The sequence below is a fragment of the Solanum dulcamara genome, chromosome 1 (genome assembly GCF_947179165.1).
Source record: "Solanum dulcamara chromosome 1, daSolDulc1.2, whole genome shotgun sequence".
NCBI lineage: Eukaryota > Viridiplantae > Streptophyta > Magnoliopsida > Solanales > Solanaceae > Solanum > Solanum dulcamara.
In genome coordinates, this window is record NC_077237.1 from 4,697,616 (window position 1) to 4,769,704 (window position 72,089).

A 72,089-nucleotide genomic window follows, 5' to 3' on the forward strand; every position below is an offset into this window, starting at 1 on the left:
ATACACTAAAGATAGGGAGAAGCACGAGCGAGATACTCATGTATTCTAGATACATGTGAATCACACTAGATACACACTAGATGCATGTATCTGTATGTATCTGATGTGATTCGCATGTATTTGAAATACCGGATACATAGCAGAGAGTGGCAAGCGAGATGAGAGGAAGGCGAACGGGATTTGTTTATGTATTCCAGATATATACGAATCCACTTGGATAACAGTGTATCTAGAACAAATTACATCTAACTTTGGTCAATGTAACCCGAGATACATATATTTGAATATATCTGGACGCACCAAAATCTGATAACATTCATAATATTACAAATTAGAGTGTATCTAAATAATTACCTCCTGAACTAGTGAAATTTCCATAAATTTCCCATTTTATAACTTATAAACATTTTTGGCTTTACTAAACCTTTTATGATTCTACCCCTAATATATTTTAATTTACCATCTTTAAAATACTCTAACATGTAACTTTTAATTGTCGTATTCTTACCCCCCCCCCCCTCCCCCCCCCCCCCCACTTCTTACTAAATACACACAACTTCTTATTATGAGTTTCAGCACACATGCATCAATCCAAACATATCACGCTTAATTATCCATATAATATAATAAAAGGACAATATCAAATATATACAATAAATTAAGTAGTTTATAACAAATATAGTCATGTTTTATTTACATAAAAGATAGTGAAAATCATAGGAAATATACAGTGATTATACAATATAGTTTGCCAAAAGTCATAAAAAATATACACTGACTATACAATATTAATTACTTATACATGAACTATACACTAAATATACATTTTGATACACTCTATACATGAAATATACACAGAATGACCATTCTTTTGATATTTAAAATGACCGAATGATCATCTACTATAATCATCCATTAGTAGTTTTTGAACACTTAGAAGCTTATATCAACTAGTTTTAATCCGCTAATCCAAACGAATTCTAATTTATATGTACGTAAAATAGAATTAAGCTATCAAATTTATACGTACAGTCGATATTGCCAACAATATTAAAAAGTTGAAATTATGACGTTTAAATTCTGAAGTCGCCGTCAGATATAAGCTATCTATCTAGCTAGAGTACATGCTTACCTGGGAATTTTAATGACATTCTTAGTTAGTTAGACATCCTAAAGTTGGAAGTCGACCGATGAGTTTATAGCCGGTGCCGGTGCCGGAGGAGCTTCATGTTCATCAGCATTATTATTAGTAAGGTTGCTCCGGCGACGGCGTAAGCACCACCACCATGCTATACTTACAATAGCAGAAACAAAGGCAAATTTGAGAGCTATCTTAATTGTAATGTGAAGGATCAATTCCATGATTGTAATTTATTATGTTATTAATTGCTCTTTTGTTTTAGTACATATGAGTTAGGTTTTTATACAACCAAAAAACTCTTAGTATATGACAAGTCATACGTACGATAGAGACATTTATATGTATTAATTTGAATAGTTAGTAGCATGAAAAATGTTAGGACAGCCGCCATGTGCAACGTAATGACGATACTTGTGACATAACGTAATGACATCACTTTAGTGCAATCACATTACTCTATGAGCTTGTTACATAATTGTACGGATAATCAAAAAAAATCAACAAAATGATTGTACAAATATATAATGTATATATAATACATCGATATTATATAGATAGTTGTGAAATATACCGATATTATATAATTAATATATAATCGTAGCGTCAAAAGTGGGCCGAACAATCATTTTTGTAAAATGTAATTTATATAAATCTCATAGTGTTAAGAGCTAATTACATTATTTTTTTTATTCTTTTTTAAATTACAAAAAATTCTTAAAATTTAAAAATTTCGGATACATTACTGGACTTCCGGACACATTAGTCATTAGCAGACATCCAGGGGAGGGATGTATCCGAGAGGGAAGGGATGTACCCGAGAGAGGATTTTTGATTTTTTTTAAAATGGTAGAAAATTTTAGAGATTATAATAAAATAAAATATGTATTTAAATAATTTTTCCTTTTTGTAAATAAGACAACTGAGTTATTTTAAATAAAGAATTTTGACTCAATAAATAATTTATCTATTTTTTTCTTACTCTTACCTTAAATAAATTTATGAAAATAGCTCAGTGGTGAAGCACATGTTAACGACGAGGAGCTTACTTTTCCTCTTATTAGATAATAAAATTGTAACAACCTGTTCCCGTCATTATAGATAAGCTAATGAGGAAGGAAATTGGATCAGAAAACTTCTGAATAGTAACTTGGAAAATTTGAGCCTAGGTCAGATTTTGAGGAAATCTGAGTCAGGTGAGGTGGTCTAGGGTAATTCGGTAATGGATGGGGGATGTAATTATCAGTTTGATAGTTTGAGTTGATAGCGAAGACACTAAGGAGCCTGTACGACTTTACAAAATTGAATTCGGACGAGTAGAATTACCGTAATTGATCTTGGCGTGAAGGGTTGAATTTAGAACATCATGGTTTGAGGACATGTTGCAAAATGGGAGCTTGGGACACAAATTCCTAAGTTATGTTCTCGTCCCACCATGGCAGGACAGCCACGACTTGAAACGGAGAAAAGTCCCAAAATCGATTTTATTTCTCCCACTTCGTCCCACCATGACGGGTGTCACGATCCGACACATATAAATATTGAATCGAGTGTCACGTTCCAACACAAACTAACAGTTTGAGTATGGGTCCCATGAGGGGACTATTATTGACTGTTGTATTGATATTGACACTGTGAACTGCGTAATGCTTATGAATTGTTAATTGGTAATGTGTTTTATATATGCATGTTTTTACTATATTGAAGTTGCTTGTATATGTTTCACTTACTGAGTTGGCCGCGTGATCCTACCAGTACACCCTTGTTTATGTGTACTGATACTGCACTCGCTCTTTACTTGTTAAGTATAGCGCATCTTCAGCCGGCTGCCAACAGACCTCAGCTAAGAGACCAGTAATTGTACGGATTTAAGGGTGAGCCGTGATCTATCTTAAGTTCTTAGCTCATATTTTCGGGCTTTGGACTATTTCCAGACTTTTTAAGTTTAATGTTTCGAGGTTGCATCCCCATATCTTAGAACATTTGTTAGAAGTTTGGGTACAATGACTTTCAGATTCTAAGGAATGACTTCCTCATTTTTTTGGTTGACTATTTTATATCTGTGTTGAAATTATTTTCTGAGTTTATGAGAACTCAGTTTAGGACATATAAAATCTATTCCCACATCTATTAAATGCCTATTCTATGTTATAATTTTGATTCTCCCATCAGAAGGTTAGTGTGGTTGCCACTCACGACTTGATTTAGATCATAACAAAAATAAAATATTGGGAATTGGACCAATTAGGTTAAAATTGGAAATGGATATGACTATAGATTTGAATCTGTCATATTAGAATGGAATCTGTCGTCATTAGACGCTGACAATAATACTATAATACTTACTGCTTACCTTTATTTGTGTTGATCATCTAAATAAATATTAATTTTATGTTGTTGCTATCCTAAAATATTATTTATTCATATATAGTCTTGCGGCGGATATATGACATCAGATAGTCTTACGTATACAATAATGGCATCATTCTTATACTAGATGTTTGACTGGGACTATAATTTGGTCTATATAAAAAGTTTAATCAACTATAGTATAGCTGGTGTGATTAACATAATTAGCATTCAACAATTAAAAGTCAATCTACAGTTATTGATTTTATTTATCTCAAATGCAAACAAATTTAATAAATAAATTTTGAGAATAAGCTATATTATGGATTTGTCTACGACGGCAATGATATGAAGTAAATTATCCTTAGCGATAATACGAAAAATTACTTAAATACATATTTTATTTTATCATAATTTCTAAAAAAAAATTACTATTTAAATAATTTTTCAAAAATTTCCTCTCGGATACATCACGCTCCTCTCGCTGATATATCCCTGTCTCCTTCTCTGATATATTCCTTCCCTCTCTGATATATCCCTTTCCTTTAGGATACATCCCTCCCATATGTATCCGAATGTCTATCCTCTCTCTGATACGTCTCTATTCTTTCTCTGATACATCCCTCTCCTCTTGAATACATCTCTTCCGTATATATCTGGATGTCTGCTTATGTATCCGCAAGTCCACGGATGTATCCGAAATTCATAAATTTTAAGAAATTTTTGTAATTTAAAAAAGAGTAGAAAAATAATGTAATTAACTCTTAACGCTATGAGATTTATGTCAATTATACATAATAAAATAGTGATTACATATTGTCAAACCTTTTTATAATAACATTGTTTGTTATAAATTTTTGTTATTGTTATAATAAAATATTATTATATAAAATAATATATCACGAAAATTTGTTACAAATAAAACTTGACCGTTATATCGAAATAAAGAGAACAACTATTGTACTAAAGAGGCTTAACTGTAATAGTTTAGAAGTCTGATAATCATTTTTCTAGACTATTTCTCGATTTATTTGTGACACTCTTCAATAGAACTAATGTTAATATTCTTTCTATCATTTGAATTTTATTAAATATCAAAGAATGAACGTCTTTGTGGAAGATTATCAATTGCTAAACTTAAATAAATCTTCATTTTGTCCATGCTTTTATAGCTTATTTAATTGTGTTTGTAAAAGATTAAGTTCGTTGGATATTCATTTTGGATTTTTAATTTTCTCAAAATAAACATTATATGGTCAACTAATTATTAGATTTCCAAAATAGATTTTTTTTTTTTTTTTTTTGGGGGGGGGGGGGGGGGTTGGTTGGTTGGTTAGGATATACATTACTTCTGGAATTGTGGTTTATTATTATATTACCTTGTAATTCTTTGAAGTAAACAATAAAAAGAATAAGGGTAAGGCACCTAAAGAATAGAAATTTAATTAATTCTCTTTAGCCAAAGAACTAAAATGCAATATACAATTTTAATTAATCCTCATTTTAAATTATTTTTTAAAAAAAATAATATTTTTTACATCACATTTTTATGTCCAAATTAAAGAATACAGACTTTGCACACTTTAATATTTTTTAAAAAAATTCTAAATCTATCAGAATTTGATATTCAAGTGTAAATTGTATTCTTTTCAGTTTTCACTTTGCTGAAGTTTGATGATTAGAGAAAATAAAACGTGAAATAAAGTTATTAGGAAATTGATGGTCAACTAAAATGATTTTAATTTAGAGAAAACATTACCAGACAAGTAAATCAAGTGTACCTATACAGTCTCTTCTTTAATTTAACTGTGTTTCAAAATTTTGAAAAGCATTGATCGATGAGTCGTATTTAGGATGAATCATTTTAATTATATCAAGAATGACCAAAATTCTCTAAAATTTCTCTTTCACCAATTGCACCCTGATTTGCTCTTTAAATCTTGAATCACAATATTGTGTTGTCTATTGTTGTTACGATGACTTATTATCAGGGTTTATGGAAATATTATTTGTGACATATTTTTACTATGGAGTCTCTCCACGAAAATCAATTGTACAATTTTCAGTTCAGAATTTCCAATGAAGAAATTTTCTTGTTTGGGATTGAGTTTTGACTCAACTAGTGGTGATTATAGGAACCTTAAGATTTTTTGGAACGGAAATAATTGCCACAAAGCATATTGTGAATGGCACGAGGATGTTCATCAATTTTTCTTCAAAAAATACCTTTTTAGTGGGAGAATTTCACCAGGTACTTTGTGACCCTCATTTTCATTATGGGAAATCTAAAGGATCCTATAATCACCACTATTTGAGTCGAAACTCAATCCTAAACAAAAAAAATCCCTTAAGTGGAGAATTGGGAGTGAAAAGTACAATCATTTCTCGTATGGAGGGATTCCGAAGCAAAAGTATGTGGGATTCAATAATATTTCATAAACTCTGATTATAATCAAGTCATCGCAATAATAATAGACTACACAATAACCATGGTTCAAAATTTAAAGGAAAATTTAGTTTCATACATCTTTAATCAGTTAAATCGATGATATATAAGCCAATAATATATAAAAAAAATATAGCTTACCCATTGTGCAATTGGTAAAAGAGAAATTTTCATTTATCATTCTTTGACATAATTGATGTTTCATCCTATATTACGGCTCATCCGATCAATATTTCCCAAAAAATTGAAACACAATTGAATCGAAAAAGAGACCGCATAGATAATACTAATTCTTCTTCACCCTTGCCTTTTTATCATTTTTGGAGCTTCGATTGGAATGTTTGAATGCTGGATTAGCTTATTTATAAGCGTGATTTTGTTTATTTTTGGAAAAAATATAAACACACTACCAATTTGATTCTATTTATTTTTGGGAAAAATATAAACACACTACCAATTTGATTCTATTTATTTTTGGGAAAAATATAAACACACTACCAATTTGATTCTTTTTATTTTAGGGAAAAATATAAACACACTACCAATTTGATTCTATTTATTTTTGGGAAAAATATAAACACACTACCAATTTGATTATATTTATTTTTGGGAAAAATATAAACACACTACCAATTTGATTATATTTATTTTTGGGAAAAATATAAACACCCTACCAATTTGATTCTATTTATTTTTGGGAAAAATATAAATACATTACCAATTAGAGAAATTTTAATAATCTACTCGAATTAGTATTATCCAACAAAATAAATAAATCTAGACTCTGATTTTTTTTTCCTGAATATCTTCCTCACCTAATCTTTATTGCCAATTTTTGCATTTGGGCTTTCTCTTTTTTTCTTTTTTGTGCTTTACCCTTTTGTACTTTGGACCATTGTGTTTTCAAAACAATTGCTCTCTGTTATTATAATAGAAAATGATCTAAAATGTCCTGAACTATTGGAAATGATAAAAAAAATTCCCATCCATCTATTGGTTCTAAAATGCCCTTGACATCCACCTTTAGGTCCAAAAATGACATTTTCTTTAACGAAAAATGGCATTTTAGGCCTAATAGATGGATGAGAAACATTTTTGTACAATTTTCAATAGTTCGAGTGTATTTTAGGCCCTTTTTCGTAACTAAAATTTTGTTAAATAAATTTTAATTTATTATTAATTTTAAATAATTAAATTGTAACTAATAGATGGTCGCCACGTGTTTAAAAAAATTGTTCAAATTATTGAAGTAAAATTCTATTAAATAAATTTTAAATAATTAAATTGTAACAAATAGATGGCCGCCACGTGTTTAAAAATTATTTAATTAAAATTTTGTTAAATAAACTATGATTTATAATTAATTTTGAATAATTAAATTATAACCAATAGATGACCGTCACGTGTTTGAAAAATTATTCAAATTATTTAATTAAAATTATGTCTAAAGAGCCTAAAATGTCCTCAAACTATTGGAAATGATACAAAAATGCCCTATCATCCATCTATTGGGTCTAAAATACTCTTTTCCGTTAAAGAAAAAGTATTTTTTGGACCTAAAGGTGGATGTGAAGGGCATTTTAGGCCTAATAAATGGATGAGGGGTATTTTTGTACCATTTTCAATAGTTCGATGACATTTTAAGTCTTTTTCCGTTATTATAAATAAAAGGGGTAGTTTATACAATATAACTTGTCAAAAATCAAAGAAAGTATATACTGACTATATAATATAGCCAAAAAGATTATAGAAAATATACGGTGACTATATAATATAGTTTGCCAAAAGTCATAGAAAGTATATACTGACTACACAATATAGCTTACTTATACATAAGTTATATGCTAACTATACATTATGATGCACTCAAAAAGCTGAATATACCTTGACTATATATGAAATATACATTGAGTATACATGAAGTATATACCGACTTTTCAATCCCGATCAACTCAAAATCACCTCTAAGCAGTCTCAAATTTTAGGTATGAAATCCTCTCAATGTTTAGAATTTTTTGATATATTATTCACTCGAAACTATCAGTAGAAGACGACGACAACAAAAGGTGGATGATGTAATTATCCCAATAAAAATGACCTTTATGGCCTCTTTGATTTTTTTTTAAACACTATTATATCATTTTCCTTAAAATTTGTCATTGATATTTAAAATTATAGTATTTAGTTTGAAAATATAATATTCACTTTGAAACTATAGTATTCTAAATTATACATAAAATTAGTTGTTGGATTTCATTCACCCCACTGTTGGGAATTAGTGATTGACTCTATCTATAAAGATTTTGGATTTGTTCATAATGATCACTCTTACGGTCATTCTTGATACTATTTCTTTTAATTTTTCAATATTTAAATTGTTTGTCTCCACCATTTACAGTTTTATCATTCAATGAATGATTGATAAAATGTATTGATATTAACCTAATCCAATTACAAAGATTGGTACTTTGTAGTTATATATTAGCAAAATATTATTCTAGACTATAAGATTGATTTATGTGTAAACATTCAAGTTCACAATTCGACATTTTTTAGACAGCCAATAGTCAACAAATCAATATCCAATTTGCTGGCCATGTTCAGTGTGTTCAAATTCAGCTCAGTATGGTTTAGACTTTCTAACTTATGACTTGTGTTATAGGCTCGAATTATCGTCATTTCTCAAGGACATATAACATTTCTTCAGAAATATGGTGTTGTAAAAAGTGATACATGGTGTAATAACCATGAAGAAGTAGTTCTTGATGATAATGCAGATCTTGTAAGCATTGAAAATCATAAATCAGTGCTTGTTGATTGGTTACTTCCCGATGATCTCTTCACGAAACGAGGATGTTCATCAATTCTTCTCCAGGATCTACCTTTCAACGCGAGAATTCCATTAGGATATTTAGAATCACCTAGGTACTGGTGCATATGAAGGATCTTATACTCACCACTGCTTGAATCATAACCCAAACCAAAATGAGAAAATGCATCCCGTGGATATCCTAGAGCACCTCCTCTGCACATGTCCAAACCATCTCAGTCTCGATTCACTCATCTTGTCCACCATAGACAAATAATAGAATTGAATATTAGAATACTGAAATTACTTAGCAATTGACAGTGGCACCAAGTAATCAGCAATGTACTCAAAGAATTTCTGCCATGTTTACTGTAGTTGTGGTGTCCAGTTTGACAAGATTATAATAATAAAGATTACGCAGATAGCATAAGGTAATTTTTTTATTGACATATATAGATATTTTGAATCCCTAACACAAGATTAGAGGTTAACTTAGTAGTTAGGGGTTTAAAAAGTTCACTTGAATTTCCTAGTTTAAATTTTAAGACTATTTTTATTTTTCGAGCCCCTTTGTGTAAATTCTAAATCCGCTATTGCTTAATCAGTAGCAAGTAAGAACAAATAGTAAGAAAGTAAGATGAATTTTACCTGATCATCAACGTCCTGCTGTACAAGTTTCTTCTTCACTAATTTAATTAAAGTAATAAATATATACAATAAAATAATTAGTTTAAAATAAATATAGTTATATTTTATTTACATAAAAAAATAATCAAAATTCATAAGAAGTATATACTGATTATACAATATAGCTTGTCAAAAGTCACATACTGACTATATAATATTGCTTACCTATACATGAGCTATACACTGACTATACATTATGATGCACTCAAAAAACTGAATATAGCTTAATTATACATGAAATATATACTAACTATTCAATCTCGATTAACTCAAAATCATATCTAAACAGTTCCAAAAATTTAAATATGACAGTCTCTCGATGTTTTGAATATTTTGATATATAATTTGCTTGAAATGATTCATATTTTTTATATGTCGATTTTTATTTCGAAGAAGATGATGATGATGATGGTGAAGAAGAACTAGATGATGGACAACAAAGAAGAAGACACAACGAAGAAGACCAGAAGTCGGTAGCCATTTTTTTGAAATTAATATAGCCGAATGGCCATATTATGTGATTTACCCTTTTTAGTATTGGTTTATTTGTAATTCGATAACCCATTAAAATTATAGTAATGTATTATTTTACCTCAATATAATATTAAATATTAACATCAGGACTTTATAACTGATTACGTGTCTTTTAATTTTCAATTCACACTTGCTGTGACTTTGAGTTCACAAGAAACAAACCTCTTTATTTGTATTGAACTTATAGTTTTTTTCATAATAGTTATTACTATTTCTATTTTATGAGCATTCTATAAAGATATTTTATTATCCTATTTCGCCAAATTATTGAAAAAGTCATATATATTTGTATTATAAGCAATTTTTTATTGGTTAAATCAAAAAAACGAACCATTAAAGATAAAAAAATCCATTAAAAAAAATCTCATTGATTTGATTATTAATTTAGTGTATTTAAAAATCAAAAATCGATAAACCAAACCAATACTACGTAAAATTAAACCAAATCGATTGATGCACACACCTACTTGCAACACTCAATTTTACTCCTTTTTTGTTTTTTTGATTTCAAAATGCAAATTATTGAATTCAATTGAACTCTACTTTTGCCTACCTTTGCCTACCGATATCTAAAAGTTACATTACTTGGGTAATATTACAAAATATTTTACTGTTGCTAGACAAAATTGCTCGATAAATTTATATACATAATATCATATTTGAAGATCATTAACAAGAATAACTCTTGGAGATAAACTTGACCTTGTTGCTTACCATGTATTTGTTTCAAAAAGCAATAGAAATCTCAATTTCGAATCCTTGGTATGAGCATAATTAAAGCTATTGACTTCAGTTAAACCCGCGAATCTGGTAGCTACACCCACCCTTGTTGAGAAAACAGGCAAATTAACCAAAATTTCTTGTCAAAAACATAAGGGTTCAAAATAAAGTCAAAGGAGACACTTGAGAAAGCAACACAAATATCTAAAACGAACAAAACTTAAGATATTCCACAGGTTGAGAAAATGGTAAAGGAGCACAAGTTGTTCGAATTCTTGAGTATCTTCTAATCAATCTAAGGGGGGAAAACACATCAACTCTTACATCTTCAAAGGTCTTGCACGCTCAAACCTACATATCAAAATATACTCAAAACAATGAGATTCATGATCAACGAGATTAGCAACTATATAGCAAATAAACTAGCAAACTGGAACAACATAACAAAAGTGTAAATTAAGAGTGTTCACGATTTGGATGAAAACCGATCCAAACTAATCAAATAAATCAATTTTATCTTTGGTTTGGTTTTGCATTTTTAAAAATCAACAATGTTTGGTTTTGGTTTTGTTCAAACAAACCATAGAAATAACCGAACCAACAAATTATAAACATATTTTTATACACTATTTACACAATATATACACTGTTTATTTTTTATGAATACTTTTTTATGCAAAAATACAAAACACTAATTTAAAATAATAAGTTATGATCTTTTATTTGTACATCCATATCATTAGCTTAAGCACTATTTAGTAAGTTTATGTTGCTTAGTTCATTGGATTAGCTAACAATATAAGCAGAAAGCTAAACATAATTAAATTTCTAATATAAGAATTATAAGATCCAAATGGCACGAAGACAATTTTTTTTAATGAATTATTGTCTTTTCTTCTCTCTTTTGAATGAATCTTTTTTTTAATTTTTGTGTATGGTTAATAACCGAATAACCTAACCAAACCAAACCAAAACCAATAACAACCAAACCACCAAACCAAACCAAAACCAATAATAACCAAACCAATGGATGTATATTTTAACTGGTTTGATTTGGTTTTAATAATTTTAAAACCAATTAAAATGGTTTGATTTTGATTTTGATCAATAACTGACCCAAAACGACCCGTGAACACCCCTAGTGTAAATAAGTATACCTGGAGGAAGTGACTGCTTTAACTTGTCAGCCTTCTCAAAGTCGGACACACAGAGTGTGTACAGGTACTTGGAGCAGCGAACCTTGAACTTGACCATATCCTTGTTCTTCTTGATCTTGACAGATCGTGCATCCTTCCTCCTTGCTGTTAGGAGGAAATCCTTGATCTCGTGGATTTGCTTCGGCTGAAACCAAAAGAAAAAAAGGTTCAGTTAAACATTCACTCCTTCACACAAGGATGAAAAATTGCAGAAAGTAGTTCCAAGCAAGTTCCCATGCAATCTCAACAAATCAAATGGTAATGAACATGAAATATTTGACTGCTTAACCAGTAAGAACCAATGTATGAAGGACAAAACAAGGAATCACATTCATCAAGATATAAGCTATAATTAAACTTGCAGTTCTTCTACCAATAGGGGATATATCAGCAACTATAAGATAAGTCACTTCATCTACATTCCCTTAAGTTGCTCAACTTATATCAAGATTTTCAAATAAATGCACACATAAGAAGAGAAGTAAGAGAGTCAAAGACTCAAAAATAACCCCGAAGAAATCTAGCTTTATTATGAAGTAATTAACTCTATTGCTGGCATCAAGTAGATGCATAATAGTTACAAAATCACAAAAGTAAATTAGCAAAAGGGTCAGCTCATACATTGCTAGTTAATAATCCGGGAGCTGACAAAGTTCAGGAAGGAATCAGGGGAATCTAGACGGGATAAAATCCAATTACTTCAATAGAAACTAAAAGAGGGCTAAAATCTTGGATTAAATAACACTTCAAGCGCCACTAAAAGAATCTAATATCTCCACATCAGGAAGTCAATATATCAAGACCTTTTTTTATACCAGAAAATTCCTAGAGGTTCGCTAACTCAGTGGACAATGACCCGTCCTAACCCTCTGCCACTTAGATATAATGTTTTTGCCTGCAAAAGCAACCCTTTGATACTTAGATACCATGTTTTTGCGTGACGAGAACCTAACCCATCCATCACCACCTAAGCTCTAACCACTAGGCCAGAGATCTGGAGGCTCGAGAATAAAGAGTCCCATAAAATAACACTTCAAGTACCACTAAAAGAATCTAATAGCACCACAACAGGAAGTCAAAACATCAACACTTTTTTACATAACAGAAAATTCCTAGAGGTTCAGTAACTCGGTGGATAATGAGCCCATTCTCAACTTTCACTTAAATACCATGTTTTTGCCTGCAAAAGCAACCCTTTGCCACTTAGATACCATGCTTTTGCGTAAACAAGAACCTAACCCATCCATCACCACCTAAGCTCTAACCACTACGCCAGAGCTCTGGAGGCCCGAGAATAAAAAGTCCCAGAAAATAACACTTCAATTACCACAAAAAGAATCTTACTATCTCCACATCATGAAGTCAACACATCAAGACTCCTTTTTTTCTCAAAACAGAAAACTCCTAGAGTTTCAATAGCTCACACATCAAAACTCGGTGAATAAACGAGCCCACCCTCCGCCCACTTAGACACTATACTTTTGGCCACAAACCAATATCAACCGCTAAACCCATCCATCCCCACCTAAGCTTTTACCACAAAACCAAACCGTTCAAGACTCAGGATTAGCTTTTCTTTATTCACAGAAAAAATCCCCAAAAAATACTATTTTCAAAAGTAAAGCTTGAACAAACCCCAAAAAACAGAGAAAAACAATAAATTTAATCAGATAAAACCTAATAATTTACAAATTCCATCACATACTAAAGAAAGCAAAAACTACAACAAAGTATTTAATCATCAAAAACTCATCTAAAAAAAAATCACAATAAAAAGAGTAACTATATCTTAAATTCAACAATGTAAAACACAAAAAGGAGAAAAACCCACCATGATTAGGTCTTCAAATTAGGGTTTTGTTGCTCTTCTTGTTGCTGCTACTGCTGCTGCTGAAAGAGAAGACAAATGGAAGAACAAAGAAGCGGTACTATATAAATGGGATCGCTAAAAAAAAACCTAATTTGTTCAATTTCCAATTTTACCCCTAACTCTGAACCGAAACCGGATCGGCCCATTAATAGCCCGTTAAGGCCCGGCACAATTATCCACCTTCCTTTCAAGGCCTTACTGGCCGTTGGGCAACGGCCCAATAGCGGATATATTTACGGAAACTTACATAAATATATAATATTAAGAAAATATTTATCATCTATAGCAATAAAAAAAAATCACTGAACACTTATAATACATTTATAATACAGTTTTAATACATATTGCAGAGAACTATTTATAAAACATATATAATACAAGTTTTATAGATAGATAATATATTTATCACATACTTTAATAGACTTATAATACATTATGTCGGTTTCTTACTACACAAACATAATATATATTTTAAAACACTTATAATACATTTATATTGTATGCATAATTCACTTTTAATACAAGTATAGATTTATCATAATATTGCGATGTATTGCTATAAACGGTAATAAATAAAAAATATCTCTAAAATCAATAATTAATTTTTAAAAATCACTCAATCAAGTAATTTTTCCTATATTTACTTACCATATAACTTTGGAAAACTACACTTTAGTCCCAAATCCCCAAGTTTTGACTTGATACGACATTTTGGTAAACTCGTTCTATCTTTTAATTTACATACTGAATTTGTTAGTTTTGCTGTTTTATTTGCATTATGTCTTCGAGTAAAGGTATGTTTAAGGGAGGACGTAAGAATAAAGATAAGACATCTAGTTCTATTAATCAATAAATTCCTCGTAAGTTTAAAGATGATTCTTTAGAGGATAGTGAAGATATACAACATTGTACGCATAATATTAATTGCGAAAGTGTACTGAGTGAAGAGGAAGAATCTAAGGAGGTTTCTGCAATAGAAAAAAAATATTGATGATGATTTAATTAATGAAAAATTATTTAGTAATAGAAAGAAATATAAAAATGAAATCATAAAATCAAAAGCTAGTGCAATACCTTTGGACTTTACTTCTGCTAAAGAATTTAATGCATATATCCATAGATTATATACTAATCGTTTGATTAATGATATTCCTAGAATTACTTGTATAAATGACGTTATGATATTTTATACGCAATATCAATGATATTTACGTTATTTATTATCGAAACTTGATTCTAGAGTTTCTCTTGCACTTGATATTCGTTGTGATGTTGGTAACTTAGATTATTTAATAGTTTCATGTCATTGGATAAATTCTGATTGGGTAATGAAAAAACATATTATAGCTTGTCGTTATATTAAAGATAAAAATAATGGTCTTTTTATTGTTGCACCTATTAATGATATTTTGACGTTTTATAGTCTATATAACAAAATTATGTGTATTTCTTTTAATAATGCACCTAACGGGTTTAATGCTATTTCAACTTTAGAAATATCGTCTCTACCACCTTTAAATGAAATTTTTTACGTTAGATGTATACGTGATACTTTTAATTCAATTGTACATGATATCGTTAATTTTTTTAGTTCTTATATTACCAAAGTTAGAGGAGAAATTACATTTATTTTTCAAAATAATTTAACAACAAGAATTAAGGAATTTAGGAAAAATTGCAAAGATTTTAACCTTAATCCAAAAAGAATACCAATAAATATTGCTACAAAGTGGGATTCTTTATACATTATGTTAAATGTTGCATATAAATATATGGAGCCAATATCTGCTACATATAATAATCATATTGAAAATTCTGCTAATTTTTTAATTGATTCAGACTGGAATATTGTTGAAGGTATTGTCAAAATTTTATTAAAATGTCATGATATTCTAGAATTTTTTAGTAATTGTGATCCTAATGTTTGTAGTATTTAAAGTCATATAACTGAATTAACTTTTTTTCTTTCTGAATATAAGGATAATGAAATTTATAAAGACGTTATTATCGTGATAAATGAAAAAATCAAAAAATATTTTATTCCTATGCCTCCTATTTTTCAAATTTGTGATTTATTAAATCCTGATTTAAAATTAATTTATGCAAAAGAATTCACAAGAGTATATATGAATGTTTAGAAATTGGGGAGGAAGAAAAACCAGATTTGATCAAAAAATTTCAATTTGTATAAAATTTGAATATTTTAAGTTCCGAGTTTATGTTTGAATAACAAAGTTGGATATTTGAGATAAAGGATAAAACTTGCGAACACACTAATCTTTTTAAACCCCACCTATAGAATTAATTACACTTGAATACGTTTGACGGGAGGAAAAAAAACATATGCAAGTAACCAAGATATCAACTTGAAAGTAAATTCAGAATCCATCGAGAAACTCCACTAAAGGCTAAAATCCGAGACCTCTGGTAATGTTGGTACAGTTAACAGCAAAAAATAAAGAAAAAAATTCAACTGAAGTTTAACTAAGAACTTGTACACAAGCAGCTGCATAATAGGAAAGAGTACTGTAAAATGTGTCTGCTTAAGTATTTAAAAGCATTTTCGATGAACAACAGAAGGTCCACTCTCGTCGTAATCAGCTTTGGTTATGTGCTGGTTTTGAGGGAAGACAACTTTGGCAAGTATAGCACCACCAATCCATGCTGAATATGAAGTCAAGTTCTCTGGCATATATTCTGGAGGCTGCAAGAATATCAGAAAAACGAAATTTAGTACCAGTACAAAAGTGAGTGATAACTTTTTGAACTTATGTGGGATTAACACCGAGTATGTTGTTGTAGTAATGGTCTGCAAAGGAAACTTAAACCTTGCTAAGGATGCTCTTCTTAGCACATCCTCTCTATTAGACTTGTATCATAGCTTACAAGTTCGAGCCTTGTGCTTAGCGAACTAAGTCTAGTATTTAAATGGAGAAGGGTAGAGGAGCGGTCTCATCATCCCTGAGGTTGCAGTTGGCCCAAAGGGTTGTTGGCTCCAGACAGATTTCTCGGTTATAAAAAAAGGGTTGCTAAGTTAGAGTTTTCGCAATGACTTGAGCTGACAATCCTAAGTTTGCCATAATGGACTGCTTTTATGATGGAAACATAAAAGCGGTATGGTATTGTGCCAAGGGGCACAAATATGATTGATAATGCAAAGAGGCAAAAAGAACCTAAGCTGTCAACCAAGGATTTACAAGAAAGATACCTTTACTAGCGAAGGACGAACTGCTGATGAGCAAAGGGTAGCTTCTCTCTGAAACCGCTCCTCAAACCCTGCAACCACGAGCAACACAAAGTTTAATTATTATTTTTTGTAATGTAACAGTATATTCATCAGCCAGCACAAAAGCTATACCGGTAGCCAGATTTACAAAGATCCAAAGAGTTATCAATCCATTTCTACTTACAAGGACTCTAAGAACTGTAACATTGACTCTGTTTCAATTACAAAAAGTTCTTTACACCACAAATTAAAAGACACCTAGCATTTCTTTCTATACAAACAGTCCACCATATACAAGCTTAATCTTCTGTACGGAGTTGTGTTCGTCTTCAAAGCACCTAGCATTTCTTTCTCTCCAGATGCTCCACCATATACAAGTTTAATTCACATGTATCATGTATGTTAGCCCGCAAGACCCAAGAAACACCAGAATCTAGACTTTACAAACTGACTGATTGAGGGTCTCTTGATCCATTCCCCTCTTCACCTATACTCATTCGCGATATATGTTAGCCTAAGTAGTGATGGGGAGGAGGAACAAATTTTACTTCTCTTCAATGTGTACTCCATATCGATCTAACTAGTTACTATAATTGTTGTTGTGTTCTTGTTTAGCTAGGTTATTTATTATTTTGCCAATATCAACTCTTTTTAATTTGTCAATTACCATGGTGTCTAGACAACCTTGCGCACTCCTTGACTGATACAATGAGCAGTCTTTCACAGACCAAAAACACAAGTGTCGATGCAAACCTATCCACCAGGGCTTTCAGCATATTGGTTCGCACTTAGTGTTGGAGCTGGGATTCAAACCGGGACGTTTCCAAGTTATTACTCCTATGTCTCGACCACTAAGCTATCCCTTTTGGGACTTATCAATGCTAACTCATAAACAAGTCGATCAGCTCTTCCTGCTTGTCATTCGGGTCATCTTAATGTGCAAGCTATAAATCTAAACCAGTTTGGTAAGAGGAGATAGAAAGATTAAAAAGGGATTTGTGTCCTGGAACTTGGAAGAAAAATTACCAATCAAAGGGAGAAATGGCCCCTCTGATCAACAGCACTCTCTAACATTTCAATATTTTGTTTTGTCATCACGATGTTGGCATTGGTTAAGAATATTACAGGAATAGACAATCTTCCTACTTAGGAGAAGAGGAAGGGAGATATTGACACAGCCTTAATTTTTCACTCTGTGTTTGTCAAATAGTTGCTATAGCCATCAATCAAGCATATGAAAATTCTATGAAGGAGATGATCAAGGACATTCCCTTCTGGAGAAGATATTTGGGGACAACACTTATTGTTGTGCGTGCTACTTATGTTTCAATAACAAAATATTGGCTCACCAGACCTCTTCTAGTCTCCCAAGGGGTTGACCGTTGGAAAACATCATTAAGGATGGAAGGAATAGTGGAAATACATTCACGTCCAATGAATTGGGCCAAGAGATCTTCTATAGTGAAATTCAATGACAAGAATGTCATAGCTAGCTGCTTAGGCAATTGATGAGAAAATACTTAATACCACCTGCCAAACCAAAACAAGAATAGAAAGCTAGGGCATCGGAGAATTTGAGGATGACCATCCCTACACTATGATTGGCAAAGGGTTTAGTGAGGAATAGAAAAGCAAGCCAATCTCAAATGTATCCAGTAGATAATTATTGAAAGCTTGCCAAACAAAATACCAATAACGAAACATAAAAAAGGAATAATACACTTCCCAGTTGCATTAACTTGAACGAGAAAAGGACTGTCCGTCATAAAAGCATTTCAAATACATCCAATAAAATTGAACAACTTGAGATAAACCAATCAAAGTCCAAACAAGAGAAAACTTAAAAGTTTAGTAACAAAACAGACACGAAGAAATACAGGAAAATATGAGCAGTCATCAATCCCATTCAACTAACAAAGAGATGAACAAACTGACCGGTTATAGTAGCTGTGCCGCCACAAAGTACCGTGTTCTCTAGCAGTTGGCGGTGATTTTCCGAAGACACAGACGAAATACTATGAACAAGCTGCTCAACTATTCCATGAGTATCATTACCCAATATAGATGGTTGAAACAATGCCTCTCCAACAGTGTATCTTTCTTTTCCAATTGTGATTACCTAAAGTACAAAAAATGAAATGAGATTCATTCAGACATCAACAGTTCTACATGCAAGATAAGGATGACAAAACGACAATAAACGAATGCCAGCAAGAATTTGTTATTATCAAAACCACTAAACTGGAATACACGGTGATCTTAAAATACAACTCCCTTACTGCTACTAATGTAAGATATTTAGTGGAAGCTCAGCCTTTAGTCCTCTCTTAAGATATCTATGTAGTTCTCTGGTATTCAAGGATCATCGTTCACATTGATGGTAAGACCCCATTTCTCAATATTTTCTAACTTCCATGCACAAGCTTCCCTTGTTCCTTCAATTTCCTTTGATCCTGAAAATGAGTATTGCACATGACAGCACTCTTTGGAACCCTAACTGAATGACCTATGCTATTCCACAGAAAGAAGCAGGAAAAAGAATATCTAAGATCAATCCTAGTATTATTTAAAATCAAATCAGTCTCCAACCTCATAATGGCGCACCGAAAGACATAATCCTAGAAATTTTAAAACCAGATCAGCCTTCAACCCCATAATGAGCCACAAAAATTCACAAATGGAGGTTTTAAGCCTCTTTGATGGAACAAGACAATCAGAAAGGTGAGTTCAAAGGAAGTAACGTACTGGCTTGTTCTACACCACAATGTCCTTTAGAGAAATCGAATGAAGGATTTCAAAGGCAGTAATGTACTGGCTTGTTCTACACCACAATGTCCTTTAGAGAAATCGAATGAAGGATTTCTTTCAGCGGTTTGAAAACAAAAGCTTATGTTTACCTTAAGAAACAAGAATAGGTTCTAGAAATTAAAGATGTATTATAATACAGAAAACTGGTTTTCTATCAACTTAGTATAATGGTGCCTGATAAGCTGAAAAGTAGTGCACAGAAACCTGGCCATCAGGCAGAGTATGTTTCTCTTCCAGGCATGATTGTTGAAGCTTCTCATAGGCAATATCATCATCAGCACAGCATGCATACTGCTCTTTCAACTTTTCAACATCAGAAATATTGAGTTTCGCTGTGGGATTTGATTTACTAAGTTCATCTGCTAGTAGCTTTGTCAAATCCAAACCCCCAACTTCCAACCTTCTTGATGCTATGTGCTGAACAGCACCCTCAATGACAGGTGCAATATCTAAAAGCTCATAAAAAGGACAGCCGGAAAAACTCTGAGAAATCAGCACAGATGGGAGAAAAAACAAGGAAAAGTAAAGCACCATTTCCAAAACAGAATACAAACAGTTCAACTTTCAGAAGAAAAGAAGCACAAAAAAAAAAACTCGAATATCCATTATAGCAAAATAAGCAAAAGTCATATTTCTGATAGCAACCACCACGAAATCAATTCTCACAGTTCCTTGATCTGAGGCAAGAGAAGAAAACGTCATTGTTCTGTCCATTCCATACGAATAGGGGCTACAGGTTTCTTTTCTTTCTGCCCATTTATTTGGATGAGGTAACGTAAATATTATAAAATGTAAGCATCAAAAGGGTACAGACACTGAGTAGTGATGAGGGATAAAGATATTTCTCCTACTGCTCAAATTTTCTCAAAAGCAAAATTGTATTACTATGACCTCTCATATTACGATACTTATAAACTCAAATGTTGAAGTCTCTAATTATACGGAAGAATATGTAGCATTTATATGCAAGAAAGATATTACAACATTGTAAGCTAATATCCTCCTTGTAGAACCCCAAATCCAACTTTTTAAGATGCAAGAAGATGTATAGAAAGTATTCAAGGTCATGAGAATTATCGTGTTCTATACAGGTGTGCTGTCCACAGGGTGTCAAGTGTTGCACACACACTCTTCTCTTGAATATATGTCGAGAAATATAATTCTGGGGTGATCGTGGTGAACATGGCCAAAGAAGGTTGAAACATGAGGTGAACATGTCCATTGAACAGGAAGAAAGGAGGTATCACCTCATTTTGTCCTCAAAGCAACTTGTTAGCTGCATTTCTCAATATTTTACTTGTCCACATCCAGTCGACTAGAGTTTAAAATCAGGCTTCTACAATCATTGATCTCTTTCTTTACACTATTCTTGTGGATATGCTTCTTATCAATGGAGATTGCACAGACCTACGTGCCCCCTAATACTTCTAAGCAAAGTGATAAACCATCCCAGCTACTGGATCTTTGTGAAAATTACCTCAGTCAGGGAAGGGAGTAGCTTGAAACCTTTCATGAGTACCCTTCTCTTTTTCTAGAGCTCATATTTAAGGTTAGTGTGTTCACTGCTTTTTGTGGATGTATGTGTGGTGCCGTCCCTAAGTGATGTGGCTGAAGAAAGGCTGAAGGGGCCCATTTGTACATTTTTTTTCATAAATCAGCATTAACTATAATAGGTACATCTCAAAAAGGCTCAACTATAAACAGAGGAAGAATACGCAGAACATTGAGGGGCATATCAACCCTAGTCACCACAGACTGGATTATTATCCTGATCCTTTGCTCGAAACTAATAAAACAAACAGTATTACTAAGTTTTTCCAACCAATACTGCAATGATAACCACATTCTCAAGCCTTTCATGTCTCTGCTCACTTATACTTTGGAGTTGAAAGAAGTAGAAACAAAAGTAAGTTTGCTACCTAATGACTACATACGTAAGATAAATCTGATAACGGAAGACTAAGTGACAGAAAAAGCAAAGAATCTTCAAATACACGGATGTTAAAGGATGATAAGTTTTAAGGTAATGCAGATACCAATTTTCCCATGACCAACATCAACAGTGCATCCAGATATGCGTCCAACTGCATAAAGTGACAATACTGCCTGCTCAGAGGCATAAAACCCCGAGATGTTAAATGTTTCAAACATCAACTGCACCAATTGTTCCCTAATAGCCTGTTAACACAAAGGCAGCAATATATATATTAAATTACATCTCCATACTAATACACAGAAAAGATACTAACTTGATGTTGCAGTTAAAAACAATAAGCCAAATCTTGCATCCAGCGCTAATGACTTACTATTTTCTCCATATTCCAAGACTTTTCTTTAACCTCATAAGACCAAGTCAATTACGAATCCCTGAGGACCCTGTTTAAGCTTCATAACTAGATATGTCGAATTACAGAAAGCAATGCCACCTAAGACATATTCTCTTAGTTGCTATTATTTTTTTAATTTTAATATCGATAGTTTCTAGACCAGCTTGTGTGCATCTCGACTAATCCATATGTCAGGTCCACAAGCACATGTTGCCAAGGTTATAGTAATCATGCCCACCAAAGGTTGTAACTAGGATTTGAAACTGGTATTTCCAGGCTCTCTCAGTTACTATTCCTTAGCAAAGGAGTTAAGCTTTTCAAGATGACATTACAACTCATCCAAAAAGCAATTCTTTAAATCATTTCCTTGTCATGTGCATTACTAACTAAAGTAGTTTGCATACTCAAACTAATTTTTAAGGAAATTTGGTACTAGCCCCCCAAAAATTAAATAAATTACAGAAGTTCTGAAAAAGATTTTAAAGAAAACCAAAAGCTCACCTTGGGAGTGCAGAGTGGGTCAGTGAACAAAATTTGACCTTCATTTCCAATTTCCCAACCAAGACCAGAATAAAGAACATGATGCAACAGGTCTTCCATGGCATCCCAATCTTTAATGAAACCTCTCTCAATGGGATCCACAGTCACTTCCTCCTCCTCAAACAAGGAACCTTCATCATCTTCAGGAATACGTTTCATTTGGGTCGGTATTACCTAAACCATACATTCCCAAATTTACAAAAAGCATTAACTATATCATTACCATCTTAAAAACCCAAAAAATCCACACCAAATCGGGGCAAAGTAACATGTAAATAGAAGAAAGTTTCAATCTTGAAACTCTTTCCTTATGGTGTTTTCTTGTACTTCATTCCCAAACTTGCAAAAAGCATTGACTATATCATTATCATCTTAAAAGCCCCCCCAAAAAAATCACACAAAATTGGGGCAAAAATAACAAGCAAATAGCAGAAAGCCAGAAAGTTCCAATCTTGAAGCTAAATTCATATGGGGTTTTCCTGTACTTCATTCCCAAAGTTACAAAAAGCACTAACTACATCATTACCATGTTAACACCCCACCACACCCCCACAAAAAAATACCACAAATTGGGGCAATAATAACAAGTAAATAGCAGCAAGTTCCAATCTTGAAGCTCTTTTTCTTATGGGGTTTTCTTGTACTTTGTCTATATACAACCAAAATCAAGAAAAGAGTGTCCAAAATCCAAAATTTCACGCAAATTGAGGTAAAATAACTAGAAAATTCCAAATTTGAAGCTTTTTTTTTTGGTGGGGTTTCTATTTTACAGTTAAAAAGAATACCATAGCAGGAGTTTGATCTGGAACAGCGAAACCACTTTTGAGGAATTTAGAACCAGCATCTACTACTACTGCCTCCATTGCTGAAGGCTCTGAAAAATTATTCCCTCTCTTTCTTTCTGGAGTATATCAAATTTCAACAACTAGTGAAAGTGTAAAAGACAATAGAAGAAATTGAATTTGCTGTTATTCCCACCTCTTTGCTTTTCTTCCCCTTTTTTCATCTTTCTTCACTCCTCATTTTTTATTTTCTTTTTTCCCTAAAGAGGTTTTGGTTAAGTGATTTTTCTTTTTTGTGTGTGTTTTGATATTGATAGAAAATATTTTTTGAAAAATTCATTTTTATAAAAAGAAGAAAAATAATTTAAAAACACACTTAAACTATGACTGTTTTTATCATTATGCATTTTTATTGCATGCACTTGATAAAATTCAAAAACTTATTAGGGTACGATTTATTATTCATTCTAGGGAGAATTTTATTTAAATAGAAAAAATATTCTTCATTTTCTCTTCACGACTTTTATTGAATCACACAAATCTTTTCAGTTACTTGTGTTTTTCTTTTGAATCATAATATACTTGACTGTAATGAAGTTGTGACTTGCTTCTTCGTGGTGAAATTTTTTCAAAAAATGTGAGCTTGTTGACGCTTTAGTTTTGTGGGTGTGTTAAAACTGTACATTAAATGTTTAAATTTTATCTTACGCGCTTAATGTAGGGTGGTTAGCCACTTTGTCTAGATCAGTGAATAATACACTAACAAAGAAGAGGGAAGGGGTTATAGGATCCCCACAAAGTTAAAATGTGTAATAAGAAAATGAGTATAATTTAAGTGTATTTTAAGCCATTTTTTAAAAAAGAAACATAAATACTTTCGTCACTTATCGGTGAAAGTTATTTTTGTTTATAAATATGGCAACAGAGTAAGACCTATGCAAGGGGAATCAACTTTTTCATATCCACACTCATAAAAAGTGTCATATAATTTATTTGCCCAAGTTTTTTAAGGTAAAAAATACTTATTTTTAAAAAAGTGAGTATTTGACTAATCTTCGAAAGAAAATTAGTGTTATTAGAGAGCAAAAGAAACTGTTTTTCAGAATTTAAATAATTTACTAATAATAATTTATTTATTGATTCATGTATAAATAAAAGTTGATTAAAGAAAAAGATAAAGCAACATTTTTTCATATTTCATACGTAATAACCATTGGGAACTTCCCCTTAAAAGGTCTTATGCACTGTCACTCGGGATTAGTCGGACAAATAAATTCCGAATATCAGATGATTATACAAAAAGATAATATGCAAAATATCCTATTTTTTTTATGCTTGAGAAGTATCAGCTTATTTACAATAGTTCAGAAAAAACATGTAGCATATAGTAAGTTGCCTCATTTCACTACCCAAAAAATACTTACAAGGTTTCCATTTACAATTATTTAGGCAGAAGCAAAACTAGATTGCTGCTTATTTACAGTTGTTATTTATAAGCTGTACACAAAAAAAAAATGTCTTCAGTTCTTCAAAACTGGATTGCCTCGAGAAGATTTCATCGATAAAGCCACATGTTTCTCTGGAAAAAAAAAGACGATACAATGATCTTTATAAGTTTACTAAAGACTATAGTACCAGGAAACATTGTAAGTACATATCCAGGGAGGGGGATGTACTAACCTCCTGTCGCGATGAGTTTTTCAACACGAGATACAATGTGTTTGCCATAAGTGTATTTCTTGAGGGCAGTAAGATGTATTCTAATACGCGAAAGAATTAGTTCACGACTTTGATCATCACATGTCTCAAGAACCTTTTGCACAACATAGTTGCCAAATGGATCCTTCATCATAGCCTACATTTGAAAATTGAAGTGATCATAAATGAAGACTGTCAAACTTTAACATGATGAATTTTCCACGACGATGAAAATGCTCAAAGGAGAGAAAGAAAAAGAGAAGCTTTTGTTATTGTGGATATGGAATGTATGCAAAAAAGGGGCATCTCACGTTAGCAGGGTCCGAGAAAGACCAGCACCCAAACTATGTATAAGATTTGCAGCTTCTGTTATCCTTACATATCTCAATCACTCACATACAGAGTCCACTCTCTAGATTAAGCCAAACATGTTGGTTACCTATAGTTAGTGCTTAGTTTAATAGTTTCTATCCGTGAAGCCTATTTTGTTCACTTACCTTGACTACGTTGCTGAACTTTACTGATAAACGAGGAAAGGAAGAGACAGGGCGATGGAAAAGGAAGAGAAGGGATTATAATTGTTATTAGCAAGTTAAGCAAATATCTTATCCAACCTTGTTGTATGTTTCGATTACTAAGCTAAGGATTGAAGTACTACATAGTCCACCAAATCTATTGTCATGACGACTAAGATTTCTATCATAAGAACAAATGCGTTGTGACTTCTCCTGGAGGTCCTGATTAGCGTCCTGGTGTTTGTAGTGATTCATATTGTTGCTAAGGCATTCTCTTCCAGACTACATAATTATCAGGATTTTAAGTGTTTTATAGTAAACGAAGTGAATGTTCATCGCACTAAATACTCTTTCACGTGCTAAAGCAAACACCAGAAGCACGGATGCAGAATGTCCTCTTAACACATGCAAGAATAAGAGATGACATGTTCTTTTTTTTCTTCGCTTTTCAGCATTTTTCCTTTCAAATTCAGAACAGAATGGTGCAAAATCTGCGTAAATAAAGAAATAGTAACAGACCTGTAGAGGCTCATTTTCTTGTGTTGAACCAAGCATTTCGTTCACCAGAATTTGACGCTCCTCTGGAGTTGCAAAAATCAAGCACTTCTCAACGACATTAGAAGCGTACTTGTGCTGACTCATCTTTACAATTTGTCCAGTAAGCTTGCTTATTATATCAGACCTCTCATGTGGTTTACTGTGTTGAAGTACATGCTAGAGAAGTAGGAAGAAGTCCGAAATAAGGAGCAAGAACAGAAGGGCAGCAACTTATAATACAAAAACCAAAGACTTTCACATTGTCTACTGCAGACATTTAGCAGTACTCAGAAGTTCAAAAATGAAAGCTAGTACTGTAGTAAACAGGAGCTGCATAAACACCTTTCATCGTTTCAACAGGAAAGTCGAAGTTGGAAAACAAACTCCACATTTTCACTAAATATTCAGCCAACTAAAGGATATTGCTGAAGATTTCAGGGCACATACAATCAGCTTAAATCGAGCATATCAGACATTCTAGCAAAGGTGGATACAACTTATAGTCAGAAACCTCTTGTGCCAGTTGGAATCAAAGAATTAATTTTTGCCTGAATTTTTATCAGTAGGTATAGTAAAGAGCTTTGTTCCTGTAACTTGGTCGTCTACACTACTAAGAACGTACTTGATATAAACCAGCATTCAACAAGGCAGTTTCAGGGCAAATGAGAAGTGCCTCGAGACTTTGAAAGAAGGCTAGGCCTTACAGATGACCAGAACTCAGGACCAGGAGATTTATGCCAAATTCATCAGCTTATGATGTTAGTCCTTAAATACTGAGAATCCTCTAGGCACAAAGAATTATCACGGATTGAAATATGATGACGATAAGATCACACAAAAACCACGATAAAGCATTATGAGGTATTATTTGAATTGTTTCTTCAGACTAAGATGTTTCCAAAAGGTTCAGTTGATTTCCAGTTCTCATGAGCATATAGTATTTCCACCTATGTTCTCCCTAAATCTCCACGAACATTTTTTAAAGCTAAGTAAAAACTTAGAGAGAGAGATGAGTTCAACAAAACGAGAAATGACAGCAACACCATACCCTTCCTGTATAGCAAAAAGGTAAAGCATAACAACACATAAAATCAACTAAAAAGAGATAAGAAGCGGAAATTTCCCCTTTTCACTAATTCAGAATTTTTTAGTTAGTGAAGCAACGATGTCAAGTAATGATGAAATCAAGATGAAAACGTCTTAATTAAGTCTATTACCTGAATGACATAGTTTCCATACTGATCCAGCACTAGAGTACCGGCAGCCTGCATTATTTCATCCATAATGATCTTTTGTGTCTCTGGGTTGTTGCAGTACTCAAGGACTCTCTGAAAATGAAGAGATCCAAAGTGATTGAGGGAACTCAACACAACAAAACAAAGAACCGAAAAAAGAAAGCATATCAGTACCTGAATGACACGGCAGCCGTAAGGATGTGTTGATAGAGACACAACATGCCCGAAGAAGGAAGCTACAATGAAGTGAATTCGATCTTGAGGTACATACTCTATGCACTTCTGAATAACGTGATTACCATTCTGATCATGAACACATTTCATCACATAGCCATCTAGTTCTGTAGCCATTTGCTTCTGCAGTTCCACATCAAAGACCTCCAAAGCCTGTGATCATCGTAATATGTCTCATTCCGTAATCCAGAAATAAGGGACAAAAGGATGAACTATTCAGCAAGGATATAGTACTCTCTCTTCTGCTGACTTTGCTGTTATAGCGGGTAAAGTTCAATTACTTTAATGTGACAAAATAGTTTGTGACTTTACTGTGATAGTGAGTAAAAGTCAGTGACCGTACATGAAATTACAACATACCTAGTGTAGTCCCACAAAGTGGGGTCTGGGAGGGTAGAGTGTACGCAGACCTTACCCCTACCTCAGAGGTAGAGAGATTGTTTCGTAGAGACCCCCGGCTCAAGGAAAAACAATCCAAAGCAGTCCCGAAAAAGAAGTAACGGAAGCACAGGAAACAACAAATAATAACACAAGCAACAAAAACAACACATAGTAATATAACAAAAACTTCAACAAAGCACGATAATTGAGGTACAAGGAACAAGAGATAGTAATACATGAAATCAACCCCTTTTATTTTGGTAGGCTTTTGATATCTAGACTAAGCTATTATACAGAATAAAGCATAAGGATCAACCTTCTGAATAACTCTGCAACCATACATTTGAAGACTCAGAGGCAAAACATGACCGATAAGTTGCCTTGCAAGTTCTTTTCTTTGACTCTCCGTTCCATGCTCAAGGAACTGTTTACATTGATTAACAGATGGCAATCAATACAAAATTCATCTAGGATAGTATACAGTTAGAAAAGGAAAAACAAGCCAAGAAGCAAGAAGAGAAAGATAATGATGGTTTAAACGACTACACGTACCTTTTGTATGACATAATTTCCAAAGACATCTGTCATTAAACTGTGAGCATGAGGAAGAATTTCTGGGAATATCTTCATCTTTTCTTCAATAGTGGCAGTTTCCAGCTTCTTTTGAATAAATCGACTCCCATACTGATCCTTACTAAGTAATTAAAAAAGACAGTTAAAGGAAAACAAAAAAGAGATGATATAACTAAAGTATATATGGAAAAAGCAGCTTAGGCGCACCTGAATTCTACAACATGATTGAGAACGTCCAAAAGGTCTAACGACCTGGGGTTGTTCTTGAGATCTTCCAGCAGAGATTGTGAAACATTTCCATCAGCAACGTTCTCTGAATGCCATGAACTTTTAGATTCATCAGTAGAATTTCTCAAGGCAGGAGGAATCTGTGGGAGAGGATCACTCTGATACATAGGACTTATGGATCCTACTGTCACATACAATGAATTTGCTATTTTATTCTCTTGGCCTGAGCCAAGATCATGAATCACATGATACCTATCCGTTAAACTGCAAGAATTACGTATTAAGGACGGGCAGTATTGTTGCTTCTGTTGCGGGAGTGATGCATCAGCATATATTGTTCCAAGAACTTTCAAGTCCGTATTGCCATGAGAAGTTGCATATTTCGGTTCACTCCTCAAATGGTGTTCATTCCCACTGAAACCATTTAAATGAGAACCTAACACATTTTTAAAACGATGTGAGCAGAAAAGCTTTAGGATTCAAAATTTCAATGCACATGATATCATGATTGATCAATAAACCTTACCAAGATTGTTATTCAACACCAGCTTCTGATTATATTTGTATCCACCAGGTAAATATCCGGTAGAATCAACAACGTGATTGTTATTGACATGGTGTTGGACTCTAGAGTTTTGACTCACAAACTCAGGACTTAGGTAATCCGTATGTCCATCAAGGTAGAAGGTGGGATTATGGTCAATAAAATCGGAAATAGTTCCTAATTTTTCAGCTCCATAGTATTCAGTTAGTTGATGCTGCACGCCCTGCCTATAACCATTTGATACTCTATTTTGAAGCCAAGTCTGCTGCATATTATCATCATGTTGAAGGCGAGACAAAGAGGTAGTAAGATCAGATACGTCACCATTGAGGCCTTTTGAGCTAGTTATGTCAACTGAAATCTGGGGACTAGGTGATCTTGTATATGGTCGAGGTTCAGGTGTTCCACTCCTTCTTATCGATGAATTGATGGCAGATGTGGAAGAATCAGGATGATGTGGATTAGGATTCTGAATCTTTTCCAATCCAGAAAAGCCAGGAGGAGCATTTCCATTGTGCGATGTCTTTGTGTGTTCTGTGCTTTCAGTGTGTGAAAGATCAGCAGATGAGAGTGCAGATTGGTCAAGTCCTTCCTGAAAAAGAAAAGTATCTCATCTTAATTCAAAAGACTCAGAAGTATCATGAGAAGTGGAGGAGGAGAACGCGGTTGTCTTCATTGGAACTCATGGATTCAGGTGTACATTTCTGCATCTAGTTCATTTTCTCGATGATTTGACATGATAGATGTTGAAAAGATGATAGTTTTCGTATGAAATCGTGTTCCAATAGGGGGTTCTGAGTGGCCATTGGAGCTCCAATATGTACGTCTTGATTGATATTTCCTTCGAAGAGGACCCATATCTTCGCATACATTTTATCAGTAAATGGAATTCATCATCTTATAATCTAAACTCACCAAAAAAGAAAAAAAAAACAATGTTAATCTGTCACGAACACACATCAACTTGAGAAAGTGTTGGTAAATTGATTACTTCAATGAACTAAACAGAATCATTTGAATATAGAAAGGATGCAGCGGTGAAGTAAATATACCAGCACAAGACGAGAAATCACCTGAACTATGTCCGCGAAACTCTTTTTCCTCGCACCAATTCCATTGTTCGATTCCAATGTTCCTCGTGAAAGATTCCTTGCAGCAGTCTTCCTCAGCTTTATCAATTCATCTTCTGCTCTCTGTATAGGAAAAGCAGGCTGCATCGCGAACAAGGATGAACCACTACCTTGTTCCATCAAATTCTTGCTCATAAATGCACATCCTCCTGCCTGAACCCTCTGAGCAATTCTCCAATCCTCTCGAGATAACAACGGTGGAGGCAATCTCGGATTAAGATTGACATTTGAGTAATAGTACGCTAAATACGCTGGGTGTGACCGAATTTGCTCTTCTGTCAAAATGTCATTGCTAGAATTACCACCACCATTGTTCTTGTTGTTACTACTATTATTAGATTGTGCTAAATTGGAATTCCTAAACAAACTTCCAACAGCACTAAGCGATCCTTCGACAGTAGGAGGAGCACTACCACTCCTTGATATATTCAAATCTCTCTCCCGTTCACCAACTAAATCGCGATTATGTTGATGTTGCTGCTGCTGCCTCACAAGTATCGACTCGAGCTCACTCTCCAAACTGTTCTTGCCCTTTAAATTCCCATTATAATTTGGTGCCAACATCTTATCACCATTACTCAGAACAATATTATCTTCCGCACCCCCTTTAGTCATGTCAGCTATATAAATCCCATTAAAACACAACAATACACACAAATTAGAGAGCCAAATCAATACCAGTAAAGATTCAATACAACAAACAAGAGCAAGATACTAGTACCAAATGAAAAGTAAACACCTATACTGGACTAAAGTACAAAACAACAACAACAAACCCCGTGTAATTCCACCTGTAGTAGCTGGGGAGGGTAGAGTGTATACAGACCTTTGAAAAAGTAGAGAGTTTGTTGTGCTTACTCATGAGCTATCCTGTAGTTGATGATATCACTCTGGACTAGAAAGATAACAACAACACACCTAGTGTGTTGTGGTCTGGAAAGTGCAGAGTGTATGCAAATCTTATCCTTATCTCGTGGAGGTACAGAGGTTGTTTTCGAAAGATCCCGGCTCAGGAAAATCAATAAGCAGAGAGAGAGAGAAAAAAAAAACACATTTTATTATGCAACTTATGAACAATTAACATGTAATACAAGCAATGGCAGAGCCAGAAATTCTAACAAGGGCAACCCGATGCATTACTTCTCTGGACCACAAGGAATTCTAACAAGGGAATTCAAGAAAATGCAAGATTGAACCATATTTGTCACTACATATTAGAGCCTTGCAGATTCAACAATGTATATATTGTATAATTTTCCAACAAACGAAATTCAATTGAACCCTTCATTGTACATAGCCCCCTAGGTACAAACATCTAAATCCAAACACAAAAATCACATGAAATTCAACAACCTGTAAGCAATAACAGACATGTACATTCACAATAAAGAAGATTAGGCACGTAATTCGAGACAAATGCAATGAAAATTAAAGGAAAATTACTTACATTAATGGAAAATCTTGATGTTTTTTCAAGCTTCCATACGACAATCTAGTAAAAGGGGTTGGGGTTAAAACATGGAAGAAGAGAAAATTCTTAGATTAAGACCTAATCAAACGTTAATTTAGCAATGATTAAGGTTGTTCAATTCTTTTATGACTGTTAATTAATTAGGTGTGCTCCTATTCTTAGGGATGTGTTGTGGTTTTACGTGCATGGGGGCCTTTTTTTGGTTAATTAGTAACTTGTGATAATAATTAGAAATTAGTATTAATTAATTAATGTTGTTTAATTTAAGGGATAAAGATTAATATAGACACGTGTCCTAATAAGAAGACTTACGACCTAGTTAGGAGAAAATATTGGAACCCCTAAAAAAGTGGTGGAATCTTGAAAGTCATATGTGTGATTTTATTATTATTTTTATTTTTACACTTCTAATGCAATTTTAACTTAACTATAATTCTAGATCGTGCATTGGATAGTTCTTCTCATAATTTTTTAATATATCTTTTTTAATTATCTATCAGTATACGTACCAAGGAGGCATCACAATACACCAAACCACGTTCCAAACCTATAGGCAAGGCTAGTACCGGTGCAATGATCAACTTTTTTTTTCTAACTCTTAAAAACTTTACTTGTTAAACTTCACTCACAAACATTGGACAATTGAAATTTAGTTTCTCTGTATTAACTTAGTCAATGTTGTTGCCAACATTTACATGGGTGATGGGGAAAATCCTTTAAAAACCTCCTATGATCACCGGTCAAACGCAAGTAATTCTGGATTTCAATTTGCATCATCTGCTTAGGCCAATTCTTGATTGCTTATGTCTTTTATGGGCTTATTTTAATTCCCTCACTGAACACCACATGGCCTAAAGTTGTCAAGAATAACATTAAAAACTCATAATGGCCACAGCGAAGGCAATCTTATAAGATTTTGTATCTTAGCTAATGATATTCGGAACTCAAATCTAACTTTAAAAAATGCTTTGCTCCCTAGGAGCTAGTAGAAAAAATCGTTGATTTGTGGCAAAAGATACTTATTCGCAATTATTTAACTGTCGATTATCAATGCACATTTGGGAGCAAACCATTTTTTTTTTAATAAAAAGGATTAAGGCACCTCATGATGAAACACTTGGCCTAATGAAACGTTTATCAAGAAAGTCCTTAAGTTGCTCATTCAACTCATTTAGTTATGTGGTGATTCTAATTCTGAATTGATAACATGGACCAGAATTTTTTTTAAAAAAAATTGTAGTACTACAAAATAACAAATATAGTTCCCAAATTTATCGAAATCATTATCAATGTCATTATATTTGTTTAAACTTCAGATATGAAAAGATGATTTATGAGATTACACTGAAGATGTTGTTGTATATGGAAAATGATCCATATTCTCTTTTATCCTAATATCCCATAATTGTTTGAAAAAAGAGATTAAGAGCATTATCAAACAAATTGTTTAGTATTAACAGAATTTATAATGATGCCCATAGCATATTGGTCTCTCCCTTTCCCTAAAAATAAAAAATGAAATAAAATAAAATAAAGAAAAAGAGACTAAAGAAATGAAAGAAAGAAATGTAACAAAAGACCCTTTTACAGCTTTCTAATTGAATCAACACAAAAAGCTTTATACTTTACCACAAAAACCCCAACTGAACTTAACTATTTGTATAAGCCCTTTTGAATGAGAGTTCGAACTCGCCTTCTTTCTTTTATTTTATAGCCTTTTCCGTATTATCAATCAGAGATCTTAAATTTAAATTTTTTTCTTTTATTAGGCACTAAATCTAAAAGAGTCGCAACATCAAAAGGTCCTGAATCAAATATAGCAAGCAAGCCTATATTCTGTTCGGTTTACGACTTCATGATGTTAAGCTAAAAGAATGAGCTATTTTGTAGAAATCTTCTTTCACCATTGGCCAAATTGATTGTGGAGCTTGTGAATTCAAAGTGAATAACTTTCCTCCTCTGGCACAACAAACAGCAACATTGTGTCTCTGAAATGTAGGGCTTTCAACTTGGAATTCTAATGTGTAAAATTTTTTGTTAGAATCATCTCTTAAATTTGCTTGAATTAGTGTCCCTTTCACATTAGGTCTTTTGCCTGATCCTGTAATAATCTTCACAATGGCCTCTCCTACTTCCTTTGGTCCTCCAAATGTCTCTATCCTGCCAAAAATCTCGTTGGGATCAAAATAACAAGACATCATGTAGAAGCTTAACAAATGGACAATAAATCAAATAACAACAAAATAATTGGCACAATACATAAATATGCATGTCTTTTAATTTGACATCAACTAGCATCAGGGGCGGATTTATGTTGTTCCGAGGGAGTGCCATGCCACCCCCGCTCTTGATTGAAAATCTATATATACATGTATATTCGTATATATATTTATAAGGAAAGTATAAATATTAAACGTGGCACCCTTGAAAATAATAAGTCTTTTGGTGTCAGTGGTTAAAGCTTAGATTTACTATCGTAGGAATGCAAGTTCGACTGTTCAAAGCAGCGTGGCGTTCAGAGATTCAAAACCCTTGATCCGCCTCTAACTAGAATCTATGTCCTCCAATTTTGGGCGTGCACAAATAGATGTTTAAATATGTATAAAGTTGAACAAATAATAAGTGTCTACTTATGTACACCCAAAGTTGGAGCGCATATGCAATTTATTACATTTTAAGGTAAGATTAGGGAGGAGCTTACGAGAAATCAATAGGAACTTGAGCAACAATGACACTAACATTAAGCTCCCCATTTGATCCCGGGGGACCAAATGCAACCACCGGTTCATTTACATTTTTACCCCTCCGATCTCGCAGCGATGGCGGATCTAGTGATCGTTCTGCTTTTCCGGCTGCTCGGTACAATACAGTTTGATCTCCCACCCAATGTGATGGATATACAAACTCTGTAACAAAAAAGAGAATCCGTCACAAAACGTGATAGTTTTAGTGGCAACTCATATTGTCGTCACAAAAAGTGCAATTTCTAGTAGTAGTATAAAACTTGGTGTTCAATTAAATACCGATCATATAAAAATGGTATAACTACTTACTGACCAAATCCTTCATTTGTATCAAGGCATCGAGTATAACCTCCGATAGGATAAATTACATCAAGCCTGAGACTCCGAGCTCCATCAGGCGATAGGCCTAGTAAGGAACTAGTAATTCCAGCAAAATTGGCGCCCAAAGCTACTACAGAAGCTGTGCCAATCCCTGTAAGTAGACGCCGCCTGAAAACTGATTCGAGTGGTGCAAATTGATTGGATTGCCGTATTGTTACCTCCTGGATTCTGTCTTTTTGGTTATCTGAGGCCGGCTCCTGAGTCATGTAAATTTGAATCCTTTTAGTGAAAATTCTAAGTTTGGTGTCGTTGACGGAATTTTGGGTCCGCCATTGACAAGGCGCAGTTGTTTCTGTACGAAAATAATGATGCATTGCCATTATTTGAATCCTTTTTTAGCTTCTTAGTTCATTATTGATAGGCAGAATGACTATATGTAATAGTTGTGATAAAAGAAGGAAGATGAAGTAAAGGCTATCCAAATCTTGTGGTCCTTATTCTTTCTAGCATCTCTTCCAAACTTCTTTTAGTGTGTTTTTGTTTTGACAAAAGTGCCTCAGAATAGGATGAAATCTACATCACAAACTCTAGATGTTTGAATTTTTTTAAGACCGCAGTGTCTAGGCAGCTTTTGCGTACCTCAACAAAATCATAAAATTCCTGCCACATTCCACCAACAACAAATAACAGGTAACTCTATCCACCAAGACTATAACAAATTTGAGTATTGATATCATCAAACTTATATGAAGGTCAAAATCGTGTCAATTTTTCAAAAAAGACAAAGGAAGTACATATCGATAACCCCTTAAACTAGCATTAAATTCTATTTAGATATTCAAACTACAATATGTTTTGATTCAGCACATGAACATATGATAAAATATTTTTAATAGACACATTCAACTCAAAATTTTGACAAACACCTATTACATGAATAAGTTTACTTAAACTATATCCATCTCTTTTAACTATATTATAACCTCAATAAGCCATAAAACATCATGCATGTTCCAATTTTTGTGTTCAAATTTTTGTTGAGTATATATAATAATAATAATAATAATAATTATAAGAGACATTTTATATAATTAACTTTTCTACATAATGAATAGTCGTGAACATGCACATATTCTTTTCAAAAATATGAGCTTTCGCATTTTATCATGTATTGAGATTTTCAATTGAAACATATCATACTTTGAAGGTCTAAATGAAATTTAGATTCAGCCAGAAGACAAATACATAAGAATTGTTATAATGCTCTGCAGGATTGAAATTGTGATTAAGGTCAAAAAGGGATCAAGGCAACAGTAGCATTGTTCAACAACCTGTGAAGTACTACCATTTTCAAATGTTACTATGTCATTTAACAGAGGCATCACCACCATTGAACCTTTCACGCCAGCCTAGATAGAGTTTATGTACAATTACAAGAGAGCTTGTGCATAAAGCAAAAGGATATCTTGAACCGCAAGAAGTATACACAACTAATTTTTCGGCTTCTTTTGTGAACTCCCCCCTCCTGGTTCAAACTTGCGCTTTATGCCCAAAAAGTGTTCAACCTGAAAGACGAAGCGATAAAAATTACAACCCTGAGAACTAGATGCGATCGAATAAGCATAAATAGAGGCAAAAATGTACAAGCACTTAAAAAAAACATTAACATCAGATAACGGATCACTGCAGCAGACATAGGGACAAATGTAAGCCCTACTTTGCTTTAAACTTCTACCCCTACGAGGACAATCAACCAATGCACAGTTGATGTTAGGTGGGGTGGGGAGGGGGGATCCGACTTAGTTAGGGGTTCGTGGAAGGTTTTAAAAAAAGGATGATATTTCATTGTCTTTCGGAAATAACAGCAGTTCAGTATCAGTGGCATGCTTGAAAACGGTCTTTTTGTTTGGGTACATTGAAAAGTCTATATGGATAGACATACCACTATTGATGTTAGCATGTATCTGATCATTGATTTAAGTGAAATAATAAACAGAAAATCAATATCCTCAATAGAACACAAGTACATGCGCACGCACACACAGCTAAGGACAGAGACTAATTAGCCCTACTTAAACGTTAAGGAAATTCATATCCTTAAATAACTAAGGAATAATAAAACAGCAAGGGCATTTTTCATATCTAATCAAGGGCATTTTAACAAAAAAGAATATAACTAAATGCAACCGTTACTAACCAAATACTATAATATAGAACTGTTTATAAGTATACCCTACTTATCGAGGGGGTAGGTTTAAGCAGGAAGAGTGAAACTAAAGAAGACAGATTCTAGGACAAAAGACACAACCTTCCGGCTACACCTCTTCAGGGATGTTGCATCCCAATCATGAAAATTTTTAGACAACAACAATTTGCTCCAACTATGAATGTGAATCATACAACATACTACAAGCTAGATAAAAAATAAAACGCACAATCGTTTGGATCATGAATAATAAGCACATTGGATCACACTGTTCAAGCAAGATGACAAGCATTAAGCATAGCATGAGAAGCAATCCAGACTGTAAAAATATGTGTCCAGGTGGGACAGCTAGTGAGCAAAAGTAAATCAGTATCATAATAGCCAGCTATGTAAGTGTCATCATCAGCAAAAGACACTGACCTTTTTATCACCAAGCATGGGGGTCAAACCTCCAGGTAAGTCCTTCTCAACAGTAGCAAAACCACTTCGAGGATCACTAGTTTGCCTGAAAATGACGGAACACTTCGCAATTACAAACCATTAAGAATGTCGGAGATATATAAAAACACAAGCTTGTGACAGGAAAATATGAGAGATCCAGTATAAATATACATGTTATACATATATTTCAACTACATTATCTATAGGGTCGTAAAATTTCAAGAAGGTAAAGTGGGACTTCTTTAGATACAACAAATGTGAACACCCATGAGATAAAACAAAAATCACTGTTAACAAAGACTAATATTCTCGAAACTTCGAATATTTGTTCCGACTTGACAGCAAAGAACAAAGGAATGCACTGAAGAAATGAATCTCAAAGGTCAAATCAAAATTGATGAAACTTCAACAAGGAAGAAGTGTAAGAACCCTGCCCTAGGCAACTGACAAGCCAACTGCATAGTTAATATTCCATGGAAAAAGACCTACGTTTTGAATTAAAGCACTTTAAATCGAGTAAGAAAACACAAACCCTGGTTTAACATGTCCGCTAAGAACAATATATGGAGTTCTTGTTTGAGCTTGAGTTTCTCTCATCCTCTCCACAGATTGTGATGGAGTATCTGAATTTTTCATCTGTTTTATCTTCAGCTCCTCCTGGTATTGCCGCATACGCTTTTCTTGCTTCATCTTCCCAGGCCCCTTCCCATGAAATTTATGTGAAAGCAACCGAAAAGCCTCCTTTGGAGTCAGCTGAAGAAGAAGAAGCCACATATCAATTGAAAGATGAGGCTACACTAGCAAAAGTTCATAGAGCCATAAGGAAATTCATTAAACAGGTGCTCAGCAGTCGTCCCCCACTCTCCCCTCCCCTCTTTTATTTGATAAGTGTCATTACAAGCCAGTTTTATTATGTTGAGATTAAAGACTACCCCCTCTCAACCACCATATTTCCAATCTCATTACAGCTAAATCAAATGACATGGGTGCAAAAGTTTCACAGCGATAATGGACAGGGTAGGAGTACAGGAGTAAGCTCGCCATCCTTACCTGCTGTAACTTAGAAATTTCCCTCCATCCCATTTTATGTCCATACACAGGTACTAGAGTTGGAGTTTTATGGTATTCAAAGAGATGGCTACATCAATTTATGAAAAAAGTTTCCTCCTTAAAAAAATGAATAAAAAAATAAATCTCATAATCTTATTGATAATAAGATAGACTACTGAATTTTGGTAGAGGAAAATTTTCCCTATCAGACGGATAGACACAGCAAAAATTACCCTATCAGAAGGTACAGACATCTACAAGTGGTTGAAGGGGTTAACAGCACAAAACTACTGGTGAATAGAAGTTAGAGAATCCAAAAACTGAATTAATCAAGTAAAAGTACTTACAATTCGCCCATACTCATCAGTCCTTTCAATGTGTATTTCCTTTTTCCCATCTTCACCACGGATGCCTATGAGCTTGCTCTTCTTCTTGTCCATGTTTCGACCACCCCATTCAATATCTTCCTTGAGTGTACCTCGTTCTTGCAAAAGTTTGAGAACCCCTGATAAACCCTTTCCAACTGGAACTTCACGTATCGTATTATCTGGAGTTACTTCCATTTCCTCCTCCTTTACAGAGGGTTCCTCTTCCTTGGTTTCCTTCACTTCGGTCCAACCACCATCCACATTCTTCATTTCTTCATCAGAGGGTTTTGGCAATACGTCTTCGTCCATGAAAACATCATCACTACCAGGTTTTTGTTCCTCTACAAGATGAAACAGGTAATATCAGATATATCACCATTGAAAGCCTTTGCCAAGTTCCAGTAAAGACCAAAGTGTAAGTTGCAGCTAATGATTAAAAAACACAGCAAAAATGCAACATTAACACGTGAAACATGATTGCTTAAATGTGTTATGCCATTCCAGTTCTACCAGATGTCCCTGGAAGGACATAGAAATATATGTTGGATAGGAAATGTATGACTCTCTTGTCTCAGAATCAATTCCAATGACAAATAAGTTTTTTTGCTATTGAAAAGCTTTTTCTGTAAGATTTTTTGTAGAACTTATAACAAGGATAACTCTAAATGCTCATCATCAGAAAAACACATAAAAGGTTTGTTTTTTCCCTTCTCCAAAAAAAATCGTCAATAAACTGGAGAGAAGATTAATATACTATATAAACCTCCAAATTTTTATTTCCGTTTCTTAATCATCTAAAACAGGAGTAGGAGTGAAGGAAGAGTGACTACTTGTAAAACACTTCAAAATTCAGTTTAAATATATCTGGAGAGTGAACTGTCATAAGTTTCAGAATTGTGTGTCAGTATACCTGCAGACTCAAGTGCAATGCGTAGCAGTATTTTGTTTCTATGATACCCCATATAACATTAATCCAAATCCACTAGGGGAAGAAAAAGGGCATGTTAAATTAATGATTGATTCCGGTTCTGTAATTTCCCAACCTCACTATCCAGTGTTCTTTTCCCAATTCACAAATTACTCATAACTAGTAACACTTAAATTGTGCAAGCATACAAACCTATTCCAAAACATGGCCTGTCCAACACATGCAATTGGATAAACCCTTCCAAATTACCTTGAGAAATTGCACATAATGAAATGGCTATTAGCACAATCATTCAAGCAAAATTAAAGAGAATTACCTTCATCAAGCTGAAGACCCCAGACAAACTCTTCCATCTCTGTGAAGACAACCTTGTTCTCTTGTGCCTCTCCAGATGCAGAACTTGGATTATCCACGGTTGAATCATTTGCACGGGAAGCGGCAAGCGAAGCAATTGATTCTGGAAAGGTTTTGGCAAGGCCCTCTTGCTTTCTCAAAGCAAGCTTTCTGGCTCTTTCTAAGGATTTTCTAAGCTCCTCATCATCATCATCAAATACTGCATCATCTTCCTCTCTCTGGTTGTTATTAGTTTTCTCGGGTCGAAGTGCTTTGGATGCCTCTTCAGCCTTGGCATAAGCAGCCTGGTAAGCGTTGCTCCTCGTCTCTGCATCTGCTCTCTCCTTTTCTTCCTTAAGGACCTGCCTTGTCCTATCATTGCGAGAACCGAGATCACCGACACCCAATCCAGCGGATTTGGCCTCTGCTTCAAGGGCATCTAGATCCATCTTCTCTTTCTTCCTCAGTGATTTCTTCTTCTTGGGCTTCTTAAATTGAACCATTTCCTCTTGAGTATAGTAGTCGGACAATAACTTACCAGAAGAATTGAGATCTTCCATCCGATTGATTGAGGAAGCCCCCTGAATCCTTCTCCGTAGCTGGCAATCAAAAAAGTTAACTCTGTATTAACAAATATTACCTGACATACTCTCTGGAAACCATACATGATTAAATAGATCGAAATGACTTACCTCCTCAAGTTTCTTCTCTGCATCAATACTGAAACCTCCAGTTGCATCAAGAGTAACTCCCTAAAAGAAAATCTAGAATAAGAGAGACAGATTGGATGTACAAGTCCGTGCTTCTTTAATTGAGGACGAAGTGCTTTTAAACAAAATTCAGGAAATACAATATTTTCCAAGAAGTAAAGAGAAAAGGGAAATGAAAAGTTAAACCTCCTCTTCTGCTGGGTCATCATATTTTGGTAATATTTTCCTTTCAAAACCAGGTTCATCATTGAACCTACATCCAATAATAACGAGACAAATTAGTCATTCAAACTTTACAAAGAAGTGGTGCTTACAGATATATTAAATCTTACTTGTCATCATAGATCCCTGTTTTATTTTTTGCAGCCTTGTAAGCATCATTCCTTCGCTTCTGCTCTCCAATTTCCACATTTTCAAGCACATCAACCTCTGGGGTATACAATTCAAGTCACTACAAAATCCGAATCCACAAATACTGAAGGCTGAAAGCAGAGACAAAACAAGAGAAAACATGAACATTATCACTTATTTGGTTACCTTGATTAACATCATCACCAGCAAGTATGCTCTGATCTTTGAGTGTCAAGACAACAGCCCCACCTTCGACTACTTTGTCAAGCCCATGGAGTACTTTCATCCCACCTAGCTCTTCTGTTGTGAGAAATTAAAGACAAAATTCAGAGCATTCTTCAAATATTTCAATTCAGAGAATATAATAAGGCAATTTAATTTCGGTTCCCAAACTGCACAAAAGACACATCATATTACATGAAAGAAATGATCTTGGCTACTTTCATTTCCCCAGTGATGACTTTAAAACTTTGGATTTCACATGCACACCAGTTTGATTAGAGTTGGATGACAAAGGGGACTCCCACCAACAGATTTTGAATCATAGATAGGACGACTAAAAGTGAAATCAAGCAGATGAATGAAGAGCGCATAGAAAGGAAGCTTTGCACCCAAACAAGCCAAATGCACCAAGTATATTATTTGTTTCTGTTCCAAGGACTAGAAAGTGTATTACGACTTTGATTGAATGTGCATGGTCTCATAAAACAATTGATTAGAAAGATTAACCAACAGAAATATTCAGAAAGAAGAGGCATACTTGCAGCTAGACGATCATTCTCCTCATCATCACTTTCTTCTCCATTCATTTTGTCCTGCAAAATTGTACTATATCATGAAGACCTGAGGTCAAATCAATCCAATTCCTACAGATAAAAGAATCACAGGTACATCATCAGACGGCCTACCTGCTCTTCAAAAATCTTTGAAAGCTGTAAGGCTTTCTCCTTCTCAGCATTCCTTATCTCCTCAATCTTACGGCTCTTGCTAACCCACGACAACACCTCAGAAGCACCTTCTGATTTTTTCTTCAACCTCTCTTCCTTCATCCTGCAGTCATAAGCATTCCTTCAGCCATAAATATCAAGTACAACAAACATAACTTATCAAACCATATCCAGATTCTACTGTGTCAAAACATCCTTCAATAATTCTGTGCAGCTAGCAACCAATTGTGTGCATGTAAAACCGACCTGGTTAAATTACTAAACCAGTACTGTAGACATCATAGAGGCCAATGCACACAGCTACAAACAACGTGCTAGCTTAGGACAGATGATAAAACAAATATCTGAACAAAATTAATAAAAATGGATAACCACTAACAGAATGGTAACAATTACAGATTAAATTTACTAAACTAGCACCATCATTGTCGTCTTTCTCTGGTTTGTTTCTAGTTAAAATTATATTGTTAATGCTAATAAGATCATCACCACCAGAAGGGTGGATATCATCATTATCACTATTGTTGAAATGTGTGACCATCTAATATAAAAGCTTAAACAGTAGGAAGAGCACACTTCTGTATATTTAATTATGTCTTCGACATACCTCCTCCTCACATGAGGCCTAGTTCTTTTTCATGGACCAAGCACGTGGTGGCCATGAGACTTGAACTAAGGACCTCTGTCTGCTCTATACCATGGTGGAATGTGTGACAAACTCTAAATGCTTAAGCAATGGGGAGAGCACACTTTTATTTATTTAATTATGTCTTTCAACAACTATCATTAACAACCTAATATTCATTATTTCCATTAGTATCTAGTATCATAGTAGTCTTACCTACACCATTCTTTCTCAGTCCCTCTCTCCCTAAGTGAATTGTTTTTTTTTGTTAATGTTAATTTTTTTTACAATTTTTAATCAGTACGAGCCACCATCAAGTATCGGACTGGTTTTACTAGAACTCGTTCTGGTTTCCAGCTTTATTCCAAATTTAAGTTGGTTACTCCATCTTCATATTGTACTTAGAACACAATACAATGTACCATCCAAACAAAGTGTTAAACACAGAGCCAATAAACAACGGGTTACTTACTTCAGAATGCGTTCCTCCAGCTCTGAAGCAGAAGATTGTGATCCACCTGTTTCAACTGCATTGTTATGTTTCCTATCTTCATCTTCAATTCCTTGCTTGGCTGCACCATGATAATCAGAATCTTCATCCTTCCGCCTGTCCTTACTCCTATCATGACCCTCATCTCGCTGCCTTCGACTGCTCCTATCTTTATCTCTTGACCTCTCTTTATCATCCTCATCCACAGCTTCCTTCCCCTTCTCCTTCTCTTTAGTTCTTTCTCTCCCTTTTTCCTTCTCAACTACATCTCTACTACCTCTTTCCCTTTCATACTCCTTTTCTTTTTCCTTTTTCCTATCTCTCTGCTTCTCGTTATCCTTATCCTTGCTGCTCCTCACCCGCTCAGTATCCCGATCCCGTTCCTTGTCTCTTCCCCGTTCACCATCTCTCTCCCTATCTCGCTCCTTATCTTTTCCACGATCTCTACGATCTTCCTTCTTTCTATCACGAGCTGACGACCGATCTTTATCCAACTCTTTGCTCTTCTCTCGATCTCTTCTATGCTCTTTCTCTTCTCTTCGGCCACTATTACTACTTTTCCTATCCTTATCTTTGCTGCTTCGATGCTTACTTGAAGAATCCTTAGATTTACCATGCCCACTTTCTTCCATATCATCTTCCCATCTCTCCGAATCAACACTTCTTTCACGTCCATCTATTTCCATCAGAAAAACAAAAATGGCACACCGCCGGGCAGCTCAGATGAAGCAGGAAAAAATTGGGGCACACCGCCGGGAGATGAAGTTACGACTAGGGTAAGGCAACCAAAGCCCCCAAATATTAAAGTGGGCAAAAATATTGCAAAAGGTATAATATATAAACGTGTTTGTTCCATGATTCATAATCAATATATTTACTAATTAATAACTAATGAATTAAATTGATAAATTTTAAAATCGAACCAATCGATTAATACGTAGGTTGTAGCCTTTATTTATCTTTGGGAAAATTATGTGGTATGGTAAATTTTATTATTATGTTATCTATTTAGGATATAGTTTAAAATAATTATGGCTCGTAGCAAACAAAGCTATCTATTTACGTGGTATGACAAATCTCGCTGTAGATATACAAATATATATGTATATCAGTTATCAACTTATCATTATACAATTTTTCTGACAAATATATAGTAAAACCTCTATGAATGCATATGCTTGGGATCGGAAAAAATATTCATTTATCGAGATTATTAGTTTATCGATAAATGCATAAAATATTTATTTATCAATTAAAAAATATTTATTATTTTAAAGAGTATTTTGAATTAAGAATTTCAAAAGTTTAAATCTAAGAAACTAAAAAGTGTAGTCTTAGCATATTTATTATTTAAATTTAGAAAAGCTAAACGAATTTAGTGAAGTTTAATATTTCAAATTATATTCAGGTATATAGAATATGAAGAAACTTTATGTTAACTATAAAAGGGAAAAGCTAGATGTTTAAAAATTATAATCCAAGTATAATGTCTTCTCATCATTTGAAAGGCATACAAAAATCATATTTAATCAATAAAATAAGAAACGCAATATGTGAGCATAAGAAAGAGAATCCAACTATTAGCAAAAAAGATTTGCAATCATGTGTGAAACAAAAGTTTGATTTGACTATTTGGTTTTGGTGGGAAGAAAAAAGAATCAACTATAAAATCATATTTTAAAAATAAAATAGTTATTGGTCTAGTGTTATTGATTAATTAAATATATATATATAATTTTTTTATGTATTCTAGTAATTATTACTTTATATTTTTTCTAGACCTTTAATATTTTATTTTTAATTATTATCTAATGCATTTAGCAAGAATATTATTTTAATATAACTGGCCCAAGTCGGGATCGAAGAAAAATATTCATTTAGCGAAATTATTACTTTATCAAGATTTTATTGTACATATATAATTCGATAGATATACATATACAATTCGCCTCTCGATCTCGCTCTCTCGATCTCGCTCGTCTCTCTCCTCCTCTCTCTCAATCTCGCTTTTCAGATATACAAATACATATATGTACCAGTTACATATATACAATTTTTTGACAAAATATACATATACAATTCGATAGATATACATATACAGTTCGCCTCTCGCTCGCCTCTCTTCTCCTCTCTCAAAATATCGCTTTCTAGATATACAAACACATATGTATACCACTGTTTGTATATTTCAATATACAATAATTCGTGGATATAGCGTTTGTATAATTTGCTACAGTTTTTGTATAATTTGCTACAGCATTTGTATAATAACAAATTTATATTTACCATTATAAGTAATTAGGGAACTATACCCATATAAAATAATTATGCTTAAGAGATTTGCCATATCTGAAAATATCCCTTTATCTTTCGCCTTTGTATTATTAAAATAAATTATATATAGATATATAATTTATATTATATAGTTATTTATATAAAATTTTAAAATTTAACAATCTACTAAATTTGGCAGAGATAGGATTGAGTGACTTAATATGATAAAATAATATATTTGTTTTCTCATCAAATTTTTTTGCTCATGATCATTTTTTTATTTTTTTGCATGATTTTACTTTATGATTTCAACTCAGGTTCTTTAAATTAGTTATTCATTTTTGTTACATTTGATTGATCATACACCATAAAGTATTTTTTTTTGTGTTTCATTATTATTTTTAAGTAAGAAATTTTTTAGTCAAGTTGTCACAAAGTTCAAAACCCAGTAAATATATAGATTGATCACTATTTCAGTTTTATATAGGGAAAAGAGAATGTTATAATTATAACATACGCCTAATCCATATACTATACATTATGCTCTCATCACTAAATTAAAGTCATGTAAAACAATGTATTTTTATTTTATTTGAGTGTTAAGAAAGAACTTTAAGGAATCTTTTAATATATTTTGATTTTAGTTCATTAATTTTTTCATGATTAGTTCATCACAAATGTGTAATTCAACCAACTTCATTCATTTTTAAGAACAAAATGACATATTCACCGTCTTTAATATTTTTGTTATTTATATTTTATTTTAATCAGGACTTTATAAAATTTGATCGGAAATATCAAGGATGAAAGAGAGCCTCAAGGAGGAGTCTAGTACAGGCTTGGTTTATGCCTCCATTTTTTTTTATAGTGAACCTTATAATTTAGTTTAATTTGGACAATATTGAAGTTTACAAAAAAATATAAAAATACAAAATTTTGTAAAAAAGAAAAAAACCTTTTACTCTTCAATAAAATTATTTTAGAATTTTTAATTAAACCACTTAGATTCTCATACTAATAAATGAAGTTTTTGATAACAATATCAAAAATAATATATTGTAAATACATGTCTAACATCTTATTTATTTAAATTATTCCATAAAAAAAAAACTTAAGCAAATGCACCTACCAGTTAAGTCTTGAAATTGCATTTAATAAAGTTAAGAAAACGCCACATATAAGTATATCCGCTTCAGACAAAGAAAAATTTAGATTAAAAAATTATCAATTTTTAGCACCTCTTATATAAGAAAATATAGACAAGCGATTTGATATAAAAAAAAAAAAACTTAAAATGATATATTCATTCATTTCATCACAAATTTGATTTTTTTTTATTCTAAACTAAGTACTTTAAGTGATGGTATCACGTTTAAGTAATTTATGAGTAATTAATGCAGATTATTAATCTTTTGTGCCATAAAACTAAGAAAGCAAATACAAATGTATAATAACTCAAAAGTTTTACAAATAAGTATCATAAAACCATTTATAAGATATCAATTATAAGAGCAGTGAAAGGGAGAGTCGTGACAGGGATGACAGTGACAGCGGAGCTACGTGGATCTTAGAGGATTCTCCCGAACTTTATAGGCGAAAAATTACAAGGTCAATTTCTGATTTTATGAATATATATATTAAAATGAACCCCCTTTAAAACTAAAGAGAAGCACGACCCGGTGGCTAAGGAATTTATTGTTGACCGCAATGGTTCGAGTTCAATTGAGACGAGATAAGGTTTTGAGCTCAGAATCTCAAACCAATGAAAGACCTCATTGTTTTGGGTTTAATGTAAAACTTTATTATTTTTGTTTTTTTCTCTATGCTATTTTTTTTATCATTGTTTTTGTTTAAATTTATTAGATAAATTTTTGATAATTTCTTCTTATTATTATTTATATTGCTCATTTTGTTTCTACATAACTCTCTTCCCATGTTCTAACTCATGGAAATTCTTTTAAAAAATAATGAATTATTGTTAAATTTGAATTGAGTTAGAAAAAATATTATATAAAATAAAGCAATTTAAAATCAATCGAAGAAATCTAAAAGTTGTGAATATTCTTTTAACAAAATCTATTTAATTGAATTTTTTTTAATTTTGTAGTATTTTTTTCTTATTGTTTTTCATTCGATTCTAAAAAGATAAAAATTAAACTAAACTTAATTGATTTATTCATCATTTGTCTTTACAAATGACTAACCTAGTAAATTGAATTAAATGAACTAAAAAATCAACGATGTCATTTATGTATCTTCTAAATATAGATTATAAATTTATAATATTAGTAACTCAATTCTTACACATTTTTAAAGAATCTTGGTGATATTTAAAGTAATATATGATTGAATGGACACTAATTCAGAATTTTAAAAAAGTTCAAAATAAAGTATAATTACAAAAGAAAAAATAAAGCACAAGAAGTATAAAAAAGCTCGATGGAGCAGGATAAAAGTAGGAAGAACCTAAACGGGGCATGACAAGGCAAGGTAAATTTAGCGGGTTAAAATTACTATTTTCCTCTCATCTTGCTCAGTTTTTATCTTGTAATTTTCATACGTTTACTTCTTTATATTTCAAACTCCCATTCATAGAATTTCTGACTGCGCCACTGACAACAACGCTAATATGCTGATAGCGATTATGCTCCAAATGAAGGTGTCGCGGTCTGTACGGCCTCTTGATGGTATTCAGAAGTCTCCAATGCAAGTAATCAAAATTGGAGATTAACATATTTGAACTCCCTTCATATAAGTATATGATATGTTTTTTTTTTTTACAAATCACAATTCACTAGGCCTCATTGTAAAGATTAGGAAAAATAGAAATGCAACAAAGCAAATATATTTATTATTCGTGTGGATATAGTTAGATAAAGATATTGTATAACCATGAATACAATATATTTTACTATTGTTACGTAAGTGGATACAAAGAATTCCACTAGAGATATAGTATATGCATATATACACTTATTATGTGCATAAATACAATGTATTTGGCTAATGCATTTGTGTTACATTTCATAATTAAGCAAAAGCTAGCCACTTTTCCTGAATTTAAGCACAAATAGCACTATACAATTTTTTTAATTTTTCATATGAAAAATTACTTCTAGTAGCTAATTCTACTTGTTTGTTACTCTTTATAACGATACTTTTAAATAATCACAAAACAAAATTATGTACTTTTGTAATATATACACACATATTTGTGTACATTTGTAAACCCTAATCGTCGTTGTCAATCCCAGCCTCATTCGTTTGTTGTCATCCAATTTCATACACATTTCTGTTGGCCACTGGAAAATCAACGTTGCTTCACCGGAGATCGTCATGCATACAATATACACTTTACATACAGTTGATCAATATTGTGCACACAATTTGAAAACACATACAATTGATGTCTTTCGAGTACATATACATACATCCAGTTTCTGCTTTAAAAACACATACATACATGTATAATTGATCACACATTTACACATGCAATTACAATAAGATATTATACCCACACGATTTTAATTAAGAATTGCTTTATATGCGCGCGCGAAAAGTCGTTTGCAACTTACCCCTATCTTATGAAAATAGAGAGGTTGTTTCCGATGGACCTTCGATTCAAGTAATGCAAATAGAAAAGACAGTACGAAAAGAAAATACAGTAGTGAAGAAGTCATACTGAAAACAAAATAGAGAAAAGAAACAATAATTTGTACAGAAAAGGTTAAAATATAAAAATGGACATTTTGCACCAGACCAACTTTATATATCCCAAGAGCTGTTTTCAAGAAATGTACAGGATACAGGAAAAGAAATAAACACTTTCCTCTTTGAATGTTTGAAAAAAAGAAGGCAATCTGTGTGTATAGTCACTCTTTCAGAAGTACATCTGAAGTAAAAGTATAGGATATGGACCCAAAAAAAAAATGGAAAAATGGAGACTGATGAAAGTATAGGATATGCCTTCAAGTCACAAATTATCTTCATTTTCAATCATATCGCGGACCTCATTAACGACTAAATGTGCTTTGTGGCCGCCAATTACTTCCGCCTGTTTCTTCCCATCCCTCCATAACTGCAGACAAGTAACATTTACACTATGTTTTTATCATGAAAAGAGTGACAGAAATAGAAGGTAAAACCATATACGAGCAAAATTAGCTGTCGAGAAGCTAAATAGATAGTGTTTGTTACCTGTATGGTCGGCATTTTCTGTTTAGGTATCGTCACCACATGTATTTGGACACATGAAAAGGTAGAATTTAACATCATTAAATGAAATACCAATAAATTCAAACCACAACAATGCCCTTAACTAATCAAATAGCAACAATACTACTTTCTACGAATGAAAAAACTGACAACATTTTATTAATGAAAAAGAGTGTTTCAAGTAGCAGCGCGTATTTTTAGCAAGTAAAGGACTTGTGCATCGTATGACTGCTGCATGCTAGCTGTACATATGAGGTTAATGTCTATTATGGGGTGAAATCATCTCTCCTTGCTCTGCAGATGGCCCGAAAATGAAAGGCCTAGTTAAACGATCAAATGGTAAAGCTATCTTCCCCCTTACTTTTAACTTCACAAATCATGTGGTGCATGTCCAACATTTTCTAAACACACATCAACTTTCAGAGGCAAACCATGCCCCATCATCCTATTTATGATTCTCTAGCCATTGTCTGCATCAATTCATACTACCAATACACCAAAAAGTATTGCATCTACTAGTGCAGGTTACACATGTACCTCCTATGCAATTATACTGTTATCCATTTCAGAAAAGAATATCAGGTTAGGTATCCGACCTGACAGATAGCATGAACTGATTGTATACAATGCACCTGGAAAGAATCTAAAAGGGACTGGACTTTGGGCCAAGAAATTACATCCAGCTTCGGCATCAAAACTCAACCAAAAGTAGATTGGACCCCAGAAGAGTGGCTTAGTATTCGATGAGTTGAAGTAACAACCCTGAGAACCAACAATTGAATCCCAACGGATGCAATATGAGGTAAATTTTCTTCATCTGTCTAAGCTTAAGCCTTAGTGACATAGTTAACTGATACCTTTTGGTGGAAGGTAGCAGGTACTCGCTGGATTAATTTAAGTGCATGCAAGCTAGCTTGACCCTACTGTTACTTAAAGAAAAATTACTATAGGATTGGTCTACCTATCATTGACAACTTGAATTTTAATGTTTTCATCAGAGAATGTTGCAAAGATGGTGTTACAATAGCCTCAAGTGCTTGAGATAGTTTTATAAGTTTTACAAGTTTAGCAGTTAACAATCACACGAAAAAAAGACATTAAACATATGGAAGGTGTTGGGAGAAAGAAACCCTTACAGTTACTCCAGCACGAACCACAAGCTTGTGCGGCACATTATTGACATCAACAGAGTAAAAGCGTGTTCTGGGAAATTAAGATAGCAGAAGATCTGGATCAGTACCGAAATTCAACAAAAACTCTTTGCGCTCAAGAAATTAATGCAGAATGCATTCTGAAGTACACACAAGCTACTGCCTGCTGCAAACAAGCAGATACGCATGAGCAGGTGTTGCCTTAATTTAAAATTAATTCTTGAAATCTACTTTCGGAAGTAACAGCGATCATCCTAATCCAGTTTAGGAATCCAGTAATTTAAGTGTCCTCAATCCTTCCCTGCTATCTGAATCACGAGGACTAATTCTGATAACATGCCAAAAGTCTCATCTGATAATAAGAACTGTTCAGTGTTTACCAATCTATTATTGGGTCTTTCAGGAAGTAAGAAAGAACTACAAGAGAAAAATTCTGAGTACTCAACTCTTCTCAAAAATATATACAGAAGTAACAATGTTTATGAGTTATGAGTAGTCCCTAAACAAATAAATGTCACAAGAATCCAAAGTTTTGAAATATGTCAGAAAGATATAGAAAAGTTTGAAGAGTAGTGAGGAAGTTAATCAGGGAAAAGTTTAAAGTGTAGAACAAATGCTGCTTGCAAATCCTATACGAACCAATAGAAGTGCAACGAAAGTAGACGCTTTAGGCCTAGATAAAGCTTTTTATTGCAATGTGCTGTATCTGAAGGGAAATGCAAGAGAGCACAACCTTGGGAAGTAGTCAGCAGCCAATTTTTCTAATTTTGGTTTCAAGTATATGCATTTGCGGCACCAGCTCGCCATCCTGCAGATTCAAAGAGCTTTATACATCAAGTGAATACCAAAGTACAACAACAACAACCCAGTGTCATCCCATAAGCTCATCCACAAGATAACCAAAAGAACTTCAGCCTCTATCTTTTAGGTCATGAGAAAACGAGCCCCTAGGAAACAAGAGCCGTACCGTATGAGCAATTAGATTAAAGTTGAGAGACACATCGAGATAACAAATAAAATGACTTCCTAGGATTCCTAGGAAAGAACATTGGTACTAAATTGCAAACATGTATGATATAACCTTACAAGAAACTCTTGCATTTGCATAGGAATAACTAGCATATAAAACATAATCAGAACTAAGTAGCTAAGAAAACTGAGCCCTTACATTGCAAGTCATCGCCCAATAATTGGTATTTTCCTATATGCTTTCTAGATGTTGGCACTTTTTATTGAGTAATCTGTTTCAAGTGGGCCTAGTGACTACACAGTGCAATCACTGTAAATGAGCAAAACAAGGCATACAACATGTAAACTGATTGTTAACACTCTAGATTACCTCATCTTACTTACTATAATATATGAGACGTGATCATTAGGGTCGTTACACTAGGAACTCATTCGTTAAGCTCTTTATACTAGAAACTGATCCGTAAGCTCGTTAAACTAGGAACTGATCTGTTAACCTAGTTACAATAGGAACTGATCCGTTAAGCTTGTTACACTAGGAATTGATCCGTTAAGCTAGTTACACTATTCATCTGAACCTAGAGGAACTAGACATCTCATGATAGGGGGACATGTTACATTTCACCATTTTCAGAGATCTCACTGAATCACTTAGCTGACTTATGCTTGAGCCATCCAACCGTAATCACTGTTTTATCAAATATAAGATGGCAAAAAAACAAGTAATAACAAAATAAACACCTCATTTCCACAGTGCCAGCACCAAATTAAAATTGAATCAAACCCCAACATAACCACCATGAAACAACAACAACAACATACTTTGGTACAGAATACAACTGAAAAATCATAAACCAGCACTAACAACAACAACATACCAAGTGTAATCCCACAAAGTGGGGGTCTGGGGAGGTACTAGGAAAGGTAGAGAAGCTGTTTCCAATAGTCGTAACATTATTGAAAGCATGACCAAACATTCTGAACAGTAGTAACAAGAAACTACAAGACTAATGTTACGACTACTAATAGGGTGAGAAATCATAAACCAGCTAATAAAAAAGCGAACTTTATAAACCCCTTTTCTCTATATCCAATTTTAAGCTGACCCTTTTGATTATTTAACATATTCCAACAAGAAAAAATCATTCTTGACCAACTTTTTCTATACATAAATAGCAAATACGCACCATAGAATCACAACAGATTCATCAAGCTGATGTGCTTCAGCTATGACTCGATCAAATTGGGGTTCATCAGAAATGGGTTGTAGCTCAATCGAAGCAGGTGAATTATCAAGATCTTGTACATAACTTTCTCCATCATGATTTTCCAAAACCTGAACTTTCACCTTAAAGTCCAAATGAATTCTTGAAAAATTTAGGGAGATTGGTGCTAAAAGTACCAATCTTGGAGCTTTGAAAGATGAAATAGAGGATGGGTTTGATTTTCTTGAGAATAATTGTTGAATAACTGGAGAGAATTGTGTTGAGCTAGACATTACTTTACTGTTCAATAGAGCTGTGGAACAATGGCGGAGAAGAGTTAAGCGTGCATTGCACGTGCAGCGTTGACGGCTCTTGTAGTGGATATTGGGGCATACAGAAAATGATAAAAAAATGCTTTCTTTGGCATGCATTGAACCGTTTTAGTAAATATATTAAGAAGTGTTTGGACGGGCTTTAAGTTGGTCAAACTAATTTAAAACCCTCTTTAGCTTTTAGATATATTTGTCTAATGCTAACTTTAAGTCATAAAATTTTTAAAGTCAGTCAAAAATGAAAAGTTAGATTACTAACTTTTTTTTTCTAAGTGTTTAAAGTCATTTTCTTTGATCATAGAAATTACTTTTATATTTCTTATATTTTAACTAAATTCCCAAACTATCTTTTTTATTCTTTTAACCCTAAAATTCACATCATTTTCCTCAAACACTTTTATTCAAACACTCAACTGCTTATTTATAAAAATAACTTTCAGCACTTCAAAGTTCTAAAAGAAACTTCATACATAAAAATTACTTTTTTAAGCCCATCTAAACGGACTCTAAGTTTGTCAAAAGACTAATATTATTGTGGTGTTCGAGTTAATTTACATACACTTTGATTAATTTCATGATAATGTATCACCTCCCACTAGCGATAGGTATCATATAACTCTGTCCACCGAAACTAGGACATATGAGAATAAATTTATTAAAATTTAGCTATGGAAAAAAAAATGAAAACTCACACACATATATATAGGTATAATTTTTGTAGTTTTCTTATTATTTTAGGCATAATGCCATAACAAACAATCAAACTTGACATAAACACTCCAACTTTCCATATCACTAAAAACCTCAACAAAATCCAAAGGTATTTCATCTGGGGAACCAATACTGAGAAAAAGAAACTTCACCTCCTTAGCTGGGATACCATCACTAACACCAAGGATAAGGGGGACTGGAGATCCAAAAAAGTGAGCTTAGAAACAAAACCCTGCATGCTAGCTTAGCCTGGAGACTCTTTCATGGCCAGAATAGCCTCTGGAAAAAGGTCCTTATAAAAAAATACTCTAGAGGAAACCTCAATTGGAGGAGAAATCCTTGCTCCAGAATCTAGAATTGTGTTCTAGATGGTTGGAAGGAAAACCTTAATGGCCATTGATGGTCTGTGATTAAAGGTAACAGAGTCAACTTCATGCATGATAGGTGGATTCCAAACCATGAGCCTATTAGAAATATTCTCTATGGACCTTTGAGAGAAGGAGAGGATAACTGTAAAGTTTGTGACTTCTGGAATAATGGCAATTGTGACTTCTCCACCCTCTTCTTCCAGCTGACTGATAACCTCAGAACTAGCATTGCCTCTATCCACATCCATCTTGACTAGATCAGGAATGACAAACTAGCTTGGAACCTTACCACCAGTGATAACTTTACCTCTACCTCTGCCTACTCTATGATCCACAACTCCAAATCTCAGGGCCCTATCAATGTCATAAAGGATTTCAAGTGGATCTGGAAATCTTCTTGCCCTAACAAAATCAAAACATTCATTTGGTTCTTCCATCATGGCAGGCTTCCCACCTCTGCATAACTGAATAGAATATGCTTAGATATTGATCCTAATTGCAAAGTGTGCAATACCATTGAAGAGAACATTGACCACATTTTCTTTAAATACACCAATGCCATTAATTTTTGGAATGAGGTGAATAACAACTCCACTTCCTCTTGGAAAATCAATCCCTCTTTTTACAATAGATGTAACTGGACCAACATCTGGGTAGACAGTAAGAGGAAGCCCTTTTATAAAAATCTTCATTGGGACAACCTTCTTCCCTTTTGCTTTTGGAACATTTGGCTTAAAAGAAATGACAACACTTTTAGAGGGAACATAGATGCAATCCCTATCCTCCCCACCATCCATCAGGCTACTAAATATCACCTCCTCATTAACCCCCTTCCCACTACCAAGAGCATCATCCATACTACCATTCCAGTCAAATGGAATCCCCCAACGCAGGCCACTACATGCTCAATACTGATGGTGCCACTGGCAACAACACCAGCAATAGAGGACTTGGTGGAGTCATTAGGAATCACAAAGGGGAATGGATTATTGTCTTTACCAACAGGATTGCCCATAACAACCCAAAGCTAGCGGAATTCCAAGCCCTTCGCATGGACCTGCAGCTGGCGCTGGAGAGAAACCTCACGCCCATTGAGATCAACATTGACTCCATGGAAGTCATTAACATGCTCACCCAAAACAATCCTTTATTTACTGACAGCATTCTTGAATATAGGTTCTTGATGCAGACTCTGGGGAGACCACAAGTGACGCATGTCTACCGGGAGTAGAACAAGGTAGCGGATAGTCTAAGCAAAGAGGGAGCTAGGAATTGTGCATAGGGAAGACCATGTTTTTTTGTTAGTTACACCAATGTCTGCTGCCAAGCATGTTTCGACAGACATTGTGGGAGCTATATTTTGGAGGAAAACTAAACATTATGTCACTGCTTTTAATGGCCATACAACGGCCTTGGCTTGTAATAATGACTCTATAGAAAGCGGAACTAGTCCCTCTCCTCTACCAGACATTTAATAGCTATATATATGATAATGCTTTATTACCAAAAAAAAAAAAACACTCCAACTTTGAGTGTGCATATTTAGACACCTCAGTCTGTCTTCACTGCGCCAATTGGATACTCTAACTTATGAAATAACCATCTAAATACCTCCAAATTTATGTCATATCAGCAATGGATATCCACGAGACACAATAGGAATGAGTTGGAGTGTTTAGTTGCTAGTTGAGTCAAAGTTAAAATGTCTAAATGTGCATTCTCAAAATTGGAATGCTTACTTGCCGGCCATTGAAATCAAACTTAAGTGTTTGCTTATATATATTCAAAACCCAAGACTGAATTTTAGTAAAAAGAAAATGAAGCAATCTATATATAGCCATATGCTTTGAGGAACATGCAATCAAATGACATAAAGTTTCTTTTCTAAAGGACAAAAAATGATGGCATTAAAATCACAAGCCTGAGACTGAGAGTAGAACACACTGAAAAAATGGAATTTTGTTAAATCTTAGACTTGAAAACATCTATTATGGCCATTGTTTGTATTGCCAATTTTCTTCACTCATAAGCTGTGGATGATTTTGGAGAGAGCTGAGTAGGATCCAATAACTGCTGATATGCTGCCTATTGTGATAATAAGCATACATGTTACTACCTGCATTAAAAGAGACGGATTTAGGGCGGGTTCAGTAGTTCAATGTAACACAAAAGGATTTGGAACGTATACATGTATATAATGAAGATCACATTCATTATGAACCCACTAACTCTAGATTTTGGATTTTCCGCTGTGCAAATGAATTCTCATCAACGGTATATTTAATGCTAACAAAGAGGCGAAAGTTGTTGTTGTTGTTGTTGTAAAGAGGCGAAAGTTCTGAGAGCTATGGATACTTAAATCGACTACATAAGTTGATGAGTCGATTTAGTTTCCACGTAAACTAACAATCAAAACAACAGATGGTTTGAGATATAGGGAGCGTTTGGTATGGAGGAAAACATTTTCCTTCATACCGAACACATCCATAGAGAAACTTCTCTTGTACCTGAATGGGACTTGTTTTTCCCTTCAAAATTCTCAAGAAGCAAGCACAAGGTAGAATCAATGTCTGAAATATATAAGAAAAGATCGTATATTAGTACAATTCTATAAATACAAAAACGGAAACAGAAAATCTATTTAACGAAAACATAGAACTGGTAAAAAGGACTCACAACAAGCATCGTAAAAAATGATCCGATCAACGCCATCACAAATCCTGCAGGAGAATAAGTTTGATATCATTTTTTTTAATGCAAGGCCATTCCTAACGCGTTAAGGGGATCAAGAACACAATATTCAGGCAATATAACTTACCGAAAAAGGGAATTTTAAGAGCCACGAGTAATGTGGACAACACAAGTGCTGTTCTAATGAGGATACTGTACATGTAAGATTTGGAGTGGTTCGATGGTATCAACTCCTCCAAACTCATAGCCACAGGGGCCATAGTCAATGCATATTTTGTGAATGGATTAACGATCTGCAAAAGAAGCAGACGATTTGGCATCATGTGTTCAAGTGGTTGTATCAAGGAGAGAATTTGATCAATCAGGTTGCACTTACCGTGGTCCAAAAAGCAATCTTGGAGGCAACTAAATCTGTAGGCAAGTTTAGAGTAAACTGGGATTCAGCTGAGTCCCCAAACATCATGTATCCCATCACAGCTGCTCCGGCATACAACACAGTCACAATAGCAAAACTGCATCGAGATTATATCCACGTTCAAGAACAATAAGTAAAACAGGACAACACAAAAAACTTATCAGAAAGGCAGGATTCATTGTCCAAGGAAATCCAGAATGTTGACGCGGATAATCTCTATATAGCTCAAACTTGGCGCTGTTTTGATGTGTATAAATATTTACCTGGTAAAGAGGACAGCAGGGAATTGGCTGCGTTTCTCCAGCGATGTGTATATATTGGGAAACACTGCATGCCCGGAGTAACAATATCCATAAAGTCCAACAGCAACAGGAAGACTAGAAAGGTTCAGTACAGTTTCTTTGCTTTGTGTGCCAACGTGATCGACTAAACCAAGCCAGTACAAGCAAACGACAACCATCACAGAAGCAATAACTCCTCCAGCTGAAAATTATAGGTATCCGATTCAGAATTTTCATTGTCAAAATACTTTTTTGTTAATTCTCATCGTCAAACAGTTGAAAGAGGAAAATTCCAAAACTTTAGAAGTATCAAAAGAGAAGCTTATAAGAACTAGACAATTATTTCATCTCAAAAGGGGATTCTAAATCTCCAAGAGTACTGACCCCTGGATAATCTTATAATCTCTACGTTTCAATTTGTTTGTCTTACTTTCCTTTTTAGTCCGTTTAAAAAAGATTGCATCTTTCTTTTTTTGTCAACTCTTTAATGCTAACTTTCCACATGGCACGTTTAAGGCCACAAGATTAACGGTCATTTTAGTACATTCTACGTATCTTTAATTTAAGACCACCAGATTCAAAAGTTTTCTTTATTTTCTTAAACTACGTGTCAAATCAAAACCAGACAAGCAAATTGAAACGGAAAGAGTAACTATGAAGAATATCTACAGATAACTGAGAGAACATAAGCTTTATTATGCCAGTGGCCTTTATAGTGATAAAAAGTAAAAACAAGTCAATTTGTTTTTTTTGGTACTTCAGAGATGAAGCTCTTCTAATAGAAAGTTAGCTACTCACCTGAGATGTAACTAAGAACAGTAAGGTCTTGCAGCCAAACGGTAGGAAGAACAGCAAGGGTGGTTACCAAAGCAAAGAGATGCCTTGCATCTAATTGATAGCCTCCCAAATTTAAATGTGCATTTGGAAATAAAGCCGACAAGTTATCTCCCTCCAAAATTATGTATTCAACACAACAAGACTGCAAGTGAAGGACAACAGTAAGCATATACCAGGATGAGGCACACATTTAGGAATAAATAAGACAAAAGATACGATGGACAACGTGTAGGCAATGTAAACTTACATATAACTCCACGTATAAAACTATCTGCATCAACAAATAAACAGAAGAAAAGAAACAGTATCAGGAAGCGGTGAATACTTATGCTTAAACTGTCAAATATGTAGAAAGTTTAACATTATTTATGTATCGGGCATGAGATGATTGGCCAAAAAAATGAAATTACAGATTTTTGTTACTATGGTTGAAGTGCACAGACAACTTAAAGTCAATAGAACATACTGATATGATAATTCTTCCAACTGTACCGAATGCAGCCTGACCGATATCCGGGTAAGTCTCAAGCCCTGGTTGGCTGTCCAAGCAGTATCTCAAGAGAATGCCAGTATAGTACGAAAGCAAACCGAAGATGAATAATATAGAAAGCCCTGCCCATCCACCTTCCTTCACAGCATAAGGAGTAGAAAGGATTCCTACTCCACATAGAACATTAATACCTGTATGAAAACAAAAGAGGCATTAGTAAAACAATATGTTCCTCACAAACCATCAATGCACTATCTGTACAACCGATTACATGAGACTGTGTTCAGAGAACTAACCGTTTAGGACGCCTTGGCCATAAGAACTTTGACGAGAAACTGGTAATTCATGTGCAACCGATTTCTCATCAGGAAATTTCTTAATCATAGATCTCCTTGATGGAAGAGGAGGCAGCAAAGTATGAGAGCTACGCCGCTGTGGTGGTTGCTCCTCTTCTGCTTGTGATATGAGAGGCTTATGAAGAGAGGGAAACACTTCAGGAGTGTGTCTCCTTGTGAGTGACGAGGCAAGGAATGAGCTGCCTAAACGTGTTAATGAAGGTGTCCCCAGGAAGGTAAGACTTGGTGAGGGCACACTACTGTATATATCCATAGATTGCCTACAAGAAGTGTTTTACAAAGATTAGAGCTACGAAATATGAAACAAGTATCACATCACAAACTAGATGAAACTCGGTAGAGATAAGAAGCAAATGATTCAATGCTTGTTAACCGTGTAACAACACACAAAGCACCTTTAACGCGTATCAGGAATCATATTGAATATTTCCAAGTGATACACTAGCTTTCTTCTTTCAGTATTTCCAAGTGAATGACAGTGGTAGAAACTATGAGGTTCCGGCCAAGATAAATTATCCACACAATTCTCCTTCCCCATTTCGACACCCTCTACTGGTCGCTTTGATCAGAGACACAGTCATCAGCACCAAAACTATGGCTTGGTTGAAGACCATTGATGGGTAATATGATGGATTTCCTAATTTCATTCGGGTTCACCAGGCAATGGTGGCCATTTGAATTTTTGAACTGGAAACTCTTTAACTAAGAGTGCTCCTACATAGGGCCAGAAACTCTTAAGCCACATTGCAGTTGAATATCAAATCCAACAATTTCAATGGCGAAGCTTAACTCATCATGGATAAATGTTATAAAACCAGAACTATAATGGTTAGAATCATGAATCAGTTCATGTTTTTAATTCAAAATATGAAACTAGAGGACAACCAATGGAACAATTATCATAACAAGTAAGCATTCACCTAACAGAGCTGATGACATTATCCATCCAAAAGCTGAAAATTACCTTACTTTACATGTAAGCAGGAACCAGGAGCAAAGAATGTAACTAATAATCATCCAAGAACTCGAACTATGATGGCACCCCGATGAGCTTGTGAGTTAAAAGATTCATCTTCCGACAGACAGACACAGTTCATAATAGAAAATGGATCATTCAATAAACAGAGAAACCTCATTATGCTACCAAACAACAATAACGACAACAATGACTCAAACCAATCAAGTTGGAGTCGACTATAGGAATCCTTGTTGACCATGTTTCTCCATTTAAGCTCACGTCAGACTAATATTATACAAAATAAAAATTACTAGAAGTTAAAGCCCATTATGCTATCAACAACAACAACAATAACATACCCAGTGACTCCCACAAGTGGGATCTGGGGAGGGCAGAACGTCCGCAAACCTTACCAGTTACCCCTACTTCATGGAGGTAGAGAGGTTGTTTTTGAAGGACTCAACTCAAGTACAACAAATCAAAGTAGCTATGAAAAGGAAAAACGACAATGAAGAAAACATATCAACTAATAAGGAAAGCAGTGCAGATCATTCAGAAAAGGAATAGTAACAACAACAACAAAATAGTGTCATAACTGAAACACAATAAACAACAGAAAGCCAAATGATTCAAATATCTATATTCCAACTCAAGATATTGAAATGAACCAAAAGGAAATCTTTTGAATACCTATAACTCTGAGGCCAAGCAGGGTTAAAGGAACTAGGTTTGCTCTCGAGACGATCATTATGATTATCATCATCATCATCATCATTAGAGTATTTGGAAGAATTAGATTCATTTCCATCTCCATTTTCAGATTTATCCAATTGCGTCTCTTGATGATCATCCTCTTCATCGCTCTCTATGTAGAAACTATGATCAGAGACAGAATTCTTCATCTTCTGTCTTCCTTCAAAAAACTCTGCATAACACAAAATCCCTACCCGTTTATCATTTAGGCTACAAAATCAGACTCTAAATGGAAACTAATGAATCATCAACAAAAAATCTTTACAATAAAAATGTGGAAAACCTTTTGTTCCTCGAAAAATTATACCGTATATACAAAAAAAAAGAAGGTAAAAATGTAATTTTTTTTATGAATTCACTTTCAAATTCAAGGTGTAAGGCTCTTTCATTTTATTCATACACGTAATTTTTTTGTAAATCAAGAAAATTAGTGGCACCCCATAAATAAAGAAAGTCCAAGATTTGAAAAGGCAAGAATCTTTTCCATTCAAAAATAAAAATTATACAAAGAAGATAAACATATACCTCAAGGAAGTAAACAAATCAAAAGAAAGAGAAAAAACAAAACAGTATATCCCTGAAATTATGGCGGGTAAAAGTCAAGGTCATGACAGAGTTGAAAAAATTTCAACTTTCCAAAGACAAATTAAATTCCTATTTTGCAGATTCAAGAATCAACACCCCCCCCCCCCTTTTTTTTCTCTTTTCACAAAAAGAAGAAAAAGATTCTTACTTTCAGCTATGAATGTCAAAAGGGTGCTTCTTGTTCTAGCTGAAAAAGCTCTAAAGACTATGGTTTTTTGAGTAGACACACAGATTTATATGATTTTCTTGAAATTATATATTGAGGCAAATTATTGGTGTGCTGTGATATGGTGATTGTTAAATTAATATTTTTTCTAAGTATATATAATGAGTTGTAGATGATGACACAAATTTATATTTCCCTGACAGCACTGCACATGACTAAGCTTTGTTCCTTTCATGGTATTATTTGGTTATAGGATGGTATGTCCGGATATTTATTATTTTATTTTGTTTAATATATGAAATTAAATAATATTCTGTTAATCTTAAAATATATATAAGATTTTTGAAATTTTTGAGTCATAATTAAAAATATGTTAGATCCTACTCGTAGAATTTCACTAAATATGTTGTAATTAAAAATATATAGAATATATTAAAATATTCTTTAATTAAAATATGTTAACATGTATACTTCATATAATTTGCTATATATAATATAATATATGTCAACCGACTACTACGCATTTATAAAATTATACTAAATATATTATTTTTTGTTCATCATACTCCATTGTGCAAGTGTACATAGAATATAACTTATTAATTAATTTAAACAAATCTCAAGTGGCTATAAATTAAACAAATCTCAAGTGGTTATATATTTCATCTCAAGTTGAATCCAATGGGTAAGAAGAAAAAAAAGGAACAATTTCACAGCTATATTTTTTTGTAATTTATAACTCATCAACAATCAATACTATCTCACAAAGAAAGGTCACGTCAGTCTTTCTGTCAATGTTTTATCAGTCAGTTCGTCACATCAAATTCACATAATATAACTTACAATTCCTCTATAATTTACAATCTATTGTATAAAAATAAATTATTTAATGCACGTTAAAAAAAAATATTCGACTACGAATTTTATTATGGATTGCAAAATAATAATTGGGGACAATTGTACATGACAAGTGACAACTAAGTTGATAAGACAACTTTGATTTATCAATGGTGGAATATTAAGATATACCAGTATAAAACCTTATATGTCTACATCCAGTTTGAAAAATTAAACAATTAATATTAATTTAATTACATAACCAGTCAACAATATCAAGATCATACATGAGGACTCAAGCCTCCACATCACACTCTTTTGGAAAATGAGTTTTTGGAGATTGGGTAGTATTAAGTCATTTTAATTTGTTTTCCTTTAATATTATCATGCCGGAACGTGACACCCGATCTAAATATACCGTATCGGAACGTGACATCCGATTTAAATATATCGTATCGAAATATAACACCCGATCCAAATATATCATGTCGGAATGTGACACCTGATCCAAATATATCGTGTCGGAATGTGACACCCGATCCTGATATAATTACTTTATCATTCTTTATTATTACATTCCACTTCATTAATAATATTTCATCAAGCCTTTTATAATCAAGACACCATTTTTTATAAGGCAAGTTCAAGATTATGGATTTCATGGCCTCGGGATTTCTGACCAATCACAACAACATATCAACCATTCAAACCACAACAATTAAATGTGTAGTAAACTTCACACATTACTCAATGAATAGCAATCACTATTAAGAGTCTATCTATGATATAAAATAAAAATCATAACCTACCTCAACCGAAGAACTGAAGTAAAGCAAGCTAATCAACCAATATATTTCCTTTCTTCAATGCCTCAAACCAATTTTAATCTATCAAATATATAATATTTATAAATAAACTAATCCGTAAACATCAATATTATATATATGTTTAACCTAGACCCAATAACTCACCCAATTCTATAAACACGTTCTTAATCTTGATATCACTTAACATGTCTACTTCCATATTTTCTGAATTTCAAAATTAGGGTTAAACCTCAATTAAATTAAATAATCACTTTAAAACTTGAGCCTTTCGTAACGCTTTCGAACAATCAAAATATGTTCAAATACATAATCTTCATAAGAATACGAATCCAATGACACCCATATAGCTGTATTTATTTTTGAATAAAAATTGGTCATTAAAGTCAAATCTAATTTTTTTTCCAATTATGTTTACTCATGATAAAATAAACTCACATGTCAAATTTCAGCCAAAACGGATCGTTATTCGACCCTCAAATTAAGATTTTATGTGAAGAACCCTAGAATCATATTTTCTTATTTCAGCGTTATTTCTTCACCAATATACCCTAAAAATATGTTCAAAATCACACAAAAATTTAATGGAAAGGATGAGAATAATTACTTTAACGCTTTGGAATAAAAATCGTATTTTTCTTTTCTCCTTTATTTTTCTTTTCCCCTTTATTTTCTTTCTTCTTCCGTATTTCCTTTTTCTTCTGGTTTCTGCGTTGTTTCGCGTTTTCTCGTTATATATATATATATATATATATATATATATATATATATATATATATATATATATATATATATTTATTTATTTATTTATTTATATTATTATTTATTTCTTTGTTTTGCTTTCCTACTCAATTATGTATCAAAATCAATAAACTCTATTCTTTTTCTTTAATAATTGGTATAGAGTGTTAAATAAATTATCAATTTAGCCCACTAATTAAATTAGTTATTTAAATTTACCCTTTAAGTAAATAACTATGGTTATCGTATAGTCCAAAATACTCATAAAAAAATACGGAATGAGTCTTTTATGAAATAAAAAATTCTATTTCTCAAAACGACATAATGGGTCGTTGCAGTATAGCAATACTATTATTTATCCAACTATTTTTTTTAATGTTACATCGAAATATTGTTATAAAATACATATTAAAATATAATATGACAAGAATATTTTATAAAAAAATCACTATGAGGGAAAGATCATACTAATTTTTAGAGAAGAAAAAAGTTCGATTTTTAATATCGAGAAAGATCACTACGAAAAAAAAATATGAACTAGGGAATATAATAAAACTATATCACATGATAAGATTATTTAATTTTTATTTAAAAAAGAAAAAGAAAAAAAAGATTGACAACTTGTTGGGCCCAGTGGGACCCAAGCTGACTTGGCATAGTGCATAAGTCCAAAGACCAGTACAGTCGTGTTCAAATTAATTTGTGCACACCATAATTATTTTGGAGAAAAGTGTAAAAGAATATTTGTAACTTAAAAATTGTTTGTTAGTCGATATTAGTAATCAATAAATTAATTGTGAGGTATTATTTTATGTGTGTATTAATTAGATAAGATTTAGTTATTTTATTTTTTATTTTATATAAAATAATATATATATATATATATAGTAGTAAAAATCGATCTAAATAGAAAAGTCAAATCAAAATGATTTGATTATACAAATTTTTTAAAAATCAATAATATTTTTAAATTTTTTTAATTTTATTGAAAAATTAAAAGAAAAAACTAAATCAAATCAATAAATCATATACATACTTTTTATAATTATATCAAATATCTGTCTTGGCAGACAACATTGACTTAACTTAATTAAGTTTAAGATCTGAAAATATTTTAATAAATTATATAGCTTATAGAAAAATATCAAAGCCGTGTATTATTTAAACACTAAAAATGTTTCACAAATTTGTTAAGTCTATTTTAATAGATATGCAAATCAAAATATGTCAGAAATTGGGAAAAAAAATAAAATTGAATGATTGTTTTTCTTTATCGATTCTCCGCGTTTATTTACAATTAAACTATTATGTCTACATTCATTTAATAATTATTGTACCCCTCACGTTATTTTGTGTCCAAATTCATTACTCATTTATTTTGTAAGAAGAAACATAAATATCAACTCTAGATCTTGACCAAATAATTCCAAAAATAATAATAATGAAAAAGACAAATTAATTCTGTTTTTTTAGGTATAGGGATGACTATGGGTACGTGGAGCCAGTTCATACTCACGTCATAAACAATGTTTCATTTTCCTTTCAAAGTAAAGCGGTGCGTGAATAAAACTCTTTATTAGAAATTCATGTATTTAATTGGAACAAAACTTAGTTCAAATGTATAAATAAATTGACAAATTTAAGAGATTGATTATGTATATTAATTAAGCCTTTTTAAAAAAATCCTCTAATCGACAAGAATATTTTGGAAGGGGATTTTATAGTTTAAGTAATGATTTTTTTTCAAACTCGGTGTTCGGAGTCCGTGGAATTCTGATTAAATTTTGATCGGGCATTGCAGGGCTCATTCGGGGGTGACGCTCCCAACATGATTTTTTTTTCATTCCCAAAACTTGAACCCGAGATCTATGATTAATGGGTAAAACAGTCTCGTCACTACACTACAGCCCATACCATGTTGGTCGTTTAAGTAATGATTAATATATATAATCAATGTGCCAAATAACCTTCCAACACATTCGTGACAAGTAAGAAATTAAATAATAGAAGTAGAGGTCTCTAGAAGTAATTGAAACATCATTTGCTATGGAATTCAATAAAATAGAAAATTAAATTAAATTTTATGATTTTAAATTAAAAATATGTATAATAATATATCAAAATATTATTTGAATCATGTGGTTTAAGACGAATCATGTACAATGCTGGAATTAGACTAATTATCGAAAGAGATATTATGTTTATATAAACTAAAAAGAAAAATAAGACATATAAATTGAAACGAATTGACTAATATTATTGAAAAAAAGGAAAATTGTGGATCATTATTGATCAGCAATTGATTAACTTTGTAACACCCCTAGTTGAATCATGTGGTTTAAGACGAGTCATGTATAATGTTGGAATTAGACTAATTATAGAAAGAGATATTATGTTCTAGAAAAAAAATAATTATGGGATTGAGTTTTTCTAATTGTCTATTTATAATAATAATAATAATAATAATAATAATAATAATAATAATAATAATAATAATAATTAAAAAAGTATGACTTTCCTTTAATTAGAAAAATAAAATTTAGTGATTATACATCAAATTAGCTCATTCCAGACAAGTAATACTTTAGTTTTCATGTTACTATCCAACACACACACAAAAAAAGTAAAACATCCTATTTTTTTTTACTAAGACAATTAGAAAATATTTTTCTTCATAACTAACACACCCTTAGATGAAATATTTTTTCCCTCATGGTTTGTTATTGTTTCGAAGGTTACTTGTTGGTTTTAATAAGTTATATATTAACTAGTCTCTATGTTAATTAGTTGTCCTAACAATATAAACATCATTTTCTATACGTCCTAAATAACTAATATATATGATAAAGATAAGATAAAAAGTAAAAAGGATCACTATAACACTCACGAAAATGACAACATCATATACATCAATAACAGCGTATCTAATATAATTTTATAAATAAGATTTAAAAAAAGTAAAAAAAAAATATATATTCAGATCTTACCTCGATCTTTATGAATAAAAAGACTATTTTCGATAAACTTACGTCGATTATATTAGACACAATATAAAATTCTCATAGTCGGGGCAAATAAAACCTCAAAAAAATTGTCCATATCCTATATTTAGCTAATCCAAGAAAATATACTCCATATGTTTCAATTTATTTGTTTTATTATTTTTTTTTAGTCGTTTTAAAAAAGAAATCTCTTTTTTTTTGATAATTTTTTAATTCCAACTTTTCACATAGCATATTTAAAATCACGAGATTAAAGAATACTTTAATACATTTCACGTATCTTTAATTTAAAATCACGTAATTTAAAAAAAATTCTTATTTTTTTAAAATTATGTATCAAGTTAAAACTAGAAAAAATAAATTAAAATGGAGAGTATATAACCATAACAATTGTTTATGTGCAAAAAGAGTCACATAAATCAATGAAAAAGGGAAGTAGAATTAGAAACAGAAATGACAAAAATAACAACTATGGAATCTTACCTTTTTGTGATGTGAGAATCCAAAAAATGTGGAATCATGTTGTAATTCAATAGTTTTTGCCTTTTTCTTGACTTTTGACTTTGAAATGTTTTACTTAGCGTCAAGAGTTCATTAGAAATAATTTTTTTTATTTTTATATAATATGAATAAGATCTGTGTATATATATTATTTTTTCTAGATCAGATTTATGAGATTACATTGAATATATTGTTGTTATAATAGTAGTAATTGTCCTTCTAGGTAAATAATTGACATATGAAATTCTTACACAAATAATTTGCCGGATTTACTATTTATTTTTTATAGTCGATATATATAAATTATATACAATTATACATAAATTATATAACTGGGACTAATTATAAGTTAGAGCAATTTGGTGAGCAAAAATTTAGGTTAACACCAGGGAATTTTCTTTTCAAATAATTAATGGAGTAAAAATGATGATGGACATATAAAATGTTTATTTGGATTATATCTAAGACTTTAAGTGCATCATCTATTAATTATTTCCAGGAACTAATGGTCTATCATATTTAATCAAGTAGCCAAAATAACATGTAATCCATTTTTGGGCTTCGACTAATTTTGAGTTCTCATGGTGTAAGACCCATTACAAGGGAAAGAGCTTTATACTACGATTGTTTTTATTTTCTAGACTCGAATTCACAATCTGTGATTAACAATGAAAAGATTTTATTCATCACATCACAATCCTCAATGATATGCGCATGTAATTATAACACCTATAAGTTTTTCCAGGACCTATTTATAATCCTCAATGATATACCTGAGCTTAGTGCACCAAGCTCTTTTTTTTATTATTATTTATTTATTTACATGCGGTTACGAGAAACACACATAATACGTGATTAGTATGAATTTATTTTCATTGGCTTTCTCTGATGAAAAACATTGAGAAATTTGAACTTTCAAAACTATAGGCCCATAAAAAATTATAAAGTGTTTGTTCTGTTGATAGGCCCATAACAAAATTTTCTCAGTGTTGCAATTTATTGGGCCTCTGTAATTGTCCAATTGATAGGCCCATAATAAAATTTTAAGTTTACAAATAGAGGCCCAATTCAATCTTCATCTTAGGGCCTATACAAGAAATGTTGTCGAATTGGGATCTTTAATAGGCCAATTTGTGCAAATGTCTCTTGGGATAATTACGTGGATAAGCAAACATATACAAGTTAATTAGTTAATATAGTTATAGTTTGAATTAATTATGGCTCGTGACAAACATCTAGTTGTAATTATAGTTTGAGTTTTATATAATTCGCGCGATTTATACAAATGTTGTGCGCGAATCGAATTGTATAGCGAACTATACAAACACTACAAATTGTATAACGATTTATAAAAAACTTTTTGCATGAATTGTATAGTGAAATAACAAATGTTATACAAAAAATGCAAATTATATAGCGAATTATAGAAATATATACAAATGCTGCGCGAATTATACAAATGCTGATATAACTATAGCTACGAATTGTAATTAGCAAACTATAGCTATGAAGCATAATTAAGGTATTTTTGAGTTGCTATATGTGAAAATTTCCCCTATTTCCAGACCATCATTTAAATATCGCCTTTGAAAAATTACCCTTCCAAATAACTTTAGACTCATATCTAATACTTGTTCATATATTTTTAAGAAAAACTAAATTCATGCCCATAAAAGCAAAATAATTATAGAAAAATACCCATTTACAATTCATACCCTCCAAAGCATGCGACTCCCGACCATGATACTATCTCAGTATCAATATACTGACATGATATTATTGGAGTTTGTTTCAATCCGCAAAGATACCACCACAGTATATCTATATATTGTCATGGTATTATTGATGTCTACTTCAATCCTTTAGCGACATCTCCATGATACCATCATATACTGATATGGTATCATTAATAATAATTTCATATAATCAGTAACACGCCTAAAATTATGTATGATACCATTGTAGTATGTGAATATACTTTTGTGGTAGCACTGAGATTTTCTTTATTCATTTATTCACAAAACTACTCATTTATCAATGATAACATAACAATATATTTATATACTGCTATGGTATTATTGAGGTTTTCTACCTTCATTAATGTACAATTAAGTCAATCTTCAATAATACAAACAAATTATATATATAATAGCATGGTATCACTGACTAATGAGCAATCCTTCAAGTAAGGAATTTATGATTTCTCAATAATGCCATCACATAATATCATATATAATAGCATGGTTTCATTCACCAATGAGCAGTCCTTCAAGTATATATCATATATTGACATGATGTCATCATAGTATATATACACTGTGCTGGTATCATAACGGTATTTCTAAGTCATTCGATATTATATGAATGATACTACCACAATATATTCGTATATTATCATGATATTGAAAATTCTTAATAAGACACTTTTAAAATCCTCAATGATACCATAACAATATATTGCATATGTTGTGGTATCATTAAGGAATCAAACATTTAGGGAAAATTGCAATTATACTGAATGATATCATCATAGTATATATATATATATGTGTGTGTGTGTGTGTGATGGTATCATAAACACGAATTGGCCCTAGACTAAAGGGGTATTTCAGGTATATATTTAGAACAGAAGGGGTGTTTCCTGAAATTACTTTAGAATGAGATAATTTCGATAATTACTTTATATCTGGATCAATCTTATGTACTTTTCCCTATTTCGTAATCATACAAATAAAATATTAAACTGTCGTCGATCGTTTCTTCATACAATTTTCAATTTGCTCAAAAAAGATTTTAGACATTAGCTCAAAAAGTTCATAGTATATAAGAAAAATAAAACGATGACCATTCACTAAATAACTGCCAAAGTGGAGAATCATAAGATTTTAACACTTCAACAAAGCGTACATGATGTTCGGTATTTGTATTTGTATTTGGAGCCCTATTAGAAGGGCCCAAAGTTCCATTTGGAACAAGTATATCTAACCAAGTCTATATATTACTAATTAAGTAGTTTACTATGTTTTTAATTAGTTTTTATCTAATGTTCGATGTATAAATTGAACTTCAATTAAATTTGAATTTACATCGAAAAGTCTCATGTATTAAAGATAAAGCACATTTTTAAAGTACACAAATAACTCTAACTCAAGAGCTCTAGTTAAAAATGAATTAGTACTTACCACTCACCACTCCACTATTACTTCGTTGGTTATATTATTATTTTACTGTTAATATTTTAGGAGTCGTTTGATAGGCGAAATTAGAATAATCATCTCAAAATATAATGTGAAAGTATTTTATCTTGCGTTTCAATCAAATAAACTTTTTTCTTTGTGTGTGATGTTTTTTTGTGGTTGCAAGCTGCAATATATATATATATATATATCTTACGACATTAACTAGTGGATAACCATTTCAAAGATACGAACTTTAATTGAATTGGATTAGATATTCTCCAATTCGAAAAAAGGCTTAATTAAACTTATAAAGTAATTAATTAAAGGGCTTGCTTTGTAGTAAGATGCTTAGAGGATTACTTTAAGCTAATTAATATGCTTAATCTACTTTCCCAAAGGTTGAATCACACAAGTTTATATTATATATGTATGTTAAATTAAAGTTGAAGAGCTAAACAAAGAAGAAGCGATGATCTATAAATATATACTACGAAATCTATGGTGTTGATTCACTCCACCTCTATAATAAGGGAGCAACAATATTTTTTAGTACGATATTGTCGTTGAGTCAAATCAGAACAAATAATTTATATATTGACTTTAATTACATCAAAAACATAGATTCTGATAAGATATTATTGTTGAGTCAAATCACAACTGACAGAATATAATGATCATATCCTACTTTGTGATGATGCTCCACCTCACAAATTGGTTGCGGGGTCCAAATAGAGAATTTACGCTAGATTTTTTCTA

General features: G+C 32.8%; 7 protein-coding genes across 7 annotated transcripts; all 7 read right to left on the bottom strand.

Annotated features, from left to right (window-relative positions):
- Positions 1-10,809: 10,809 nt before the first annotated feature.
- Positions 10,810-13,799, bottom strand: LOC129899051 (60S ribosomal protein L38-like). The gene is made up of 3 exons (XM_055973829.1): positions 13,711-13,799; positions 11,841-12,024; positions 10,810-11,034 (listed from the first exon to the last, which is right to left on the bottom strand). The coding sequence occupies exons 1-3, from the start codon at positions 13,711-13,713 to the stop codon at positions 11,012-11,014; spliced, it is 210 nt and encodes a 69-aa protein (XP_055829804.1). The 5' UTR covers positions 13,714-13,799; the 3' UTR covers positions 10,810-11,011.
- Positions 13,800-16,115: 2,316 nt separating this feature from the next.
- On the bottom strand, positions 16,116-23,703 carry LOC129899058 (actin-related protein 7). The gene is made up of 7 exons (XM_055973841.1): positions 23,436-23,703; positions 22,612-22,824; positions 21,820-21,961; positions 19,988-20,232; positions 18,911-19,094; positions 16,958-17,025; positions 16,116-16,453 (listed from the first exon to the last, which is right to left on the bottom strand). Exons 1-7 carry the CDS (start codon positions 23,511-23,513, stop codon positions 16,301-16,303), a joined length of 1,083 nt encoding a protein of 360 aa, XP_055829816.1. The 5' UTR covers positions 23,514-23,703; the 3' UTR covers positions 16,116-16,300.
- A 1,059-nt stretch (positions 23,704-24,762) lies between these two features.
- On the bottom strand, positions 24,763-32,068 carry LOC129886238 (pumilio homolog 4-like). The gene is made up of 11 exons (XM_055960829.1): positions 31,955-32,068; positions 30,451-31,127; positions 29,360-29,969; positions 28,813-29,269; positions 28,585-28,726; positions 28,349-28,456; positions 27,592-27,804; positions 27,400-27,510; positions 26,165-26,359; positions 25,113-25,287; positions 24,763-25,011 (listed from the first exon to the last, which is right to left on the bottom strand). Exons 2-11 carry the CDS (start codon positions 31,120-31,122, stop codon positions 24,953-24,955), a joined length of 2,742 nt encoding a protein of 913 aa, XP_055816804.1. The 5' UTR covers positions 31,123-31,127; positions 31,955-32,068; the 3' UTR covers positions 24,763-24,952.
- Positions 32,069-33,719: 1,651 nt separating this feature from the next.
- Positions 33,720-35,551, bottom strand: LOC129899065 (psbP domain-containing protein 7, chloroplastic). The gene is made up of 3 exons (XM_055973852.1): positions 35,036-35,551; positions 34,680-34,884; positions 33,720-34,138 (listed from the first exon to the last, which is right to left on the bottom strand). The coding sequence occupies exons 1-3, from the start codon at positions 35,421-35,423 to the stop codon at positions 33,832-33,834; spliced, it is 900 nt and encodes a 299-aa protein (XP_055829827.1). The 5' UTR covers positions 35,424-35,551; the 3' UTR covers positions 33,720-33,831.
- Positions 35,552-36,295: 744 nt separating this feature from the next.
- On the bottom strand, positions 36,296-44,302 carry LOC129899070 (SART-1 family protein DOT2). The gene is made up of 12 exons (XM_055973865.1): positions 43,475-44,302; positions 42,339-42,480; positions 42,191-42,245; positions 41,617-41,730; positions 41,412-41,508; positions 41,266-41,332; positions 41,062-41,121; positions 40,353-40,968; positions 39,088-39,449; positions 38,223-38,443; positions 37,670-37,754; positions 36,296-36,608 (listed from the first exon to the last, which is right to left on the bottom strand). Exons 1-12 carry the CDS (start codon positions 44,176-44,178, stop codon positions 36,534-36,536), a joined length of 2,598 nt encoding a protein of 865 aa, XP_055829840.1. The 5' UTR covers positions 44,179-44,302; the 3' UTR covers positions 36,296-36,533.
- Positions 44,303-49,493: 5,191 nt separating this feature from the next.
- On the bottom strand, positions 49,494-53,757 carry LOC129899078 (thioredoxin-like 3-2, chloroplastic). Its single transcript, XM_055973877.1, has 5 exons — positions 53,289-53,757; positions 51,866-51,940; positions 51,118-51,184; positions 49,964-49,981; positions 49,494-49,844 (listed from the first exon to the last, which is right to left on the bottom strand). The coding sequence occupies exons 1-5, from the start codon at positions 53,735-53,737 to the stop codon at positions 49,740-49,742; spliced, it is 714 nt and encodes a 237-aa protein (XP_055829852.1). The 5' UTR covers positions 53,738-53,757; the 3' UTR covers positions 49,494-49,739.
- Positions 53,758-56,518: 2,761 nt separating this feature from the next.
- Positions 56,519-62,393, bottom strand: LOC129899084 (amino acid transporter AVT1C). Its single transcript, XM_055973890.1, has 12 exons — positions 62,232-62,393; positions 61,436-61,670; positions 59,728-60,047; positions 59,408-59,622; positions 59,189-59,212; positions 58,903-59,083; positions 58,087-58,306; positions 57,785-57,920; positions 57,536-57,701; positions 57,394-57,437; positions 57,225-57,287; positions 56,519-56,833 (listed from the first exon to the last, which is right to left on the bottom strand). The coding sequence occupies exons 2-12, from the start codon at positions 61,645-61,647 to the stop codon at positions 56,741-56,743; spliced, it is 1,674 nt and encodes a 557-aa protein (XP_055829865.1). The 5' UTR covers positions 61,648-61,670; positions 62,232-62,393; the 3' UTR covers positions 56,519-56,740.
- Between the last annotated feature and the right edge of the window lie 9,696 nt (positions 62,394-72,089).

Coding starts and splice junctions, on each gene's coding strand:
- LOC129899084 (XM_055973890.1), bottom strand. CDS start 61,647: ATGAAGAATTCTGTCTCTGATCATAGTTTCTACATAGAGAGCGATGAA. Junction 60,048..61,435: donor GCTTGGCCTCAGAGTTATAG/GTATTCAAAAGA, acceptor CACTTCTTGTAG/GCAATCTATGGATATATACA. Junction 58,307..58,902: donor TGTTCTTAGTTACATCTCAG/GTGAGTAGCTAA, acceptor TATAATTTTCAG/CTGGAGGAGTTATTGCTTCT.
- LOC129899078 (XM_055973877.1), bottom strand. CDS start 53,737: ATGCATGCCAAAGAAAGCATTTTTTTATCATTTTCTGTATGCCCCAAT. Junction 51,941..53,288: donor GAATCTGTTGTGATTCTATG/GTGCGTATTTGC, acceptor TTGAATCTGCAG/GATGGCGAGCTGGTGCCGCA. Junction 51,185..51,865: donor GCTGCTGACTACTTCCCAAG/GTTGTGCTCTCT, acceptor TTAATTTCCCAG/AACACGCTTTTACTCTGTTG.
- LOC129899065 (XM_055973852.1), bottom strand. CDS start 35,423: ATGGCAATGCATCATTATTTTCGTACAGAAACAACTGCGCCTTGTCAA. Junction 34,885..35,035: donor TGATACAAATGAAGGATTTG/GTCAGTAAGTAG, acceptor TTTTTGTTACAG/AGTTTGTATATCCATCACAT. Junction 34,139..34,679: donor CAAGTTCCTATTGATTTCTC/GTAAGCTCCTCC, acceptor GATTTTTGGCAG/GATAGAGACATTTGGAGGAC.
- LOC129899051 (XM_055973829.1), bottom strand. Junction 11,035..11,840: donor AAAGCAGTCACTTCCTCCAG/GTATACTTATTT, acceptor TTTGATATGTAG/GTTTGAGCGTGCAAGACCTT.
- LOC129899070 (XM_055973865.1), bottom strand. CDS start 44,178: ATGGAAATAGATGGACGTGAAAGAAGTGTTGATTCGGAGAGATGGGAA. Junction 41,731..42,190: donor GAATGATCGTCTAGCTGCAA/GTATGCCTCTTC, acceptor TTCTCACAACAG/AAGAGCTAGGTGGGATGAAA. Junction 41,509..41,616: donor TGGTGATGATGTTAATCAAG/GTAACCAAATAA, acceptor TGTATACCCCAG/AGGTTGATGTGCTTGAAAAT.
- LOC129899058 (XM_055973841.1), bottom strand. CDS start 23,513: ATGGAGGCAGTAGTAGTAGATGCTGGTTCTAAATTCCTCAAAAGTGGT. Junction 22,825..23,435: donor CAGATCAAACTCCTGCTATG/GTATTCTTTTTA, acceptor TGTATGGTTTAG/GTAATACCGACCCAAATGAA. Junction 21,962..22,611: donor ACCCACTCTGCACTCCCAAG/GTGAGCTTTTGG, acceptor TTGTGTTAACAG/GCTATTAGGGAACAATTGGT.
- LOC129886238 (XM_055960829.1), bottom strand. CDS start 31,122: ATGACTAAAGGGGGTGCGGAAGATAATATTGTTCTGAGTAATGGTGAT. Junction 28,457..28,584: donor GAAATTATGTCATACAAAAG/GTACGTGTAGTC, acceptor CAATGTAAACAG/TTCCTTGAGCATGGAACGGA. Junction 25,012..25,112: donor AAAACTCATCGCGACAGGAG/GTTAGTACATCC, acceptor TTTTTTTTCCAG/AGAAACATGTGGCTTTATCG.